Genomic DNA, 59,247 nt, shown 5'->3' on the forward strand with positions numbered 1-59,247 from the left:
ATATAACTAAATCGTTGACATATGTGATACATTTATACTTAAAGTAGTAATAATATAAAAATTTATACAAATATATTATTACATGTATTTCAACGGTAGAAAAGGGTTATTAAAGTACTCATTAAGTGATTTCAGTGATAAAAGTAAATGTGATTCTCTTTAAAGATCATGAATTAGAGCAGTTATATTTTTAGTGTGTAAATTGTTAATTAATTAGAAAGTTTTAACATATCTATTTTTATAATCACTCAAACTATTAAAAAATACTTTAAAAAGTCGTAAAATGGCCCTAACAATCGGGCCTCTCAAAGAACCCAAACGTGGACTAAATTGGAATTTGAAAAAGTATGGAGATTAGACCTTAATAAAGAGGCTTAATGAAAAAATGAGTCCCAAATTATACATTTTGTTAATTGACATGGACTCTCACATGAGATTTAATTTAAGACGAGATCTTTAAATCAAGATTAATCTGAATCCAAGCAAATAAATTAAACGAATCGGATGATTCTTAACCTTAGAATTAAATCAAAGTTCAATCTAATCCACAATTAAACTCTACAGTCAAGTTCTCAAACAATTCATAGCCCAAATACAAATAAAAACATTTCTAAAATGGTGAGCTAGAAAATGAGGTTTATGTTGCTAAGCTAAAGGATTTGTGATCAACAATAAAAAGGAAAAGGTACATGCTAAAAAGGGTACTTTATGGGTTCAAACAAACTCCATAAACATGCATAAATTCAAAACCAAGCGATTTCAGTAGCTAAAAAGGTTCATACACGACGTCTACAAAAGTGTTTGAATATTTATTGTCAAATGATTAAAAATCTTTCGAATAAGTACTATCTTGTGATCACCTCAGACTAATAAAAAACTACATGAGGTAGAAGCAGGGTAACAATGATTTCTTGCATGCATTTATTTGGATGGCATAAGATCAGTCATAAATGTTTTTAATGATAAACTTACTTACCTAATTTATTGAATGCTTTGTCGCTATTATTTATTTATATTCTAAATAAATGTTAAATAATAAAGTACTAAAAATATGATTATTTTAAATAGTCACTAGTCAAGTATTCTAAATGTTTACAACAATAAACACCAAGATTAATATGCAATTGGTTGATATCATAATTCTAACATTGGGAGTCATGTGTATTAAAATAAGAAATGTTTCATAAAAGATCGTATTGAAAAATATGATGGTGGTATTTCAAAGTTTAGCTGGGGTTTTGATTTATTTAACCCACAATGGACATATATTGCTACTTGGTTTTACTGACAATGATTGGATAGAATTTAATCAGTTAATTTTTTTAAAAATTTTAAATGATAATATATTTTACACACTTTTTTATATTTTTTATTAATAATCTATTTTTATTTTCTAAAGTTTTAAAAATTCATTAACAAAAAATTATATGTACATCTTTAAATGAAAAGATAGTATGAAACCAATAATATGAAACACTCGATAGCCCAAGCATTAAATAAGTGAAAATTTACAAATGGCATAGATGTGAGGAAAAGATTGGATCAAGCATCTATCCTTTCCATTTTTATATCGATATGCTCCATTGATGTTGACATAAAGTCCAAAGTCTATGTCCTTATCCAATATTGAAAATAATAGGGTGTATTTTAAGTTCAGTACCCAACTATTACTTTTATTTCATTTTAGTCATTCAACTATTTTTTTCTTCAAAACTATACTTAAATTATATTTAAGTTTTTTAATTTTATTTTGATCACGTATTGTTTAAATATTAAGTATAAGTTTGAAATAAAAAAATTATGTGACTTAAATAAAACAAAAATAATAATTAGGATACTAAACACGTAATTTACCCAAAAAAAAATAACTCAAGGGGATTCTATACATTTCTTCACGACTAACATAGTCACATGCCCTGTCCGATGGCTGATATCCCACATCCATGGCGGAATGTGAGATTTCAGAATCCATCTGGATTTTGAATACTAGTGATCTTTAATAGAGCAAGGTCACTCTCGTAAATAAAATTTCGTATTCTTTTATGTGAATTAATCGATTAATAAATCGGATATCAATGATAATTTATCCAAAAGACATGGGTGTTGATTCCAAACAAGACGTTGATGGAAAAGATCCATCACACTGCAAATCCTAATGAAAAATTTATGTTACACAGCCTGAATGTACATATTATTGAAACCAAAAGAGAAAGAACAAAAAGGGTTTAAAGTTATGAAGCAGGGGCCGCGGAGGAGAGGAGGAGTGGAGGAAACAAGGAAGACTGCGGAGGATAAGGACACGAACACGCCGTGGAAAAGGAGCTTCATGAAGCAAGTGCTCCACCACTCTTGACAACCCACCGTGTACTCCTCCATTAGCTCCGCTACTATCGCCACCAGAATCATCTTTCTCTTCTCACTTTCAAAAGAACAAAAGCTTGGGATTACAAATCTGAAATATAACAGATCACATATCTCCAAAGTTTTGTATATATAGTGATAAATTCATGGTTTACAATACAATGGCGAGGGAACTGGAATGTTCCTCTCCTGTTTTTAGTTCTGCCGCACTAAATTTATAATGTATATTAATCAATGGGTAAACTACACTGATAGTCCCCAGCTTGTAAGGTATCTTTTGTATCTCTCAACTATGAAAAGTTATAAAATAGTCATAGATTGTAGAAAAAGGGTTGAAGAGTGATCGGAGTTGTTGGTGTGAGTTTGGAGACGATTAGGGAAGAAATTGAATGGGTTAGGAGAGGGACTAAATTGATATAATATTATGTATTGATGGCTATTTTTATAATTAAGATCAATTGTAAAAATATAAAAATTATGAGATAAGTTTATTATGTCAATTTTATTAACCATTTCATCCTCTTCTTTAAGAAAAATGAACCAATTTGTATTTTTTGTTAACTCATACAAGGAGATGATGCACTAAGCTAGGGTTGTAAATGAACGAGACAGATCGTGAGCTACTCGAGATCGACTCGGTCAAGGCTCGATAAATACTCGGATTGAATGGACTCGACTCGAGCTCGACTCGAATTCTTAACGAATCAAAACAAACTACTTGATACTCGACTCGAAAAGCTCATGAGCAGCTCGAAAATATAATATTAAGATTTTATTTTTAAAAATAAATTTTAATAATATTAATATTTATGTATTGATTTTTAAAGAGAATATATTAAGATTTTCATGTATTTAAGGTTCAGTTTCGAGTTTGAGTTTGAGGCTTCAATCGAGTTAAGTTTAAGATTTTTTTTTCATTTCGAGCCTTTTCGAGCTGCTCATGAACTTCAGTTCAAGATTTCGAGTTCGAGTCGAGCTTGAAAATTTTAAGCTCGCGAGTTTTCGAGTCGAGCTATATTTCAGAGTTTTCGAATCGAATCGAGCTCAACAATACTCGAACTCGACTCGTTTATACCCCTACACTAAGCCCCTAAGAGCCTAGTACATTCTCATTATTTTGAAAAGACTTAAATTTACGATTGCTCCCTAAAATAAATAATTACTCTGTTTACCTTAAGTCGTTAACTCTGTTAAAAAATTATTTTGGTGGCCAATCACAACACGCCATGTCTCTTCTCAATTTCAAATTTGTTTTATTTGAATAAATAAAAATTAATATAAAATAAAATGTAGTATCCCAAAACTGCCCCTTCCCACCCATCTTTCACGTAACCATCCTTTCCCTAACCTAACACCTTTGTTTTCCTTTTCTCTATTCTGCACTCCAATTTTGTTTTCCATCTGTCGTAACCGGTTTTTGCCCGGGCACGAATTTTTTACTTTGCGAGAAAAGTGATGTGAATAAATGGTTTTTAAAATAATTTGGGAGTCGCCATCGACCTTTTGGGTCAGGTAGGTCGAATACCTAAAATTATCTTTTAAAAGAGTTTTTAAGAAAATGAGTTAAAAGATGAACTGGTCTGCGTTTATAACCAAAAATATTTTTTTAATAATAAAAGGGATTCGTGGTCGGTTACGTTTAGGGAAGGATTAGCACCCTACAACGCCCAAAATTGGTACTTTTTAATTATACATTGTCTCTATTATTAGGAATTTAAGAATTCAAATATTTAATTCAATTATGTTATTTCAAATAATTTTAGAAAATATATTAATATGTATAAATAAGATATTATTTATTTAAAATATCAGAAAAGGGCTTCTAGGTGCTTTAAGACAACTCTTTCTTCGATATTAAAAAATAAATAAATAATAAAAAACATTTTTCTAAAAATAATTAATATAATTTATAAAAACATATATTATTTATTTATGAATAAAAACTTCTAGGTGCTTTAGACAACTATTTTCTTCGATATAATAAATAAAATAAATATTAAAATGTAATAATTTTCATAAATGATTTAATAAATAAATTATAATTTTTATAATATTTAATTTAAACAAATATATAAATATTTATAAGACTAAGATAATAATAAATAATAATTAAAGCCATAATTAAAATATAAAAGTAATAACAAATAATATTGTAATTAAATAATGATCAAATAAAAGAAATCAAATTATAAAACTAATATAAGTAAAAATAAAGATAATAATTAAAATATTATGAAAGATATGGTTAATAGTGTAATTTAACCTAATTAATTAATTTGGGATATGAATAAATTAATAAAATTATAAGGGATTAAATCGGTTATTTACCCTAAAATATGTAATTATACTGGAAAGGACTAAAATAAATAAAATTAAAATTAAAGAAACGAATTAAAAGGATTATAAATTGATTTAGTGACTAAAATGTAAGGATTACAAATTAGGATGACTGCGGAAAGGGTTTAACTTTTAGTTAATTACATACATACCCCTCCCCAAAATGGCGTCGTTTGGGGAGGGCTATTTAAGCCCCTAATCGGCTGGCCCTTCAGGCCAGCTCTCATTTCTCTCATTTTCTTCATCTCTCTAAACTGAGAGAGTTTAAACTCTCTCTCGGTTCTCTCTAGCTTCCCTCCGGAGGGCCGGTTACGGGCGGCAGCCGTCTGCCACCGTAATCCTGCCGCGGCCACCGCCTCGGTGGCCAGAAATTCCCAAATTTACCTAAAATATAGATCTAAACGCCCTAAGACCGAATCCGGTGGTTCCACGGTGGTTCGACAGCTCTTCGATGGTGAGTTTCTTCTCCGTTTCTCTCCTTCTGTCTTTCGTTTTCTTTGGATATGGTTGCTCTCGTCGTTATTGTGTTGTGTCTTGCTAGGTATCTTTTTGTTTTTTTTTCGTCTTACAGGTGATGGCTTTATAGCCTCGATGAGCCCCTCGTCGGACCGGGTATAAAGTCGAGTTTGGTGAGTCATCGAACTATGTGGTGACTCACCCCCAGAGCTTGCGACGTGGGCGGCGGGTGTTGAAGCAACAAAGCTTCTGGAGTTTTCAGCGAGGCGGCGGCGTCGTGGCTGAAGTGGGTTCGAACATCTGGCTGCAAAAACGTCGGCAGTAGCTGTTCTGGAAGCGGCGGTTGGGACGTGGCCCTAGGGTTATGATACCCTAGGGTTTCATCTGCTGGAGTCATATGGGCCGTTGGATCTTGCCAGATCCAACGGTAGAGAAACAAGGCGGTAGCTGAGAAATGTGAAACCCTAGGGTTTCCTCTACGGGCTGTTGGGCCAGAGTTGAGTCGGGCATGTTGGTCACTGTTGGACCTGTTGGGCTCTGGGATCTTGTATTTGGGCCTGTTTGTAATATTAATTATTTATTTAATAATAATAATATAATAATAATAATATTAAAACAAATAATAATAATAAATAAAATAATGAAATAAAAAACTAGTGTCTTCAGTTGCCCCTCTTTGTTCATTCTTGTGTTAAAAAGAGTAAAGGACAATAAGTTTTTTTTTTCATTGGCTTCACTTGATTAAGATGGAAATGTTGAACAAGTTCTCCTCTGGGATTAGTTCTTCTTATTATGAACTTTTCCACTGGGGATGACAATTTATCTCCTTCTGTGATGTAATCTAGCAAAGGTTAAACAAGCTCTTCTCATTGTGAACTTCTTCTTCTTCAGATGAGTTCTTCTCATTGTGAACTCCTTCTGGAAATGTTGATGATGATATATCTCCTTCTTTTGATAGAGTTATGCAAAAGGTCGAACAAGCTCTCTCATTATGAACTTCTTCTCTTTCTTCAGATGAGTTCTTCTCATTATGAATTCTTCTTTTCTTCAGATGAGTTCTTCTCATTATGAACTCTACCTGGCAATGCTGATCCATCAAATGATGAATTCAAACAAAAGGTTGAACAAATTCTTCTCATTATGAACTTCTTCTTCCTTCTTCAGATGAGTTCTTCTCATTATGAACTTTCTCTGGAAAAGCTGATTCATCAAGTGATGGATTTGAGCAAAAGGTTGAACAAATTCTTCTTATTATGAATTTCTTCCTCCTTCTTTAGATGACGAGTTCTTCTCATTATGAACTCTACCTGGCAATGTTGATCTATCAAATGATGAATTCAAACAAAAAGGTTGAATAAATTCTTCTCATTATAAACTTCTTCTTCCTTCTTCAGATGAGTTCTTCTCAATATGAACTTGACCTGGTAATGCTGATCCATCGAATGATGAATTCAAGCAAAAAGTTGAACAAGTTCTTCTCATTATGAACTTCTTCTTCCTTCTTCAGATGAGTTCTTCTCATTATGAACTTCTTGGTAATGCTGATCCATCGAATGATGAATTCAAGCGAAAAGTTGAACAAGTTCTTCTCATTATGAACTTCTTCTTCCTTATTCAGATGAGTTATTCTCATTTTGAACTTGACCTGGTAATGTTGATCCATCGAATGATGAATTCAAGCGAAAAGTTGAACAAGTTCTTCTCATTATGAACTTCTTCTTCCTTTTTCAGATGAGTTCTTCTCATTATGAACTTGACCTGGTAATGCTGATCCATCGAATGATGAATTCAAGCGAAAAGTTGAACAAGTTCTTCTCATTATGAACTTCTTCTTCCTTCTTCAGATGAGTTCTTCTCATTATGAACTTGACCTGGAAATGTTAATCCATCGAATAATGAATTCAACTTTGCTGAAATCTTTGAAATTCCTGTCAAATATTCAACATGGATAAAATGAATGAAAATGCTCCTATTTTGCAAATGTCTAAATATGATGCATGAATGTTGATGCAATCTTCATTTGACTTCAAAATGGTGAACTCGGTTTTCCTCCACTTCATCATTTATTGCCAGGGTCACCTCTGGATATCAGTGTAGCAACTTATGCTATCAAGCTTACATTTCTGAAGAACCATCTGATCAACTTGTATCTTTATGTCTTCTTTGCTTCATGAAAGTCTCAGAAGAATTGTTTCATTTGTGGAACTCTTGTCGTAGTCAGAACTATGACCTTGATGCCCCATTTTATCTTGGATAAAACCAACTTTCTTGGAGTTGTGCAGAAATCCGATAAAGCTTTCATCTTTGAAAAGAGAATCTGTCATCTTTAAAAAGGGAATCTATCATCTTTGAAGAGTGTAGATGTAGATATGCCTGACTCAGCAGGGATTAATTAGGAGAGTAGAGTCTGTTCTGATTTGACTCTTGAAACATATCACAAGGAGGATTTATCTTAATTCTTTTCATGTCTCCACATCTAATCCAATCTCGAATACGGCAACTTGGACCATATCATGTCGAGATGTTTAACAACAACCTGTCGTTCAACCTTAGTTGGTGCCACTAGTTTCTTGTTGTTAAAATTTATGCTTCCATTCTGTGGAAAAAAAATCTTCATTATATCTCACTTCTAATCTTGGGGTTGAAGAATACAGACTTGATCAATAAATGGAAACCATATGATCGTAACATTGGTTCAACATCAGAATAGCAGGTTCGTAAAATATTTGACGGCGCATTCATCCTTTCCTGTGGCTTCTGCTCAGATGTTGATAAAACATTTGACAACACATTCATCCTTTCCTGTGGTTTCTGCTCAGATGTTCGTAAAACATTTGACAACACATTCATCATTTCCTGTGGTTTCTGCTCAGATGTTCTCAATCATTGAAGCTCTTTGCCTAGTGTTCAAAGCTTTTGAATGACGTCGCAAGACCACTTGAGAACAAAACTTAATAGGAATACAAATGAGATGCTGGTATGACCAAAAAGTTGATCAAATTCTCAAGATATGCTATAAGAGATACCAATTGATCTTGATATTGTCTCAGGCAAGGGTAAGTGTGATATTGATCACGTTTTATTCTGTAATGAGCGTTGTAGGAATTAGAAACACACCCAACTATAAGTGCCATGTATGGAAAGACATCCGTAGAATTCTTGATGCTGGGGATGAAACGCACATGATAAAACCCAAAATAGATAAAAATTCAGTTCAGCCTGGCTGGCAATGATAACCCCAGTAACAACGGGAATAACAGTAATATAAGTGAGTTGAGTCTCCCTTTTCAATGTCATCAATTAAGAAAAAACTGATGTGTAAAATAGTTTCATAATCCCAACAGTATGGTTGAAACTAACTGCCAGGAATCTCAAAGAAATATTTTCAATTATCACCGACACACAAAAGGCCAAATTCAAAGCTGAGATCTCGAGGAACTGAACCTTGGATCGAGTAGTCTCCTGGGATCATTTTTATTCATGCAACTGTGATGTAGCAAAGATCGCGCTATCATGTGACATATGGTTTTAAAAAGATTGGATATTTGAAACCATACTTGCTGCATAAATATTTGTTCAACAACAGGACCCTAATACAACTGCCTGATGAACGAAGCAATTATGTGTAGTCAGCTTGACTGTCACTGTTTCACTATTTTTATTCTTAATATCTTTATGTCTTTTTGGAAATATTTGTTCAAGTCAATGATCTTGACACATGATGATATGGGTATTCAGCATGCCCCAACATTAGCTAATACAAGTGTTCAAAATGCATCAACAGTCCTCATTTTGATTGAAAGGAGTTTTCAGCATGCCCCAGCATTTGCTTCTTGCTGATCTGAGCCTTCAAAATGCCCCACATAGATCTGTCTGAAAGAACCTTTAAAATGCCCCAACATTTGCTGATACAGATGTTAAAAGTGTGCTTAACATTACTTCTTGTTGAGATGAGCCTCCAAAAATGCCCCAATATTCTATTTCTAGTTGAAATGGGCCCTCAAGATGTCCCTCTAGATCTGTCTGATTCACTCTCAATGTATATTTGATTGGCATATCATGATCCTCATGAGGTCCAATTTTGACAATGCACTGTGGTGCTTGTAGCTTTATTCATGCCTCAAATATGTTTATCTTGAATACTCTCATTCTGGTGTCACTAAACAGCAGTTGTTAAGTAACTTGAGGAAATCTCTTCATGTTGTCACAAACTTAAGAAGTGCTCAATCAATCTGACGGAAATGACTGAGATATGTGTCTTTTGAATGAGGTGACCATTTTCTGTATCTGGAGGGATCTAGTCAGACAGAGCAGTAAAAATAGATTGGTAATCTGTTCTAGGCTGACACAGTGGATTATTATCTTTCAGTGAAGGCCATCTCTGAAGTATACTTTTCCATATGAGAGAAACCAATTTATGCAAACAGTAATCTGATGCACTGGCAAGACTACATATACAATGCTCTTGAAAAATCCACACCCATGCAACATGTTGATTCTGATAACAACTCATCTGATTATGAAGTGATCTTTCAGAATGATTTCACAGATATTGATAGTTCTTCTGATATCGAGGAAATCCTGAATTTTGATTCTGATGAGGAGAATAAACTGTTATACTTGACAAAAATGGGATTCTCAGAGGCTGAGACTTCAATAACCATGGAGAGATGTGGTCCAGATTCATCAATTGTAGAATTGACAGATTTTATATGTGCTGCTCAAATGGCTAAGGTTGCTGACGTACTTCTTTCAGGAGAAGATAGGAAGCCATTATGCAATGACCCCAATTACAAGAAAAGGCAAAACCCAGGCTATGATTTTTGGAAAAGGAAGAAGCATATGAAGCTTGAAAAAAAGCTTATTAATGAAGACGATTATGCAGTTCATCTTTCAAATCTAATGATTGGTTTTGGGGTTCATACCAAATCAGATCAGATAACTCAAAGAACACTTCCATAAGATGCTATTGGGTCTCCTTATTTCTACTATGAGAACATGGCACTTGCTCCAGTTAATATTTGGACTGAAATGTCACAGTACTGATGTTGTAAAACCAAAACTTGTAGATTCAAAGTATTTTCATACTGCTACACTGAAAATGGGCTATGTTCATAATCTGCCAATTGAGAACATATTTCCTCTTATTATGCTTCCTCCATGTGCCATACATGATGCTTTTCCATTGACAAAGAAATGATGGCCTTCCTTCAAGCGTCCAGAAGTATGTTCTTGATGAGTGCTAAAAATGGAATCTGGTATGGGTTGGAAGGAATAAAATTGTTCCACTTGAACCTGATGAGGTGGAAATGTTTCTAGGTTTCCCTAAAAACCATACACGAGGATCTGTATAGAGACATGTTCCATGGTGGTATCAATGTCCTGTCTCTTTTCTCTGGGATCAATGATACAGAAGTTGCATTTTACTGTCTTGGCATACTTTTGAAAACAGATGTGCAAGAACTGAATGATGATCGGTTGTAGCAATTGATGAGTAGATTTGTCGAATTCGACCTTGTTGTCAGTGGCATCTAGCGTAACAACCTTACTGGAAGAAATAAACAACATCATCATGATGAACTAGAAGATTTTTGTTGGTGTATTTTCTTGCAATGACTGCTACGACAGTTGTCTCTTCTCCAATATATCCCACCATTTTCGAATCATGAAACAATTTAGTTGATAGTAAAACTGGTCATCTTTAACTTTTGGAATCCTGTAACCAATGTTACCCTATATAAAAGGCCTATAAGGGTAGATTCTGTTCCAATGTCTTATTCTGTGCCATAAGTCCTCAAATTCAAATTCAGCAATCATCTGAAGGACATAATGGATATCATCTTGACAAAGAAAATGATCGGTCATAGAAGAAGTAGCAATGATTTATCAAGACTTGAGCCAAAATCACAGTATAACCAGAGTTCAGTTGTTGATTTGTTTATTCTCATAATACACCTTAATGGGACTTAAGGGTAATCGTTCCTGATGGATTGCTGATAATGTCACAGGAGAGCGTTCTAGGTACTATTCTCCAGACTTTCTGGCTTCTTGGACCACTTGCTTTCAAGGAAGTGAAATGCTTCATCATTCTGGCCTCGTTCATTCTTTTTCTATAACAGAGGTAGAACAGACATCAACTTGCTTCAAGGACCTTTCTCATTTGAGACTGTCCTATTTGAAAATGTTTTTTCTCCTTTGTTTATTGAAGAATGAAAGAATTTTACAAAGTATTGCCCTTCTCAGGTTCACAATAGAATCATATCATAAACAATGAGTTTAATAAATATCAAATAAATCAACTGCACTTTTAAATCATTCAAAAATCATAATCCTATGGCAAGTGTCAAAATTATTGACTGATTTGAGGTGTAGGTTGATTCCTGGTAAAGTAAGGTCTCTCATGTTCTCAGGTTAGTCCAGCATATATGTCTCTTTGGGCTTCCATTAATTTGAAGAAATGGTTGTTATGCTCATCTTGTAAAGATGCTTCTCGTTTCAAGACTCTCATGAACGTCTTTGGGATGTGCGGTGCTTCATTAAGATCGTCTCTTATGTCATTGTTGCACCATTCATTATTCGAGCCGCCTTTTTTAGGTTTTCAACTCGAATCCTCCTTTGGTTTCAAGATGTTATTTAAAAATTTATATCTTGAACCCCCCTTTTATCATTTTTCATATCATGCATTAAAGATTTAAAAACCAATTTTTGCAAATAAAAATCAATCTTGAGAGGCGGAATGAATTCTGAAGATATCCTCTTTTACTTAGAAATCCATGTATGATTAGAATGGACTTTTCAGGTACGTAATGTAGGCCATAACTTATAGTTACGAAAGAAAGGGATAAAAAGGCCCAAATAAGTGTTTAAGGGTAATCAAACCAAGGATCAATTTATTATGATGCCTTCACCTTGCCTTGCTTAACTTAGATCTGCTTTGTTGGGGATTTTTCTATCATTTGGATCCCTCTAGACTGCCAAATTTTGGATTCATTTCCATTTTCTCATATCTCCAACATTTTTTGCTCTTCTTGTTCGTACTTAATCAACCTTGTAACTTGAGGCTCAATAAGTCACCCATCTTGATTCAATTTTCCTTTTTCTTTTTTTTTTCATTTTTCTTTTTTCCTTGTTCTTTCTTTGCTGGATGAGTATAATACTTCAATTGCTTTGAGCACCTCATTTTCCTTTTGCATTTTAGAGGTTTTCCATTATTCTTGATTGGATTGATCTTCAAGCACTCTATATTTGACATACCTTGTAGTTTAAAACTTTCATGACTTCATGGAAACTTGTCTTCGTAATAAAAATGGATTGACAATCTTTATTCTTGTGAGCAAATATCCTTCACCTTGCCCCCTAATGTGGAGGGTGATCCTTGGTTAGGGTTGAATCAGAAGAAAAATCATTTAGGCTCAAGTGGGGACAACAAAAGATATATATATATATATATTAAAGGATAAATGAAACAATGCCGTTCAACGTCTCATACACATAAACTTTTGTAAAAAGAGGTATCTCCAGGGGGATGAATATTCAAGATTAATTTTACTTACATGAAAAATGTAATTAGTGCATGATATATTTATTTCAATCAATCACTTTCCACTTCTTCTTTGAGTATGCCTTAATCACTCGAAATTATCATCAATGAGTTGGTCCATGATGCCTCATCTCGTCTCTTCTTGTAGTAAAATTCAGGGATAATTGAAAGTTTGGTTCTTTTGAGGTTATTTGGTTTATGGTGGTTTTGTGTTTGGAAGGATAAATGTGTGACTCTTAAAGTCATGTATTTGGTGGAAGGTAATATCATCAATCAACTCTATCCGATAAGGTAAACATCTAGAGTTGGTGTCTCAAAAATAGGTAGAGACATTTCTTCAGAGTCTCAGATAAATGTAGTGTCAAGATTTGGTTTTGGTAAGGGTCGAGTAATTGGCATTGGATGGGATATTGAAGATATAATTTTACCACTTGCTAATAGATCTATAACTCTTAAAAGAATATTTAATCTACTTGATACTTAATAATCTCAAGATTAAAAATTGATTTCTTATTCATAACCATAAAAGAAACACATATTTATTTATTGCACAAAAGGCGGAGAAAGGAACAAAAAACATATTCAAACAAGATGTTGAAAGTAGAAAGTACTACAGTGGTAGATAACAACTTCCACTTATTTATTTATCATGCCTCCTTTATTGTTGGGTGTGTACTTGGCCCAGGATTTTTATCCTTATTTGCCCCCCATTTCTTGATCATTTCTTGTGTCAAGACTCCTTTGTCGACGAGCGTCTCTATTTCCTTTAACAATGACCAACAATTCCCTGTTGAATGTCCAGATACTCCCAAGTGAAAATTACAAAAGCTATTTTGATCATAGCAATGGGCATAAGGCTTTGGTGACACCTTCACCAATCTTGGTGTAATGTATTGACCTTTAACCAAATGAGGGTACAAGTTTGAGATAGATTCTTGAAACACCTTCAGAGTTTTTCCCGCTCGCGAGGCTATCACTTTCTTTGATCGTTCTGAACGAATGAATGCTCTCATGTTATCGAGGGGGTTCTGAATGCTCATTTCAGCTATAACTGGGGTAATATTAACCAGATTTCTTAAGTTGTCCTTTGCCTTTCTGGTTTTTGGAAAATATGATACATGTATTTGAGGTATCTTCTGGGTTATATATGCCTCATTCTTTCTTAGACCTATAGGCCAATCTCGAATTACATCCATGGGAGCCTTTTGATTTCTTTTCCCATTTCTTGTGCCGATATTCTTCGTAGGATTTGGTTACATTAGTTTCTGTTACAACAACGGTTTCTGAACATTGAACCTTAACCCCTTCTTTTATCTTGCATTTTTGAATTGCTTGCTCTAAAGGGTCTTGGAAATTTCCCTTAAGGTTATCAGGAACCTTAGCTGAACAATTTGGAATTCCAGTCTGATTTATCCAAGGAACTTCCTTATAGGTCCAATTCTCATTTGGAGGCCACTGTGATTGATCAAGTTGTGGAGTAATTGATCTGGCTGAGAGCATTTTTGGATGCAATTTTTCACTCGAACAGTGGAATGGAGGAAATTGAAATCCTGCACATTCTTTTCTTCTTGATCACTCTATAAGGTTTGGCACCATGTTTAACTGAATAAGACTCACTGTATTAACCCCAGCTTCTTTTTTGACTTAGTATTGTCAGAGCCTCTTATCTTGCCATTTTTTATAGCCATTTCGATGATTTCTCCACTTATGATGATGTCAGAGAAATTATTAGGGACAACCCCTATCATGTGATTAACATAAGGAAATTTTAATGTGCTGATGAACAAAGTAGTGAACTCTTTTTCAGTCAATGGTGGATGTACTTGAGAAGCAACGTCTTTCCATCGTTGTGAATATTGTCGAAAGCTTTCATTGCACTTCATATTCATGCTTTGCAACATTGTTCGATCAGGGGCCATATCAGTCATGTGCTTGTATTGACCCAAAAAAGCTTGAGCTAAATCCCTCCAAGAACGTATTTGAGTACGTTTTAGCTGATTATACCATCTGGATGCATACCCAGATAAATTGTCTTGGAAACATTGGATCAACAACTTTTCATTCTCTACATAGCCAGTCATACGACGACAATACATAGTGATATGATATGAAGGGCATGTGGTCCCATTATACTTCTCAAAATCTGGAACCTTGAACTTTTGTGGAATAACCAGGCCAGGGACCAAACTTAGTTCTTTGGCATCAAACCCATAAAATGACTCAACTGTCTCTATAGATTTTATCACCTCTTCTATATTTTCCAGTCGTTGAGTGAATTTTCCTTCTCCAACTGATTTGTTTAGGTCAAGGACCTTATTACTAATACAAAATTCATCAGGCTTCAACTCAGAAGTAGTAGGACAATCAGTGGGGAACGATGCTCCAGCTTGATATGGTGAGTTCTTAACAGCGAAGTAAATCGGTGATTGAATTTCCTGGGGTATAGAGGTGAGCTCAGGAATATGAACAGGTGTAACATCCAAAGAATTTATGGGGTTTTCAACAAGACTCTTTCTAGCGGTCGGGTGCTTCTCAAGCATTTCTTTCATATTGTTTAGTAGATCGATATGAGAATTTGTGATATTAGCTTCAATTTGTGCCAACTTGCTCCTCAATTCCGCTTGCATTTCTTTCTGCTCTATCTCAAATTTGGCTAGCCTATCCTCAGTTTCTTTAGACATTTTTCTTGTGCGTGCTGAGCGTTCTTGCTTCAAGGAAAAACCAAGATCACTTCGTTTGAAATCCTTATTTTAATGAATGAATGTTTTAATGTATTATGACATAAAAAATGCAAAGATACCAAAGGCAAATGTAAATATGTGAATGTAATAATAAGAATACAAATTGTGCAAAAGCAAACATAAAAATACAAATGCAAAGATGCCAAATGCAAATGTAAAAATGTAAAATGTAAATACAAACGTAAAAATGTACAAATGCAAAATACAAATGCATGTATGAAAAGGTGTTACTCAAGAGTGATCATCTTAGAACAGATTTCATTGAACGCAAAAGTTTCAGTACATCAAACAAAACTTTACATATAGGGATATCTTTCATTTCTAACTTCTCCAAAGCCCAGTTAGTTTCCATTTATGCTCAAAAGTTGAGTCTTCAGTCTGCTTCATCTCCTTGTAAAGTCAGCTAAATTTATCATTTAAGAACCATATTATTTGTCTGGACTACAACTTCTTCTATGACATTCTCTTTCATCTTCTGTGTTATTTCTCGGAGTTGCTCATTTTCCCTTGTAAGAGAACCTTTCTGTCCAAGAAGTTCTTGAACAAGATCCTCATATATGTTGCAGCTCTTTTTCAGCTTGGTGACCCCTGTTATCCACTCTTCTGGGGTACTTCCTAGGCCAGCATTTTGAAAGGCTTGACTGATCTTCTAAAAATCTTCCTGCATGGTTTTCATTTCTGTGCTCAATTTCTTGTTTTGGTCGTTCAAGTTCTTCAAATAACATGCTTGAGCTTCATAAAAACCTCCTCCACTTTGAATGCCCTGACTGATGCTCTTACCATAGACTACTTTTGGTATCAATCTGGTAGGATCTTTGTGTAACACTTTTGGTATTAATATAACCGGTTCTTTATGTACAAAACTTCCCTCGATCCTCGTAGTTTCTTCAATATGTTTTTCTTTGGCCGTATCATATTTTGTTTGATCATAAAACTTTTTGTCCATTTACGATTTCATTCCAATTTGATGAACAATCTTTTAAGTCAACACCTTTTGGTTATGCCATGGTCATGCAATGCAAACAAAAAGAAATCAATATGAACAGATTAGAGCAATGTAACAAAAATAAGAAAAAATAGAATAGTTAGTACCAACTAATGGAAAAAAAATCTATCTATTAAGGTATAAATCTTAATCTCATGCTTTCTAGTTCCATACTTTGTTTGGAAAATTTATCCTAACCGTATGATTTCTAGTTCGCATGCATTTATTCAGAGAGAAAAATAAATTAAATAAATTAAAAGCTAGAGCTTATTTCTCCTTTGTGTACACCTATGAACAGAGGTTCAGTACTGTCTTAGATTAGGAGAATTTCTAGGGTTTATTATATGCAGGTTTTTAGTTCTAGGAGTAAAGGTACCCGAATTATCCTTGTTAGTACCCCATTGGGCTGCTAACCCTCTATTCTAGTCCATCACAGACTAAAGTGGATAGAGTTCAATTCGAGGAGATACATTTCTCTATGCCTGACACAGAGAATAAATTCTCACGAAGACATAGAGCATATGAACCCCGAAAGTTACTTGCTAGGTCTGACACGGAGAATAAATTCTCACGAAGACGTCGCTTTCACTCCTACTTAAAAGGGACAAGCTTAATTAAAAAGCTTATGTTATGCAATGCAAGTGTTGTGTATGAGGAGAAATGCTCAAACCTCTAACAAACAAATAATTAATACCTGAATAAAATAAAAAATATTAATAAAATAATATAAATATAATAAGTAATAAAAAATTTGAAAGAAAAGAATTAAAAATTAAATAAATGAATTTTTAATTTCTAATTAATGGAGACAATTTATAATTAATTTTAAAGTTTGACAGTCCCCAGCGGAGTCGCCAAGCTGTCGTAACCGGTTTTCGCCCTGGCACGAATTTTTTACTTTGCGGGAAAAGTGATGTGAATAAATGGTTTTTAAAATAATTTGGGAGTCGCCATCGGCCTTTTGGGACAGGTAGGTCGAATACCTAAAAATTTTTTAAAAGAGTTTTTAAGAAAAATCAGTTAAAAGATGAACTGATCTGCGTTTATAACCAAAATTCTTTCTTTTAATAATAAAAAGGGATTCGTGGTCGGTTACGTTTAGGGAAGGATTAACACCCCTACAACGCCCAAAATTGGTACTTTTTAATTATACATTGTCTATATTATTAGGAATTTAAGAATTCAAATATATTTAATTCATAATTATGTTATTTCAAATAATTTTAAGAAAATATATTAATATGTATAAATAAGAATTTATTTATTTAAAAATATCAGAAAAAGGCTTCTAGGTGCTTTAAGACAGCTCTTTTCTTCGATATTAAAAATAAATAAATAACTAAAAAACATTTTTTAAAATAATTAATATAATTTATAAAAACAAGAGATTTATTTATTTATGAATATCAAAAAAAAAACTTCTAGGTGCTTTAAGACAGCTTTTCTTCGATATTAATAAATAAAATAAATATTAAAAATGGATAATTTTTCATAAAAATGATTTAAATAAAAAATAAATTATAATTTATAAAATTTAATTTAAAAAATATATATAAATATATTTATAAGACTAAGATAATAATAAAATAATAATTAACGCCATAATTAAAATATAAAATTAATAACAAAATAATATTGTAATTAAATAATGATCAAAATAAAAGAAATCAAAATTATAAAACTAAATATAAAAGTATTAAAAATAAAGATAATAATTCAAATATTATGAAAGATAATGGTTAATAGTGGAATTTAACCTAATTAATTAATTTGGGATATAAATATAAATTAATAAAATTATAAGGGATTAAATCGGTTATTTACCCTAAAGTATGTAATTATGCTGGAAAGGACTAAAATAAATAAAATTAAAATTAAAGAACCGAATTAAAAGGATTATAAATTGATTTAATGACTAAAATGTAAGGATTACAAATTAGGATGGCTGCGGAAAGGGTTTAACTTTTAGTTAATTACACACAGATCCCTCCCCAAAACAACATCGTTTGGGGAGGGCTATTTAAGCCCCTAATCGGCTGGCCCTTCGGGCCAGCTCTCATTTTCTTCCTCTCTCTAAACGGAGAGAGTTTAAACTCTCTCTCAGTTCTCTCTAGCTTCCAAATTTACCTAAAATATAGATCTAAATGCCCTAAGACCGAATCCGATCTTTGTTTTCCCTAAAAACCCTTAGGTTCCTGTAGATCTAATTTTTTTTACCTCCGAACTTTTGATTCCACGGTGGTTCGGCAGCTCTTCGATGGTGAGTTTCTTCTCCGTTTCTCTCCTTCTGTCTTTCATTTTCTTTGGATATGGTTGCTCTCGTCGTTACTGTTGTGTCTTGCTGGGTATCTTTTTTGTTTTTTTTTTCCGTCTTGCAGGTGATGGCTTTATAGCCTCGATGAGGCCCTCGTCGGACCGGGTATAAAGTCGAGTTCGGTGAGTCACCGAACTATGTGGTGACTCACCCCTAGAGCTTGCGACGTGGGCGGCGGGTGTTGAAGCATCAAAGCTTCTGGAGTTTTCAGCGAGGCGGCGGCGTCGTGGCCGAAGTGGGTTCGAACATCTGGCTGTAAAACTGGAAGCGGCGGCTGGGACGTGGCCCTAGGGTTATGATACCCTAGGGTTTCATCTGCTGGAGTCATATGGGCCGTTGGATCTTGCCAGATCCAACGGTAGAGAAACAAGGCGGCAGCTGAGAAATGTGAAACCCTAGGGTTTCCTCTGCATCCGGGCTGTTGGGCTAGAGTTGGGTCTGGGCATGTTGGGTCACTGTTGGACCTGATCTGGGCTCTGGGATCTTGTAATTGGGCATGTTTGTAATAATATTAATTTTTATTTAATAATAATATAATATAATAATAATAATATTAAAACAAAATAATAATAATAAATAAAACAAATGAAATAAAAAACTAGTGTCTTCACCATCTCTTGTTATTTTTATCATTTTGTTTTGGGTTTTTTATTGTAGTTTTTGATTTTGATAAAGAGAGTGAGCAATTCTTCAGTGGTTTATTGAAGTATTTATCAATGGTTGCTGAAAAATAATAACGAATCCATCAAAGGTGTTGGTGATGAAACAGAGAAGATGGAGAGCGGGCAAGATTAAGATTGATAAGGGAACGAGCTTGATTTTGGGTTCGAAAAACAACAATGCAAACCAGTTTTTAGTGAAGCTTCCATGTCACAAAAACTTCACAAGAAGATTCATAGCCCTCAATGACGCCAAGAACATGTTCGATCATTTGCTTCAATGGCATCCGATCATCTTCTAGATCCTATTTTCTAATGCTTTTTTTATTGATTCCTTCTTCGATAAATGTTTATTTGGCATCTTCAAGACGGTTTTCTCTTCCACTTTCGATGCATCCTAGCAGTCGAATTACTTCCCTCCGCCAATGCTCTATCCGTCACTGCAAAACCAAAAATAAATGATTTCATTTAGTCCTCAACAGCAACAACATGGGTTCGTGAATATGTGAAAAAGCTTATGAAGTTACTAATCAGGGATATGGCGATGGAAGCAACGAAATTCAACACCTTTTAGCACTTGCTTTGGGTTTCTTCGTTGCAAATCGAAGCCAATCGGCTGCTGAAAGTTGTGGTGGTGATGGTGGTGACAGAACTTATGAAGTTACTAACAAGGGATATGATGATGGAAACTGTTATTGTCGATAGGTGTTGGTTAGAAAAAGAGGATGGTGCTGACGGTGGAGGTGGAAAAAGAGGGACATTTTTTGATATATTCTTTATTTTATTTTTTAATTATTTTTATTTATTCAAATAAAACAAATTTAAAATTGAGAGGTGACGTGGAATATTTTGATTGTCTATCAAAATATTTTTTTAATAGAGTTAATGATTTGGGATAAACGAAATAATGATTTAAATTTTAAGGGAATAAACGTCTCAATTTTTTTTTAAGAATAACTCGATAGAAATGATATATTTTACCGGTATTAGTGCATTTAAGTATTTTAAAAAAATAGTTAAATTTAGTTTAATGTCCTAAGTAAAAAAATGCATCTTTATTATTTTAAAAAATTTATTAAAATTCTAGACTTCTTTTTATAGATTTTTTTGTATCTGCCATTGAGTGGTGCAATCATTTCTATATATTTTCGTAGTCAAAGGATTTATAATATTTATATAATCAAGATATTAGATGCCTAATTTACCCTTAATTAATACCATTAATAAACAATATTCATTTTTTCTCTCATTATTTCCGAGGTTTATTCTTAATTAATCTGAACCAACTCACATCGTAATCTGGTTAAAGAGTGACTCTCTTACCTATAAATTTTTACATAAATAAAAATTCAAATTTAAGACATATTTAAAATATATTAAATTACTTATTATTTGAATCAAGCTGTTAATAAAAATATTCTTTAATATTTTGAAACAAACACCGCTGGAAATAGCTTTCTATATAGACGGTGGGTAATAAAACCGAGGTTTAGCCCCTGATTCCACATGTAGCACATATATTCGTTTCTTTCGGCTTGCTGAACGGAATTTAGCATACTCTCTCCTAAATATATTAATATTGGGTAAACTATACGTTTAGTATCTAAATTGTTACTTTTATTTCATTTTGATACATAAATTTGATTTTTCTCAAAATCATATATAACATTTAGTTCATGTTTTATTTTATTATCTATCGATAAAAAATTAACAGAATTATTGATGTGATATATTTTTTATTTTTTCAACGACGACATGACATTACCTTAATATATTTTAATTTTATATTTTCTATTAATAATCTATTTTTTCTATAATTTTACAATTATGTTATTTCTTTAAATTTTAAAAATTTGTTTCGTCAAACATAAAATTTAATATTCATTCCTGCATATGATCTTACATATATATATATATATATATATTGATAGTACTAGATCAATATATTTTTAAATACACTAGTTTTCTGGGACACACACATATATATATAGTTTGTTATTTAATAATTATTTTTATTTTATGTAAATATAAAAAAGTAAAATAAAAAATTTAAATCATATTTTAAGTAATTAAATATTTAATATAAACTGCAGTTTAGTATTTAAAAGTGGCTGCCACCCGTGTAGTTTACTCATATAAGTATCATGGTTTTATTCTTTCACTTTTTTCATTAGTCACTTTTTTATTTAACAATAAAATCATCAAATTATCTTAAAATTACAAAAACATTTTGGTTAAAATATGTTCCAAACCCTTTACTCTGTTTATATTTAGAATGTAGTCATCGTGCATCTATTTTCAAGAAAAAAGTCCTTTCACTTTTCAGATTTAACAATTCAAGTCTAATTGTTAGCATTGTTAAGATTCTTCTATTAAAATCGTTTATGTGACAGTACGAAGCAAAGAAAATATTTAACTTTGAAGTCACTTGAAAAAATATTATTGTAATGGACCTGGTTAATTAAAATTTTATTGATGTTAACAATTAAAATTTATTTTTTAATATAAAAACAGAGGGAGCAAATTTTTGAAAATAAAAGTAGGATTAAATTATACATGTACGAAGAGTACATGGACTTGAAATATATTTTAACCAAATATTTTGTTTCCTATAATTCGTCTTTTTCATTAGACATTTTTTTTTCTTTAGCAATAAATAAAATGACCAAATTATGCTACAATAAGAAAACATTCCCATTGCTTAGTTGTCTATTAAATGCCTTACAATCATGCATGCGATAATCCCATGCAGACACAATTATTCCCCAATTAAAATTGTGCTTTAACCATCCACATCATCTGCCATGCCATAATGGCGAGATATCTACTCAGGAAAGGGATAATGATAAAATTACCTCTTAATGTCTATGTAAATAGTCATTTTGTTCATGTATTTTTGTTGTCGAGTGTTTTAACTTTTAATTTTTTATCAAAATAAATTATGTTGGATGAAAATCATTAATTATTATCAGTCATCATTATATTATTGATATAATATTTTTATATGTGTTTTAATTAATGATGTGATAAATATCACGTTATTATTTATAAGTGATGTGACACGTGACACGTCATCATTTTAGGTGACATGACAACACATATAAAAATATCATGTCAATAATATGTACTGATTGTTAACGGATTTTATTAAACAAAGACTATTTCGACAAAAACTTAAAATGTTCTAAAATACGAACAAAAGACAAAACGACCACTTATACAAATTTTAAAAGTTAATTTTATCATTACGTCCTAACAAAATATATGGATAGCATCCTGGATAGAGATGAGAACAAACCTTTCTCTATGGATTAAAAGACAATGAGATCATATGTCGGATTAGAACATCTTGCATCAGTCAAGTGATTACGACTCATTACAAATGAACTAAGAATAGCATCTGCGTTGGAGATGGGAACAAAAACTGTTGGAAAGATTTAGTTAGCCAGTTTTAAAGGTTATCTTTTACTATTATCTTTGATAAGCTACGTATTTAGTACCTAAACCATCATATTTGACGTTTAATTTTTGTTTCGTTTTAATATTCATTCGTTCAAAATTAACACGTTTAATAACTAAACTATCTGTTTTGATACGCTTTACCCCTCCGTTAAAAACTTAACACGTTTAGTAACTAAACTATCCGTTTTGATATGCTTTGGTATTTAAACTTTCAATTTTTTTCAAAACTTACCGTTAAGTTTTTAACGGGTAATAAAATAAAATAAAAACTAAATGTTATGGTTTTGAAGAAAATAAAAAATTAGATACTAAAACGGATTAAAACTAATATTTTAGGTATTAAACACGTAATTTATATTATTATTTTTCACATCTGGTTTTGGACACTTTGGTTGTCTCACCCCAGAATATCTTTAGTATTTGAGAACAACTGTAGATGGAGAGGATTATCAATTGTTTAGCGGTTCATACACAACGGATGCGTAATTTCTATATTATGTGCATAAATTTTTAAAAGATCATATTAATTTTTTTAGAAATGTAAGGTCTCCAACTCGGTTCGGTTCATCATGTAGCAGCCCACAATCAATTATGATTTAGTAGACTTGTTCGTCCACAATCAAACCAATATATATTGAGCATTTGGTGACACTTTCGTCCACTTGGAAGCTTAGGGATTAATGTAGTTTAACAATTATCATATAGTAAACTTCTTCATCCAGCTATTAATTTATTCAAATTAACCAGAGAGTTTAGTTGAAAAGTATGCACTTATGAGTTGATGACGAAAGTAACGCTTATATTACCTAAATATTTGATTAGTATCTGTAAAAATATTTTAAAAGGTAGAGATACAGATCTCCAAATAAAAAATTATTTAATTTAAAAATTCAACGAGTTACAACATATTTCAGCTATCGATTTATTTTATTTTATTATGGTTAATAATCGATTAAAGATGATAAATGATTATTACTCAAATGATCTTTTTGATAATTAGACTTTTTAAAATTATAGAATGATCGTTAAATTATTAAATTATTACAAAATGATCATCACGTTATTCTTATATAGTTTGATGAATTTAATATTAGATAATTTTTAATCAATCTCAATGTGATCTCATGATAGAATTTGTCTTTAGTCCTAGATAAAGACACATATTTTACAAATAATGTTGTTTGAACATGGGTCACCAAAATATATATATATATTAATATTATTACCGAGACTATTTATACCTTCATAATTAATTAAAAAATATAACATCAAAAAATGTTTAATGTTTAACTAAACAGTCATGTTAGTCCATTTTTTTGGAGCATTTTGACATAACATTTTATTTTAGGGTAAAAAGGACTTTATTGTTTGACTAAATAATAATTTTGATCCATATTCTTTAGTTTTAGAGCATTTTTGCCCCAACATATCATTTTAGGAAAAAATGTCCATATTTTTAACATTAAACCATTTGTTGACTAACGGTTTCCATCTTAAGGGATCTCTTTACCCTAAAATAAAACGTTGGAGTTCAAAATGAAAAAAGAGTAGTAAATTATTCAATCAAAATCTATGAACATTCGTTGACATTATGCCTAATTAAGAATATGCATAATGTCAAAATTAGTCCTGAATATTACCAAAAAGGTCATTTTGACCTTTATTCTTTTTTTAGAGCACTTTGGTCCCCAACGTCTCATTATAAGACAAATAGGCCTGTAAACGAACCGAACGAACACGAACGGGGTATATTCATGTTCGTTTAACTTTAACCGAACAAATGAACAAACACGAACATAAACGAACAAAAAATTTCTGTCGTGTTCGTTCGTTAAGGAAAGCTTTTTCTTGTTCGTTGTTTGCTCATTAAATTATAAACAAACACAATAAAAACGTACAAGAACAAACGAACGAACGTAAACGAACACATAAATGAACATAAAAGAACGTAAAATAATATAAATGAACACATATTTTTTCTTTCCTAATAATTTAGGATTATATTATTTAATTGTTTTGAGCTTTTTTATTTATTTAAAATTAATTGAATTTTAAAATATTATGGGTATCATATTAAAATTTATTGGGTTTTAATATTTTAAATGGGTATAGAGAGATTAAGCTAAACATAAACGAATATTACCGAATGTTACGAACGTAAATGGACGAACGAGCCCTCTGTTCGTGTTCGTTCATTAAGTAAACGAGCAAAATCTTGTCATGTTCGTCGTTTAATAAATAAACGAACTTCGCCGAATGGTTCACGAACATTTCGTTGAACGTTCGGTTCGTTTATAGGCCTAAAGACAAAAATGCCCCCAACGTTTGATTAAATAGTCACTTTGACCCTTATTCTTTTATTCTGGAGCATTTTAGCCCCACAACGTTTCATTTTAGGGTAAAAATCCATATTTTGAAGCGTTAACCATTTGTTAACTAATGATTTCCATCCATGAAGGGACCTTTTTGTCCCAAAATGAAACGTTGGAGGTATAATGCTCCAAAAAATAATAGGAGGCTAAAATTACTATATTAATAAACATTGGAACCTAATTTTAATATCTTAAAAATAATAATTTAATTTTTCAAAACACAACAATGATATATTCTTTTTTTATAGAAAGTTTATAGTTTTATTGAAAAGAGAAAATATCTATAATTACGATGAAGGTTTACAATTATAATCGTAAACTAAATCAGATATTTTCCTAAAATCATTGGCACAAAAAATAAGTTACTTGAAATCATATAAATGCCATACAAAGAAAATGTTAAAAGTCAATAAAAAAACTCAAACAAAAGTTAAATACCAATAAATCTGATTGCATCGGTAAATGAACCACAAAAGGAATCAAACTATTGAAAAACCACCGACAAACTATAAATCAGAGTCGAACGACATAAGAAAACTACCCACGAGCACAAATCACATATTAAAATCCAATATGAGGATCCAAAGTAGGAAATATTAGCAGAATAACAAATAAGTACCACTTTAATAAGTTAAGACGATGTAAAATTCAACCTAAAAAAATGATTAACAAAATAACGATTAAAAGACATAAAAAAATGTGTTATAAAGACAAAATCATTAAAAATTAAACATCAAAAGAGAATAAAAATCTATTATAAAAAGTAAAATAAAAATAAAGAATACAAACCATCGATAACCAACCTCCGTGCCATCACTAACTAATAAAAGAGATGTAAAAGAATAAACATAAGCTACAATCGGGCTTAAGCTTAAGAACATGGCTAGACTACGAAGTCTTGACTTTCAATTACTATTCGGACTTTGAAACAACGCTACGCTTACTATTCGGACTTTGAAACAACGCTACGTGGACTATTCGGACTTGGAAATAACGCTACGCGGATCACCCAACCTACAAAACCCTTTCCCCCTTTCTTTTCGCTTGTGTCATTTCGCCCTTTCAATTGAGTTTCCTCGTCTTCAAACCCTTCCTTGTTCGAATTCAGATCGACCCCAAAAGGTTCGATCTCTCACAAACCCTAATTTTCATCTCTTCTTTTATTGCTTCTCTTGCTCTCTCACTGATTCACTGATTCATATTATACATGCTGATTCGTTTTTTTATTATTTTTCTAGGGTTTTATTCGAAGCATTTACAACTCCTTTTCTCAGTTTGAGGTCAAAGACTTGTGGAGCATAAGAACTATATAAAGGAAGATGTTTGGTACAACGAACCGTAAGTCTTTCTCTCCTCTTTAATCTTTATTGCTGAAAAGAAATTGAGTTTTGGATTCGATTCGTTGAGCCGATGAATGATTGAGTGTATCATTGCTTCTGTTCTTTCAAACTTGAAGTTCATGGATACTAACTTATGTAGTTTTTTTTTTAAGTTTTGAACTTTTTTAGTCTTTGCATCAAGGAAAGGAATATTTATTAAAAAAACTTCCACAAATTTCAATGGTAATATTCACTGATTACCGTTTTCTTCTTATTCCTTTGAATGTTTACCAGTATCATTTTTAAGATAAATCTTTTTCCCACTGTTGGGGCTTTACTCTACTGCACATAGTTAATACAAAAAAAGTATTGTGATATGTCCTGTGGTACGTTGCTTGCTTCTTGACCTGCCCTTAGTTATACTATTTAATAGAAAAGATTTTGTGCTTGTTATTGGTCAGTTGTTGTGCATTGCCTGTGGCTTGTATATATCCGTTTGTATTTTTCATCCATCAGGGTTTACATTTGTTGTATCTTTAACTAATATGTGTGTATATTGCATGTTTTTTGAGAATAAATTTGTTGTAAGTTGTTACATGAGAATATTTTTGAAAAAATAAATAATTGTTAGCAACTCTTTTAACAGCTTTTGGGCAACCAACAAGTAGCCCATTTGCATCCCAATCTGCTTTTGGGCAAACCATCCAAGTAGCAATCCGTTTGCATCTAATTCTTCCTTTGGTAGTCCAACCCTTTTGGCTCCCAAACAGGGGGTTCAATATTTGGTGGTACTTCTACTGGCGTGTTTGGTGGTGCAGCCCAACCTTCTCCATTTTCCTCGACAACAACCTTTGGTGCATCATCATCTCCAGGTTTTGGAAGTTCTATGCTGCTTTTGGCAGTTCATCTTATCGTTTGGTGTAAGTGTATCTGTAGGTCTTTTATTCTATCATTAAATTGAGTTCTTCGTTTCACATCCTTTTTGCTCTTGTACAGTATAAGTAAACGGTGTGTGATTGGTCTTGGTATTTATGGTGCTTTAGTTCTAATACCACTTGTGTAGATCATTGAGTTGTTGTGTTATGTAGGAAAAGGAATGAGAGCAACATTTTCATAAGTAGTACTTATGGCCTGTTTATTCATGTCATTGATCTTAATGTGATCTATAACGAGAGCAACATTTTCATGCAGAACTTGTTATTTTTATTTACATTTGATTGCTAATTTTTATAATCTCTTTTATATGCATTGCTACTCCTTACCCATTAGCTCTTGGAATACTTGGTGTCATTTTCGTTAGTGTTAAAGTGATTACTACTTTTTGTAGGCTCTTCTGCTTTTGGTCAGAAGCCAGCATCGGTTTTGGGTCTACTCCTACTCAATCAAGTCCTTTTGGAAGCACAGCACAGCAATCACAGCCTGCATTTGGTAGTGGTATGTTTGGATCCTCCACACCCTTTGGTTCAACTCAGTCTGCCTTCGGTGCCGGAGCACCCCTGCCTTCGGTGCCGCAAGCACCCTGCCTTTGGTTCTACTGGGAGTCCAGCATTTGGGAGCACTGGAACTGCATTTGGAGGATCAAGCACATCTTTTGGCACATCTAACACTCCTGCTTTTGGAGCCTCAGCTTCTGCTTTGGTGGTTCGGCCAATACTGCTTTTGGAGCGTCTTCTCCTTCCTTCAGCTTTGGGTCTAGCCCTGCTTTTGGACAATCAACATCAGCATTTGGTAGTAGTCCTTTTGGGGACAACTACAGTTGGAGCACAAAGTTCTCCTTTCGGTAAGTAATTTTGAGTTTACATGATCATTATAACTTTGAAGTTGATATTTTTCTTGTAGGAAAGATATATTTCATTGGCCATACATGTTGGTACCAAGAGTTTATATATATGCATACATACACGCACATGCACAAATATTACTTGTACTGATAGGAAAATTTTATATATTTCATTAGCCATACATGTTGCTTACCTAGGAGTTATATGTGTATACATACATATATGCACATATATAATAACTGACTTCTTTGAGTTATGCAGGAAGCCAGTCTTCTCCTGCATTTGGAAGCACAACCTTGGCCAGTCTACCTTTGGGGTCAACGTGGGGGAAGTAGAGCAGCTCCTTACCGCCTACAACTGATGCAGATAGTGGGACTGGTACACAGCCTGCTGCAAAGTTGGAGTCAATATCAGCGATGCCTGTTTACAAAGATAAAAGTCACGAGGAGCTCAGATGGGAGGATTATCAGTCTGGAGATAAAGTACCTTATGTCAAAATACTGTAGAGCTTTGAAAGTTAATCATTCTCCTTTCTGTGTTTGACACTGACTAGTTTGCTGTATTAACTCGAAATATCAGGTGGACCACAGCAGTCTGCTCAGCTTCTGGAGGGATTGGATTTGGTGTGTCAGCTGCACCTGCACCTGCTCTGCTAATCTTTTTGGCGGCTCTTCAACATTTGGTCAAACATCTGCAAATCCTTTTTCCGGCACAAGTGCCAATCCATTTGGTTTAAAACCCCCATCCTTCAATAGTACAAGTTTGACGACCTCGGCTACTACATCAAATCCTTTTCAAGCAACATCATCAAGCCTTTTGGCCCAACTTCATCACACCTTCAATATTTAGTTCTACAACTGCTACATTTGGAACTGGTTCATCTCCTTTTGGATCATCTGTCACTCATTTTCATCTTCGCCATCCATATTTGTACTGGTGCAGCTCCAGCAACAACTCCCACATTTGCTATGGTTGAATTTTAGCAGCAGCAATGCATCTTCTGTGTTCAATTCTACCCCTGCAATTGGGCAGACAACCTCCACATTTGGACAAATACAAGTAATTGGTATCAATACACCTTCACTGGGTTTGGTGGAAATTTGTTTTCTAGTTCTCTGTCATTGGCTCCTAGCAACAACCCAGCTGGCTTTGGCTCATTAACTAAGTCACTTGTAAAAATCCCTTCCATTAATTTTCTTTTCATCATGATTATGATCCTTTGCTTGTCTTATTTTTTAGAGGTAAGCTGTAATGGTTATTGTCTTGAACTTCGATCGAACTGGTTTATTCTGTAAATTTTCCATGTTGTTGCAGGATTAAGAGTTATCCTCTTTCTTTATGAATTCAGAGTTCAAACTAATTGTAGTTTTTTGTCTTGCGGGTTAGATGCCCATTATTTTATTGAATGAAGAGACATAGATGATATCTTTGAGGATAATTTTTGTTTATCTAAGGGCGAGGGAGTATGGAGCTCTGATTTGATTAAACATCATGACTGCTTATTGATTATGTGTTTAGACATTTATTGAAAACCCAATTGTGCTAACTTTTATGATTTTAGGGTTTTGCTGCTTTTAATTTGCAATAATGCTCTGTAGGCTTATGCAAGTGTCTTGTGTAAGCGTGTATGCTTTTTTACCTGTTTTGATCATAACAAGTTTGGCCCATTGCTGCTGCAGCCCTCTTTTGCATCACTTTTCAGCCGACACAGACTGCCAGTGCTTTCAGCTTTAGTAATCTCGGTCAGATGCAATCAGGTAGGACAAATTTTATCTTGAATATTATCATTGAATGCGGTGAGAGCCTTTCTTCCAATGCTTCTAACTACAATGATTTTTTGTCTTTTATAGGTGGCGGATCAAGCATTTTTGGTCAGAATAATATTGGCGTACCGTATGTTCAATATCCTTTTTGTTTTGGTTCTGTTTTCACGACCACTTATACAAATCACCTCCAAGCATATCCATATCTATTACTAGTAGTTCGTACATGTGTATGCCTGAACAATTGGTCCATGGTTATCTACATAGTTTGTGATTTTATATTTCTGTTTGGCAGGTCTATGACACAAAGTGCTGCTGTAGTGCAACCCGTGACTATAGTAATCCTTATGGAACCTCCTGCAATGCCTCAATGTCAATTGGTCGATCTGGGACGGCACCATCTGTTCAATATGGGATTTCTAGCATGCCTGTAACTTTCTGGCGTTGCTTCTTAGTTTTCGAGTTTGATCTGCTTTTTTTTTTACATATTATAGATTCTCTCTCTCTTTTCCCCTTCCTTCTTTCCCTACCTCCCTTCATGCTTGATGTAATGTTTTTATCAAAATTAAAATAAATATTGGTTTACTGGTAATTTATCAGGTCATGGACAAATCTGCTCCTGTTAGAATATCGCCTTATTAACTTCTCGATACCTTTCACAAAGACGGATTAGTTGCCTGCAAGAAAAATCATCCTAAAAATCAAAAGGTGAGAGTGCTACCTATCTTGAAATAGTAACTCTACCCTTCTTATTTGAAATGTTATTGCATTACTGGGCTATATGATTTGATAGTTCTTATGTTTCTTGGTTTCTTTTGTACACTAATGTCTGTAGGTTCCATTTTTCAATGATGATGAAGAGACACCGAGCAAACCTAAGGCTGATGCAGTTTTTATTCCTAGGGAAAACCCAAGGGCTCTGGTTATTCGTCCCGCTGAAAACTGGCCTTCAAGAACTTCTATAGAGAAATCCTTACCTTTGAAGGATGCATCCACTCCAGTGCATGAGAATGGTAAGATACTTTCAAGCTCATCCGATCTCCTTTTGTGGACCAAGTGAATCACAGACTAGAGCCTAAGCTTATATAGATGGACAAAATTTGATAGCCTTGAAGTATTTAACCTTTTGCAGGCTTTTTTTATTCTTTCAATGAGTTATTTACCGTAATTTGACGATACAAGGTTCTCATCAATTGTTTCAAAATGGGACGAAATTCAATAGCCTTGAAGTAAACTTATTGCAGGCTTTGTTTATTCTTTCCATGTGTTCACTTGACAGTATAAGGTTCTCATATATCGTCTCAAAATGCCATGGATGCCAAAGTCCTTGGTAAAGGCATTTGAATTTTTTAAATTTATTCAAACTAGCGAGCTAACCAAGTAAATACCAATTAGCATGGAGAAAAAAAAATATGGTAATGCTATGTGTTAAGTCTCTTTTCTGGTGCCACTACAATATTCTTATTGCTGTTGTTGCTCTAACTCTTCATTTTCCTTGAAATACCTGTAACCCATCACCTGTTTCCAACAAATATTGGACACAAGTATTGGGGTCTGACCCTACAATGGATCTTTCAAATACATGGAGAAACTTGCAAAAAAATAATCATACTCTCATTGGTTAGATACTATAACCCGACACTAACCCATGTTCGAGTAACATAGCTTGTTGCGTTAAAGAAATGCTCTGATTAAGTCTTCAGATGTGTGAATTTGCTTTTATCTTTTTTATCTGAGTACATTGATTTTTTACTGCTCGTGGCTGACTCTTTGGAGCATCATCTTCATTTAGGCAGAATTTCTGATGATGGATTCAATGCTGAGGATAAAGATAGTAAGTAGAATCTTTTACATGAAACTTACTCGCCTTCAATTCACTATTGTGTCATTTTATTAATTTTATGCCATCAACAATGATGTGAAAATTGCACGGGTTAAAAAATATTTTTCTGTTTGTATGGCATGATGTAGGATCTGTGGCTCCATGAACTGTTCTTTAACTTTATAGAGAGGCTAAAAAAACCAGTTGGCCTGTTGTCAATTCCTTTGGAGTTTATAGTATTCATGTAGGACAAAAAACAAAGCATTTTAGAGTAATAATCTCTTTGTGATAAAAATGACGAGTGTTCTTTTCTGATTAGCAAATCAAGTTGCTAGCATCTTTGCTACTTTTAATATGATCCTTTTGATTGATATGATTCTTGTAGAAAATCCAGCTGAAAATGGCCTTGTGAAGGAGCAAATACATCATAACCAGAAAGCTAATGGAGTCCATGAGCGTGTGGCTGATGTTGAGGCTCGAATGCCAAAGCTCCGACAGTCTGATTACTATACAGAACCTAGAGTCCAAGAACTGGCAGCAAAGGAAAGGGCCGAACCAGGGTACTGTAGCCATGTCAAGGACTTTGTGGTTGGGCGGCATGGTTATGGAAGCATAAAGTTTCTGGGAGACAGATGTGAAAGGCCTTGATCTGGAGTCCTTGTCCAATTCAACAACCGTGAGGTAATTGTTTACATGGATGACAGCAAGAAACCTCCTGTTGGACAAGGTCTTAACAAACCTGCAGAAGACACTTCTGAACATCAAATGCTTTGACAAGAGGACCAGACAGCAGTATACAGAAGGGCCAAAGGTTGAGAAATATAAGGACATGCTTAAGAAGAAGGCCGAGGACCAAGGGGCCGAGTTTATCTCATATGATCCTGTCAAAGGAGAATGGAAGTTCAGGGTAAAGCACTTCAGCAAATACAGGTTGGAAGAGGAAGAGGAGGAAGAAGAAGAGATGTGAGATCTGCACTGTTGCAGGTTGCTGACTGATATAAGAAGATAGGGACACTGTTTGCCTGCTTCAATAATTGTTTTAAGAAAGAGTCTTTTGTTGTGTTTGTCTCCATGAATAGTTGTTTTGAATTGTACAGAAGTTGGGAAATTGTGTTTTTACTTGCTCTGACTATCGGTTGGGGTTTTATTATTGTTAGATTGGCAAGTCCTTGGACATATTTACTTCTGAATTGGCATTATCGTTGTATGGGAAGGGGTTTTAGCAATTACGAGGCTGTTGATGGATTTACATCAAAAATTTTCCTTGCCTTCGAATTTGACCCAAATAAGGGTTGGTTTATTACAATGCAATGGCCGTCCACAAAAATTGTCATTTTTCTGCGCTTAATAATTTATATAAATTTAAAACATTTTTTGTTGTAATCGAAAAATTACATTGCGGGTTAAGGGTTTATAATTGAACATATTATGAAGATAGTAACTTGCCTGTATGAAGCCGGAGTCGTTAATAATCACCGGTCAACCATATGGTGGTTAATTTGTTCCCATACCTTGTACATACCGCCCATCACACTGTGGGAGTTGGCTATGTTCGAAGTCGTTACCTTAACCGCATAAGGGGATACCGAAGGCAAGACTAGTGATTGGAGTGACGGCATAACAAGGTTACTGAAAGGTGCGGCTGGATCACCTCCCGTTGAATATTTTAGTTTGACACTATCTTCGATTGCAATTGATTTTTACTGTTTTTAAATATTTTTTTAATTCTATATGATCAAGTATTTTAAAATTTATTTTCCTATCACGGGAGCAATCAAATCATTTTATATTAACAAATATTTTAAACTTTATTTCACTGTAGCATCGAGATTGTTCTCTTGAAAATTTTAAACTCTCATATGATATAAGTAATTTTTTAATACAAAAATATTCCCTCTGCACTCTCCCCACGAACCTTTTGACCCTAGCGCCGCTGCTATTGATTCTGACAATAGGTCCACTAAAAAACCCTGCCGCCTCAATGATGATCCACCTGATGAGGGTGGAGCCACTCTCGATGCGATGGATGCCACTATGGAAAACGTTGAATCTACCCTCCAGTTCCGCCCGCTATGCCTTCCTACAAAGAAAAGCCTTGGTGATGATGTGTGCGCGCCGAGTGATGATGATATCTCGGATGAAGATGAAATTGAGTTAATTGAGGGTGATGTTTCTAGAGGATTGGTCAACAGTATGATCGCTATAAATTTCTATGAGAGAGTTCAGACCTTGGCTGAGAAAAGCCTCGATCAAACTGTTGTGGTCAAGATCCTTGGCCGAAGAACTGGATTTACAACTTGCAATAAGATCTATGATATCTGGAAGCCTACCTAACCGATCAAACTCATGGACATTGAAAACAATTATTTTCTTGTCACTCTTCGACCTCGCTCCCACTTCCTGAAAGTTCTGAGGGTCCTTGGACCATCTTTGGTCACTATTTAACCGTTGAGCCTTGGACATCAGACTTTTCTCCTTCGCAACCACATCCAAGCAAGGTCATTGCATGGATTCGGCTAACTGGTTTGCCTGTAACTCTGTATAAAAGAAGCCTTATAACTGAAATTGTAGAATGTATTGGTTCAGTAATCTGCATTGACTATCAAACCGAGAGTGGTCAGAGAGGTCGCTTTGCACGTATGGCTGTCAAATTGGATCTCAACAAACCTCTGATCTCTAAAATACTTATAAACGAGCGTGTGCAAATTGTGGAGTATGAATCGCTTCCAATTATCTGCTTCACTTGTGGGAAATACGGCCACAATGTTGATGGTTTCCCCTCAACCAAATGTTCTACAACCGTTGAACAAACCTCCACGCATGATCCTGTTATTCCTAACCCTAAACACGACACTGCCCCAACTTTTGGACCGTGGATGATGGTGGAGAGACGTACCCGTAAACCTTCCAAATCCACTTCCACCCAACCGACCAAAATGCCTGACTCTACAATCAAAGGTTCTAGCTTTAATCCTATCTATGATTCCACTGAATGTGATTTTGATATCCCAGCAAATAATGATCCTTTACCCCCTGTTATTTCCCACGCTAATAATATTGCAAGCTCCTCACATGCCAAAAAGACCACCAAGCCTAAAGCTACAGCCAACAAAAGTTTATCAACTACCCACAATAAAACTCAGGTTGTTGTCCGCAAGCTCTTGACTATCTCTAATGCCCCTCACCTGCCACTTCGTGTTGGTAATCACCCGCTTCAAAAATCTGCCCTGGCAGTGGTTCCATCTCGAAACAAATCCCCTCTTGACCGTTCGAAACACTCAGCTGTCACCATCTCTAAGAATTCTGACCCGAATGTCGCACATGCTAATCACTGATGCCACAATGGGTGAACCTCCAGATGGCAATGATCATGACTCCGACCTGACTATGGTGGAAGTTGAATCCCTTGAAGCAAATCATAATATTATGAATGACCCTAGGAATCTTCCTGCTGACTCTGTTGCCTTACAACAGGCTTCGGCAATGATGGAATGATACCTGGTTTGCTCCTCCTCTCCTCTCCTCATTTTATTATGAATTTAAATTTCTATGTTGGAATGTGCAAGGTTGTGGGATATGAAATTCCTTACAGCAGCAAACAGTTCTTAAGGGATAACAGACTTGATATCGTTGGTATTGTTGAGCCACGTTCCAGTGGTAGCAAGGCTGATCTTATTATTGCTTCATTGGGTTTTCACCATTCGCATCGCATTGAGGCTACTGGTTACTCTGGGGGTATCTGGCTCTGTTGGTATGATTCAGTTGAAGTCTCTATTCTCCTCAATCATTTCCAATTTATTCACTTCCGAGTTTCAAGCAAATGTGATAACGCTTCTTTTCTCGCCACTCTTGTTTATGCTAGTCTTCAAGCCATGAAAAGGCGCTGTCTCTGGCACCATATTGGGAATCTCGCCTCTTCCATCCACTCTCCGTGGATTCTTCTTGGTGATTTAATGCGACCCTTAATGCCGCAGATAGGAAAGGTTGTGCAGCCTCCACTAAACCTGCAAGGCTTTTCAAAATCTTCTTTTTAATTCTGATCTTCGTGACATGGGCTACCAGGGTCCGGATTTCACCTGGTCCCATGGCATGGCTCAAGCTCGCCTTGATCGCGTTCTTTGCAACAGCTATTGGGACGAATTTCCTGATTCTATGGTTCTCCACTTATTGCGAATGCGCTCGGACCACAGCCCATTTTATTGAGTGTGGGTGACAATAACAAACACCATCACAATCATCCTTTCAGATATTTCTCCGGTTGGCTCAAACATGATGATTTCCCGCGTTTGGTCACGGATAACTGGTCTGGTAACTCTTCACTATCTGATACCATTCGCGCTTTTACCCATGCTGCTGACTCCTGGAATAAAAATGTCTTTGGCTACATAGGCATGAAGAAGAAAATTGTGATGGCACGTCTTCGTGGTGTTCAAAAGGCACTGGGGCAGCGCCACTCTTCATTGCTTTCTTCTCTTGAATCTGAACTACTTCTTGAACTCGAGCGTCTACTTGATGAAGAACTTATGTGGCGACAAAAATCTCGTTCTGACTGGATTCATTTGGGTGACCGTAATACAAAGTATTTTCATAAAAAATCCATGCTTCGCAAACAGAGAAATAAAATTGCTGCAATCAAACTGAATGATGGTACATGGTGTCATGATGAAGACGTCTTGAAGGAGGAAGCATGGGGAATGGATTGTTGGTTATCAAAAGTCTGTAGGCATTACCCATATACTCTTCAAGCTGAATTGTGGGGTATACAGATACTCATTGGTCTCCAAACTGCCTGGTAAGGTTTCGAAAAAAATCCAAATCCAAACCGACAGCTTGGAGGCGGTGAAGTTTATCGTGGAATCAGACTCCTCCACTAACCCCCTCTCCCTTTTTCGAGCTATCAATAGTATGATGCAACGTGCATGGCTGACTTACTTCACTTGGATTCCTTGTCAAAGCAACATGCTCGCCGATGGCATTGCCAAACTGCCTGCTCCAGACTCGAATCTTGTCTTCACATCCCACGTCCCTTGCTGATTCACTCAGTCGCGATGTCCAAGGACCTTCATACTGCAAGTTTGTAAAATCCTAATACCTTGTATTAGGCATATTTATTCAATATATATATATATATATTAGTGTTTTTTATATTTTCTCCTGATTATCTAATTTATACATATTGAATTTTTCTTGAATACTCTATGATAATTACAAGATAGTATCTATTAATATTTTTTAACTATTGACTAAAAATGCAGCTGCTCAAATTTAAGGAGAATAATAATATTCTCTCAAATTATTGAAGTCACTTAATGAATTTTATATTTAAATTTTTTAATTTCTTAATTTTTTAAAATTTTAATATAATAAAATCTTGCTGAACATCCTTTCCTCGACCAAATACAATGGCAATATGTAAATTATCCACCAGAAAATTTTGGACCATATTCCATCGTAGGACCTAAGTTCATTGGAAGCTCAAACCCATCGACATGGACATTTCCGGCCTCCAGCTCCAAACGTATCCCTCCGGAGGTTAGTAGTTGGCATGACCGTGCCTCTTTTCTTTCTTGAAATTCATTGAGTGCAATAACAGGTACAATTTGCAAGTAAATTATTTTATTTTTTCCACTCTTAAAATTCATTTTTTCCTGTACTTATTATTAGAAGCTTAATTTTAAGGTTCGTTTTTAGACCATCAAAATCTTATAAACGAGCATGCTTATGCTTAATCAAGGATGATCATGGCTGGTTTGGGTTAGATTTTTTATCATCTCCATCCTGATTCGATATTACTTTTATTATACTTGAAAGACAACTTGAAAGACAGATTTATAAAATTTAAAAGGATAACATACTTTTAAAATTTTAGAGGTCGAAAACTGATTTTTAATTTCCATATGTGGTGTTGAAGTACTAGGACGTCGTTAATTAGGCAGGTTATTAAAGCTCGTTAGGCAAGCTGGTGTACAGCTGCATTTAGTCTTGCATGGTTATAAATAAGTGAAATAGCCTGATTCATTAATGAACAAGTTACAGAATTGAACTGAAACCATGAACAACTGTGGGTTTTACCTGGCAATGGTGGTAGTTCAATTTGCTTATGGTAGATCAAACATTCTCATCAAAATCGCCCTTGACAGGGGCCTCAATCAATTTTTGTTTGTTGTTTACCGCCACCTGGTTGCCATGCTTTTGCTAGCTCCCCTTGCTTATGTTCTTGAAAAGTAAGCTACCTCTAAACTTGCATCCATTTCAAAAAGAAGATGATGTTCATAACTTGTTGCATTGTATGATCTGCAAGCACAGGACAGTTCGTCCTCCGCTTTTGACGTCGTGGGAAAAATATTTTTGCTGTTGTCTCTAGGGACTACCATTCATATTAATCTTTACTATGCTGGTTTAGCTTACACTTCAACAGTAGCCACTGCCTTGAGCAATGCCATCCCTAGTTTGACGTTTCTACTAGCAGTTCTCCTCAGGTAACACTAGACCAATCATTGTCCACAATCTCAGTTGAAGGGAACGAGTCGGTGGTGTCGGCGAAGTTGCATTCCCGGAGGTGAAGTTACATCTTCGGAGGTATAACACAGCTGATTGATGCTTCTGTTTCGGATTCAGGATGGAGAAAGTGAAGATTAAAAGTGCCAGCTGTGGAGAAAAGGTATTGGGTACCTTAATTTGCATTGGTGGATCACTTGTTTTTACGTTTTGGAGAGGAGGGTTCCAATTGAAAGGATTTGTAGAGAGGCCATTGATAAACATGTATGCATCTCAAGCTCACGGGAATGAAAGTTGGATCAAAGGCTCGGCTTGTTCTTGTCAGTTACATTGCTTGGAGTGGATGGCTAATTCTCCATGTCAATATCCCACTCTCTTTTTTATGTACATACAATGGAATTCCCCCAACCCATTTTTGGTATTAATTTCTGTCTCGCGAACCAAACTACTTCAATTGTTAAAATGATAGTTGTTATTTGGAGAGATGTTTGATACTGTCTTGTAATTACTCCTAATAAAGAGAAAATTGCCTCACAGGCTACAGAATCCAACGTGTATCCAGATCAATTATCACTGAATGTTTTGATTTGCTTCATTGCACCATTGCAATCTTCTGTTCTTGCCCTGTTCTTTGCAAGAAATCCTCTCCTTTGGAAACTGGAATGGAATGTGCAGCTTTTGACCATCATTGTGTAAGTGTTCCATGCAGAGTTCAGTTTACATACTATTTAGAGTAGGTATAACGTTAAAAAGTCTCTCTCTCTCTATATATATTTTTTTGAATATTTTGGTCTGGCAAATTTGACAGGGGTAATGCTTTGGTGAAAAAGTAGCTCGAATGAAATGTTTTGGAAAAATTATTTTATCAATTAAGGTAGAATAAATTTATTGAATTAAATATTAAGACAAGATTAATAGAATGTGTAAGTAACGAGGACTAAATGTATAATTATACAAATTTTATTAACTGTCACATCTCCTCCGTTCATATTTAACGACAAGTGGCTTGATTGACATATTTAAATAGTTAGGTGGACTGATTGATAAAATTGAAAACTGATGATTAAAGTAAAATGAGTAAATAGTTAGTGGTCAATAATATAGTTATCCTAAAAGCTAATATTTTAAATATTGTATTTAATAAATTACATTTAGATTTGTAACTAATTTATAATTATACGTTTAATACTTTATAATTTAACATTTTATAAATTAATTTAATGATACTCATCATTAACCGTGCTCGTCAAGCGTAGTAGCATCGTCATATGAATAATAGGTAAGTGTCATAAAAGAAAGGAAAACTTGGTTAAGAAAAAAGAATGTGAAAAGATAAGAAAGAAAAAAGAACAATGATGAGATGAAAGTAAGGATGGACTCGAGTTGGGTATGGTCAAATTTTTGTTATCTTAATTTCGATTTGAAAATTATTATCTTCAATTCGATACTCGTCTCTTCCAAATTTAAGAGGTGTTCCACCTACCCTAGATTCTAATGGTAAAAATCTATGTTGACTTGATAATTATTTTATATTCTATTTATAGTTGCAAAAAATAAAAATCTATCAAGAATACTAATCTTCAATTATATTTTCACAAGATATTATATCAATTTATTTGTTAAAATGTTTATCACTAAACTCTTATAATTTTACTGACAAAATTACATAAATGTAAGAATCAAAAGCATATTGAAAAATACAGAAAATGAAAATTTAGAATATCAAGGATAGCTTAATTGAGCGACTTCGGTGGTTAGAGAATTATTGTTATCCTTTGAGATTTTGAGAACACTAAGAATATAAGATGTATGAATGTTTAATATTAAATAATGAAGTTATCTTTAAACAGATATTACCTTATACTTATTTATATTAATAAAAAATAGTAATAAATTTCTTCTCTAGGTTAGGTCTAAGAATATATGAATCTTTAGCAAAGAGTTCAGTAAGCTCACATCAAAAAGAGTTTACTTTCGGAGAAAAATCAAAGTTTTAGGTTAAAAGAACCTAGCAAAATGGAAATATGCTTAAAAATATTTTAAAAAACATGAATATATTTGGATATTTTTAAATCCAAAACTTTTCATGTATAAAATTCCATCGGATCAAATTTAAATTATTTTTTAAATTTTATAAAATTAAACTAAATTAAAATTTATAAAATTCGATTCATTCACCATTAATCAGGGATAAAATTATGGACACCTTCAAGTTTAATTTTTTTTTTCTTTTTTTTATTATTAATTATTTTGTCCCTATTGAATTAGAGTCATGGTTCCATCCCTGTCATTAATAACCCTATGGCATCAAAACAACTATTAGAATTAATATTGAAAAATTTAGATAAAAAGGGAGAAAGTTGAATAAAGATTGTAACATAAGTAAAATTAATTATGCAATTAATGTAATTATATATTCGAAAAAAATTATAATTTCGTGTTAAAAAAGCTTTAAGAAAAAGTAATTTATGCTCATATAAATATGAAATAAATACTTGTGGAAAGTGGAAACATAAAAGCTTCTTATATTCGGTTAGGAAAAAGACAGCCATGAAAAAAGAGAGGAGCGGTCCACTTGCCTTTTGCCACTACCCCATTATTCTAGAGTCCCTTCATCATCTTGCCATTTCCTGCCTTCCATCGTCACTTCATCAGGTTTGCTCCTTTCCCTTCTTATTCTTTTCATTGTTTTGCCATCCTTGTGCTAGCTTTGCCGTCACGTTTTATGGTTTTTCAGGTAAACTTTGTTCTTCTTTTGCTCCCAACTGTATGTTATGAACTATCGTTTGCACTTTCGCTTTTCGATTGTGAATTATCATCTCTGAGTTGCACTTGTTTTTATTCTGACATCTCGGGGATATATCCACCTGCGGTTCGATTTCAAGAGCATGTGAAAAGTTGTATCATGTAAAGTTCTCGTGTATAGGAGTAGCTACAGGAACCATTTTGTTTATCACAGTCTGTTTGAATATTGCTCTCTGATCGATGTGCTTGAGAAACTTGCTTATGCTGATTTCGATGATCTGGGTCCTTACTAGTAACTGTAACCTTTGGCGGCTGAAATGGCTAGTGTTGATGGAAAAAGTTGGGTTGAGACGGCTTTTGGTGGCTCACTCTTTATAATTTAAGTGGAGAGCAGCGGCTGGTTGTTCGGTGAAAGTGAAACAGATAGATGACGATGTACAGTCCTCAAAAGAGATGGGAGAGAGAAAAGTTCAATTTTTAACCTAGTGACTTATATACTGACCTTTAGTGCTGGTGTTAGGCATATAGAAACGATGACTATTTGCAAGTTGACAGACTATATAAATATGGTTGTCAGATAGTGGATTGTAGATTATGTGGGTCTGTCGGCGTCAAGATGTCCTAACTGTCTGTAGGATACGATACAGAGATCTTATTGAGTTCCGAAAGCTTGGAAGAATGACATCGTGGCTTTCGGAGGAGATACAACTACTAGAGTTACATTTGTAACTAGATTGGTGTCTGAACTAAGAACTGCAATGATGCTTTATATAGTTAAAACACCAGCTTCTAGATGTACCCAATTACAGTTTCCTTGCTGTGTTAGATAAATTTACTAGGCTTTTATCATTGTCTGGCTGTGTTTTTCCCCACCTACATGTGTTAGCTCAAGATGTCATATAAGTGTTTTCTGCATGTGAAGTTTTAGCAATTTTATGTTTTTGCAAAAATGCCACCTTTTTCCTTTTTCCTTTTAATGTCTTTTATGAAAGTTTATGTTATATTCTTCAAAATGTTTATCTGCTTGTGTTCTATTCATAGGTCAATCTAAAGTATGGCAGACACCGATGATCCAGCCTCTTGTTGTTGATAATGGTACTGGAATGGTTAAGGTGAGACAATATGATATTTATTTTCTGGTGCCTCTGTTTTTCACTTAAGTTTGAAGATTGAAGATCCCTTACTTATTTCCTCTAACAGGCTGGGTTTGCCGGAGATGATGCTCCTAGGGCTGTCTTCCCTAGTATTGTTGGACGACGAGGCACACGGGTGTTATGGTGGGGATGGGGCAGAAAGATGCCTATGTAGGGGACGAGGCTCAATCTAAAAGAGGTATTCTCACTTTGAAATACCCTATTGAACATGGTATTGTTAGCAATTGGGATGACATGGAAAAGATCTGGCATCACTTTCTACAATGAGTTCGTGTTGCTCCGGAAGAACATCCTGTGCTTCTTACTGAAGCACCTCTGAATCCTAAGGCCAAGGGAGAAAATGACGCAGATAATGTTCGAAACATTAATGTTCCTGCATGTATGTTGCAATCCAGGCAGTTCTATCGCTTTATGCTAGTGGGCGTACTACAGGTTCGTATTCGTATGATGGTTTACTTGAGACAACATGATTTTTTCTCAAAGTCTGATTGCTAATTTGTTGATAATGCTGTTGTTTCCAGGTATTGTGTTGGATTCTGGGGATGGGGTCAGTCACACAGTTCCAATCTATGAAGGTTATGCACTTCCCACGCCATCCTCAGGCTTGACCTCGCTGGACGGGATTTAACAGATGCCTTGATGAAGATCCTTACAGAGAGGGGTTATCATTCACCACAACTGCTGAACGAGAAATTGTACGTGACATCAAGGAAAAACTTGCTTACGTGGCACTCGTCTACGAGCAGGAGCTTGAAACTGCGAAAAGCAGCTCATCAATTGAGAAAAGTTATGAGCTACCTGATGGTCAGGTAATAACCATTGGAGCGGAGCGTTTCCGTTGTCCTGAGGTCTTATTTCAGCCATCACTTATCGGAATGGAAGCTCCTGGAATTCACGAGACCACCTACAATTCCATCATGAAATGTGATGTCGATATTAGAAAGGACTTGTACGGTAATATAGTGCTTAGCGGTGGATCCCATGTTTCCCGGTATTGCTGATCGAATGAGCAAGGAAATCACAGCTCTTGCACGAGTAGCATGAAGATCAAGGTGGTGGCACCCCCAGAGAGAAAGTACAGTGTCTGGATTGGTGGGTCTATTTTGGCTTCTCTTAGCACATTCCAGCAGGTATGGGTTATGTTTATAATGTTTTCACAAGAGTGTTGTTTAAGGCTTAGATTGTTGTTTTATTTCCTACACTTCCTTTGATGAGCTGAAAGGTTTCGGTCTCCCTTCGACGAGCTGAACTATCGAGCCTAAATTCAAGAATGAAATCGGTGGAATGCTTAATGTGCTTCACACTTTTTGTTGAATGCTTCTGAGTTCTGATGATATTGCTATTCCCTTGGATAAAATTCTTCTTATTCATATATGGATTAATTATTCATAGTTCAGACAATGTTAATCTTTCCATCGACTCTAAACGTTGTGTATTGTTTGCATCGAATGTAGATGTGGATATCGAAAGCAGAGTACGACGAATCCGGACCTGCCATTGTTCACAGGAAGTGCTTCTAGATATATACTTGTGTTATTTTGCTGTTTCCTTCTGCATTTTGTGGTTTGGATTTTTCGGGTTTTGAGATTGTCAGTTTGGCTTGGTTTTCAGTCAGTCCGTTTGATTTTTCGTTTTGGTGTCTCATGTTCATCCCATGATAAATGTATGAGACATGGTTTATAAGTATGATTATATGGTAGAGTGTTTGTAGTGTAACATATAGACGGTTGTATTCTATAAGGATAGCATTGTTGCTTGCTCTTCACAATCATGTAATGTAAGTTTCTTCTTTTTTGTAACATCCTGGAAAGCAATGAAACCCAAGGAGTGGTCTCATTGGTAAAGATGATACTGTTTTCCGTAGATGATTCTAGTTCTAACTAGGGATGGGCATTGAACCCGACCAGATCGAGTGTTTTTTTTATAAAAAAAATCAGGTTTGGGTTAGGTTTTTTAAGTGTGGAGTTCGGGTCGGGGTCGGGTTTAGAGTGAAAATACCCGACCCGAAAAATATATATAATTATCTTATATATTTAGGAATAATTACAATAATACTCCTTTCTATATATTTTTCAATTAAGTCACTGTTTTTATTGAATAAAAATATTTTATTTATTTCGGGTCGAGTCGGGTTTCTAAGTTATATGGGTCGAGTTCGATGAATTTTTGTTTTGGTCGGGTCTCGGGGGAGGATCCTTTGTTCTCGGATCGAATCGGGGTACCAAAAACCCGACCCGACCCGACCATCCATCCTAATTCGAACTGCTTGTTTGACTGTACATCTACGGGTTTAAATTGCTTTGTCATTTTGTAGATGTAGATGTGCGTGAGTTATCTAGATTTGAAATCTGATACATATACTACCAAAGCTTATGTTCAACCATGATTAATGGATGACATGTCAATTGAAGTTCTCCCGTTTGCAAAGGTTTTGAATGTTAATAACCCAAAAAAGGGTAAGAGGCCATCTACATATACATTCGCTACGAAATAACAACCAAAACTGCTACGGTCCCTGCCGGGGCATCACTGGTCGGGAAATGTTGTCAACGCATTGATTGGAAATTCCTTCCGATGATGGTGATGACGAAAGAAACTACAACGACAAGTGGGACAAGAAAAGTGAGAAGACAACCACTTCTGTATACATTGTACATGGAATCCAGACAAGCAAATAGCACACTCAGCCTTCCCGCCAGCTTCATGCCAGTCGGTAAACCACTTCGGAGCTTCAACCATGTTTGCCGCAGCTGTCTCTGGGGCGGGCTTTCTGCTCGAGCTCTTGTCGGGTTAGGGGAAGCTGGTTGTTGCTCGAATACCGATGGTGGCGACCACCTCCTCCGCCACGAAGCAAGCAGCGGATGGCGGCGAAAAAGCAGAGCAAAATAGAGAAAGACAATGACTAAGACAGTGAATGCGTTAGCTTCGGAGGTATTGGAGTTGGAGTAAGGCCGCCACCTGTTTACACGTTGGGGTTGAAGTAGAATACATCTATGGCTCTCCGGGGGAAAGCGGTGGGGACATGTGGATGAGGTGTTTAGCGTTTCCTGCAGGCGGTGGTAGCATTCAGTTTTCCTAGTATTTTGTTATTGATTTCTGCTTTTGTCGCCAATGTTGCCGGCTTGGGTTTTACAGGGTTATGGGTTCAGAAGAAAGGGGTGAATGTTTGACAGAATTTCTGCGTTTTGGCCGCATTTTAGCAGGCATTCCACCAATACCGTTACAATTGTTTGGGGAAAAAAGTGAATTTATCGGTGAATTTAATGTTTAATTAAATTTATATTGCTTTTGAATATTATAAATTAAGATATTTTTTTAATTTGAACAGTAATAGGATAATTATTTTTTAATATGTTAAATTAATATGTATTATCTATTTAATTTGAATATTAAGAGATAATTTTTTTTGAAATTATAAATTAAGATAATATCTACTTAAATTTGAATAATAAAAGGAATTTAAAATCTTCTGATATTTTAAATTAAAATATTATTATATGTTTAAATTTAAATGTTAAAATATATTTAATTTAAGTAAATCTCTTTGAAAATCTTCTGTAAATAGAAAATTAACCTTTTAGTTTTAACACATTTCGGAATTTAAGAATTTCTTAAATCTTGAAAAAAAATTCTTTTTTTCTAGTTTTTTGCAGTGATAGGTAAAGACAAAAAATAGTTCGTGATCTTGAAAGTTTATGCTATTGTTAATTGATCATTAATTGTTGTATCATGAGAGACAAATGACCAAAAAATCTCGAGTATCAAAGAATGGTCGAAAATATTTTAAAATTGTGTAACGACCTACATCAACTATATTTATCAAAAGATTAAAATAAAAGAGTATTTTTCATATTTCTTTTATTTCATTTAAAAATGTTTAACTTCATTATTTATTTTTATGTCTGATTTCGTCTTGAATTATTATTTTGATAACTACACTTCATTTGTTTATATATATATATATATATATATATATATATATATATATATTCATTTTTATAATAAATTTTAATATTTGATATAACTTTATCTCAGTAAAATTGATTATTGATCCTCACTCAGTCATGTAGTAATTGTCATTGATGTAAGACAACTCAAACAAAAACGTCGCTCATGCAAACTTCACACATATATTATAATTTAGGAAAAATTAAACTGATGATCACTTTATTATTGTCTTTTTTTTTATTTTTTAACAATGTGCTATTTAATTATATAAATGTTTCAATTGAGCTATTAGCCATAAATATTTAATGAAGATGTAAACAAAATTAATAATATACATTTAATCTTTAATGTTACATATTTCTTTAATTTAATTAAAAAATTGTGACATTTCCAGATTGAAGAGCGGAATAAATGCTTATGATGTCAATAGAAACGTTGTGAAATGAGATGAGATATAAACGCTTTTCCTTAGACCAACGTGGAATATCTGTTAGGAGTTTAAATCACCTTTTGCAAAAGTAGCAAACCTCATTGAAAAGGCATATAAAAGAGAAATTTATCTTAATTTTTTCATTGTTAAATCAAAAACATATTAAATTTAAATTTTTATTATCTTTATCTTAAGAGAATAAAGACGTGGATTGATAATTTTTTGGGTAAGTATTCCTTATTATATAGGCGTTGTTTTATTGAGATTATTAAAAGTTATAAAATTATTTTTAATTATAATACGTTATTTTTTTTGAATTTTTCGACTATTAAAGTTATAAAATGAACATCTCAATATTCATATGTTTCAAACTCATCATTTTCGTTAAAAAATATCGTCCGCTTGAGCTAGATGTTAACTTGTGACTAAGAATGATAAATTTGATCTCAAAATCGTAGTTGTATTTTGTAGACCGACTCTCCGTTTATGTTATGACATCGAGTCAGTACTTGGAATATTATCGTCGAGTTAGTGCTTGAAAGCAACGATAATACAATAAACATCATTAAAATATGATTTTATCATATCTCAGTCAACAAGTTTTCAAAATCGTAGTTGTATTTTGTAGACCGACTCTCCGTTTATGTTATGACATCGAGTCAGTACTTGGAATATTATATCGTCGAGTTAGTGCTTGAAAGCAACGATAATACAATAAACATCATTAAAATATGATTTTATCATATCTCAGTCAACAAGTTTTTAACGGAAAATTATAAGTTTGAAACACATGAATAGCCGGTTGACCATCTTTGTAACTTTTAATAGTCGAGTGACTCACTAAAACAACGCCCTATAGTCAGAACCATTTTATAATTTTTAGACTTAATGCAAAAATAACTGTCAAACTACTCAAAGTTAACTTTAGGCGCTTAAAGAATATTTCGTTAAAAATAGGTGTCTAATGTTTCCGATGTTACACTTTTAGGCGTCTGCCGTTAAATTCAACGATTAAGTGACACATATCAGGCTTATAAAAATTTAAAAGTTTATTTTAAAAAAATTAAATTTTATATGTATGACACGTGTCACTTAACGCCATAATTTAACGATGTTAACGATCCAAACACCTAAAAGTGTAACGTTGAAAATATTACACCTATTTTTAAATAAAACCCTAAACTTAACTTTAAGTATAATATGAACACTTATTTTTACATTAAGTATAATTTTTAACAATCGAGTAACTTAATAAAGTAATATTTTATTATTAGGGATTATTTGTAAATTTTATCTTATAATTATAGTATTGAAAGTTCATGTATTTTGTATTTATAATCCCATCAAAAGTGCTGTAAATAAGCTAAGGCCCACGAGTAGATGAAGATGGCATTATGACAACACGTTGGATTAGAGAATTACAATCCACAAATGTCAGTGTGGTCCGGCATGCAGCAGCCAGTAGGCGTCCCCACCAGGCCCACCGACCGGCGCCGCTATCTCTACAAATCTAAATCCGGAAAACAACAAAAACACATCGCGTCTGGCTAAGCAACTGCACTGTGTCGTATGCGTGTATGGTTTTATTATTATATAGTTTTTTTAAAAGATTATCCAATATTTGATAATGAATATTTAAATATATTTGTAAACAATGTATTTTAATTGAAAATCAATAAAAAATAATCATTTTAATTATGGAAATCGTTTGATTTATACATATACAATGTATATATGATTATGAAGAGCAATGGCAAGTATTTGTACCCACCTCCATCCTCACATCTATTGCGTTGGGTGGATGTTGCTTTCATCAAAGTACAATAATTCAGACAATTTCCCATGCGTGTCCACTCTAGTTAATCTTCACCAAACTTCTTAGCAAATAATATGGAAACCAAGGAATTGATATTATTAAGATATAAGATTTTAGGGTTTTACGATTTAGGACGACTTACACTGTTGTATCAAAAACCGTAGGGGGAATATGGAAATGTTAAGAGGACAAGGAAAGTAGGGGAACCTGAAGAAGATCTTGATGCCTTATCTTCTAGGGCAGCTATAAAATTCTTGCTACATTATAAAATCATATATATACTTTATATGTGTGTGTGGTCGGGGTGGGGATGCAAACTTTTTCTAACATAATACGTTATAAATCTATAGTAAACAATGTATAAATTTTTTGATTCAGTTAATTCGATTAAAATTAAAGTTCGAACACTCCTTTACATTCCATATACTCATTCAAGTAGGGGTGAGTAAAACTCGACTGGACTCGAAAAAACTCAGCTCAAATTGATTTTACGTTGTAATTTCATAAACTCGAGTTGAAAAAATTTCAAGTTCAAATCAAGTTGTAAAATACAACTTGAATAACTCAAAATTTTTAGTAATTAGTGGATTGATTTTCAAGTTTAAGTCAAGTCTCTATATTTTATAATATTATATCACATATGAAAATATATATGAAGAAATATATATGTTATGTATGGTTATAAAAACCATTTAAATTAGAATAAAATAATGTCATAATATTATATTTACAATTAAATTTAAATAGAAACTCGAAATTTGACTCGACTCAAATTTTATAAACTCGACTTGAAAAAATTTAAAGTCAAATTCGAGTTATAAAATAGGACTTGTCGACTCGAATAACTCGAAATGTTTGAGCTCATCAAATTTGGATTAAAATAAGTTGATTTAGAAATCTTTGGATTTTGAGGAGTTGGGAGGATTGAGAGAAAAATAAGAACAAAAAGGAAGAATAATGGAAATTTGTTAGTAATACTGTCAAGACGAAAAGCCTCCAAATTTTCTAATTTTAAATTTGGATTATCCTTCATAAAACCAATATTTACCCATGTTTAAATTAGTCATTCCTTAACTCATGCACGTGGTGATTTATTCAATTAAGTTTTCAATTGAATCAATTAAGTCCTCATAAAAAATTATTTAATCTTTTGATCTATAATTAAACTAGTATAAGTTCATGACCACAATTTTTTTTATTATTTTAATTTTCCCCCTGAATCAAACCTTTTATATTTTAATTTTAATTTTTGGTTGAGACATGGGCCTTAAGCAGTCAACTTACTTAAGGTTGATTGAATTGGGGCCGCAGTCCAATTACCACGCGTACTACATACCAAGCGTGTAGTATTCGTTCTTTTGCGTCAATGACGGCGGTGAGATCATGGAGAACGGCGTTTCTCACTCTGAAGAGAAACTCTAACGAGCCCTCCTTCCATCCTCAACTTTTACAACCCTAATCTTCTCCACTCTCACTATTCTTTCATCTCTGCCGCCTCCGACCTCCCTGCCCACGAGGTGTCTTTATTATTTCGCAAACTCCACCGTTTTCTGTACTCTAACTTTTTATGTGATAATGCATCTCAAATTTTGGTTTCAGGTGACTTCCGATCTGTTCTTTCTCATCCAACTTGTTGCCAATGCCTCCCAATTTCAACACGATTCGGTCCCTACATTTCCAACACTTGCCGCTTGGTATTTGAGTTTCAATCACTATTGTTCTTGTTTTTCTTTTCTTTTATCTGTTATATAGAAACTAATCTTATCCTTGTTCCCCAGATCTATGATGTCAGCCATCGAGTTTATCTCGATATCAATTCCTCGTCCTGGGCTTTGCTTATTGACTCCTCACCAAACTAATGAATTTTTTCTTGCCAAAGCAAACTCCACTGCTTCTTTGTAAACCAGTTTTGGAATGCTTGGAAACTCTCAGGTTCTTTCAATTTCACTTCGTTTTGTTATCCATTTTTGTTTTATTTTTATGCTGCTCAAATTCATTAGCGTTCTTTTTAATCCCCAGACATATTGTCGGTGAAAACCAACGAAAATTCTCTCTGCAAGATGATAGTTGGTAAATGTTATTCTCCACATCATTGCTCGTATGCATATGAATGTAATCTCCTGTATTCTTCAACTGGCAATCAAAAGAGTGCTATTGAAATGGGGAAGAAATTACCGCGAAATGGTAGTTTATGGAAGTTCAAACTGCTCCTTTACTATGCTGACGAACTATATTCAAGGACGGTTCTTCTTTTCGATTGATATTGGCAATCAACTATTCAGGTAAGTTCTCTACATGGCTTTGATGACATCTGTTACATGTTGCTAAAGTTTATTTTTTTCTAATTTTATAAATTAGGTTTTTAGGAAGATGGGCTTATTAGCCTCCAAGAGTTGGTCGTGGAAGAATTATCATGTCAAGGTATATCTTTCCTCCCATGCTTTCCTTACCCGTGAAGAGAAATGACAAAATTAAATCAGATATTTCTCTTCAAATATTAACTGAATGTTCTTGTTGTGTACAGGTTTATGCATCTCTTCTGCATTGCCTTCATTTGGTTCTTATAGATCCCAAGGTTCTATTTCTGAATGTAAGCAAATCATCACAACTCAGGGTCAGAAGTTAATTCTAAATGTTATTTTTTTTTCTTCTACTTCAGATGTAATGTAAATGTGCTTCAGGTGTCCAGTTTTGTCACATCCTTGCAAATGTTTTTCAATTATGGCCTTACTAGTGGAACCCAACTCACGGTGCTGCGGGCAGTTCCAAGGATAAAGAATCGGTTTTCCGAGTTTTAAGTTGACTTTAGAAGATCCTAAAAGACAAATAACCCATATCGGCCGCCACACTTGCGCAAAAGGAGAGTTAAATGCCAGGCAGGCTAAATCTCTGGATTCTTAGGGTTCTGATCATATTTCTCTATGGTGATGTTACATCATCAGATTCCGATTACAGTGACAATGATGGATCACTCAAAGATACTAATGGTTCTCGATGCTCAAAGATTAGAGTATCTGCCATTGTTGTGTACAGTAAGCCTAGAACATCATTCTTTTTTAGTTGTGACTAAGTTTGATTCTTAGGTTCCCTAAATGTTATGTGCTTTGTTTGAGGTGGTTTTGGTATTCCATATTGATTTTGACAGTTTTTTAAATTGATTGGTCTGTTTATGATCTAGGAATTAGTGGGAATACATGCCACAGCAAGTATGATATCAGAACCTTGGTCGTACAGTATGACCGTGTAAACCATGCCTTTTAGAACAGAAATCTGTATTCTAAATTTTGATTTTTCTGATTACTTATATGAATTGAAGGATTACTATGAAAACATTGGTGATTGGTATGAAATTGAAGGATTTTTTGGTTGTTTGTATTATTTGTTTGATTTGATATCCATACATTTAGGATTTTGTCTGTAAATAGGATGGAAGTCAATATTGGTTTATACAGTTAGTTGCTCTCCATGTTCGTAAAGTTAAACAAATGCTGTTTAAACTTCCAAAATATTTTATTAGTAATTCTTAAGCCTTTCCTCACCATTTACAGGCTCTTCAGCTTTTCTGTAACACTATCGTTTGTTGATGCTGGAATTTCTTAAAGTATCCACTGTTTCGAATTGGGTTGTTCTAAACTAGTATCTAGATTGTCCTCAACCTTTTGTAGCATTGTGTAGTATTTATTTTGTTGTGATATTCTTGTGCTCTTGGATAACTAATGTGTATGGTGCCATCAACCCATTGATGCTATATCTTTATTATTATTTTTATTTTATGGTTTTCAAAATTTGGTGGAATGGCACTGCTTGCTTGGTGACATTTCACAGATTCTTTTTGGCCATGAATGGGAAAGGTAATAGTGAATGATCTCATTGTCACATAATACTATCCAAAAGAAAAGGAGTACAAATTAGAATTCTTAGGTTAGCTAACCGGGAAAAAAAAAGATGAGAGAGAGTGTTAGGGAGAAAGTGGGAGAGAGAGAGGTTTTCAGTTGGTCAATCTTCCGGTGAGGAGTGGACTGTTTTCGTTGACAATCTGAGTAAAAGGGTAACTAGGAAAACTCTTAAGGAAATGTTTCATCAACAGGGGAGTGTTGTTCGTGTCTACATCCCGAATAATTCCAACAAGCCGAATTATAGAATTATACGTTTGCTTTCGTCCAGTTTGCAAAGGAGGATGGGTTGTTGAAGGCGATAGAAAATATTAATGGTATCTGGATTGATGGTAAGAAAATCTCAGTAGGAGTTGCTAAGTACCAGAAGAAGAGACTAAAGCAGGCTGTTAGAAGTAACGACTGTAAGGAATTAGATAAGTGGAAAAAGGATACGTATCGGAGTAGAAGAGCTGGATCAGAGTCTTATACCGACTGAGAGAGAGATCTTACAAGGATGCGTTAGCATCTTTGGATGGAAGGAGAGAAGGTCCGGTGTCTAAAGTGATTTGGGAAGGCCATAAAGACAAGGAAGTAGGGGTGAGGAATTTGTGGGAAATGCATATTCCCCCAGACGAATATGATTGGGTGAAAAGATCAATAACTGGGATCATTAAATCCCATTTGATCTAGGGACAGTAGTGAAGGGTTGGCTAGTGAAGGGATCAAGGTCAAAGGAACTAAATGGGGTTATACCTGGAATCTTGCATTATAACCTTTGGTCGAAGGAAGAGTTCGAGGAGGCGTGGAAAAATAGAAGGGATGAAGTGTCACTTTGGTTCGACTGGCTTGATCCACTTATGAGTGTAGATGGAGTCCCGATGGCTTTCTGTTCAGTGGTGTTGTATGGAATCCCTTTACTATGTTGTAATGTATCTTTTTTGGAAAAGCTGGTCTCAAGGTGGGGGAAATTGGTGTGTATTCATGAGTCCACGATCAGAAGAGAGGATTTGGCGGTGGCAAGAGCTTTGTTGAGGGTGGCGAGTCCTTATGATATACAGGATTCTGTTACCTTGGGTGCATATGGGAGATCGTATAAGGTTAAGATTAGTGTGGGATTGGTCAGTTCTAAACAGGAAAGTTTTTTTTCCAGAAATTCTTCAGGTGGCCGGAGATGGTGTGTCTAGAGTTGATTCTTCATCGGAAGAGAAAGAAGTCCGGAGTTCAGGTGGAGAAGGCAGCCCACAATTGCCAGCTGAGAATTCGAGGGACACAGTAGACAGATGGTTGGTAGGTGATGTCTGCACAACAGTGGCAGGCGGCAGTGGAAGTAAACATTTAATGCTGCAGGATGGAGAAAGTCAACCTAGTGGTGCTAAGGTGTCAGGTTTTTCTGCAGAAGATTTGAATTTTAAAGAGGACTATAGGGGCCTTGGTCTAAGAAATGTCTCTATTAATGAATCTGAAGAAGCCCATTTAGAGGGCTCGAGTGAGTCTAATACAAATATCTACAGAATAGTACCTTCTGGGCCAGCTGTTAATTTATTAAAACTGGGATATGGTAACCGTTTGGAGTCTCGGGTGGAATTGGCAGGTTCTCAACAGCAATCTGATTCTGATAAACTAAAGTAGCAAAATTGGGCTAATGTCTCGGCAGACTTAAATCCAAATTTGTTGCCTGCTGGGTCTTCACAATCTAACAAGGAGTATGATTCACCAGTTAATAATTTAATTCCAGTGGGGCATGTTGTTAAATTAAGTAGGGTGGAGGTTCAAGGAGAGTTTCAGCATACTGTTTTGGTAGACTCAAAACTGTAGAATTCGAATACTGATTTGTCAGGTTACAAACATATTTCGATTGAGGGTGGGTTCATTGATAGAGTACAGTCTCAATCTGAAGGGATTCCAAATAAGCCAAATAAGGATCTGTTAGAGGAAGTAGTAGTCTTGGAAAAGGACGATTGTAGGGGGGTTGGAACTGAACTGATTAGGGAAAGAGGCAGATCGCTGTTCCAGCATAGAAGAACACTTTGTCCCAAAAGTTTGCCCATAGAGAGGAGGAGAATGGCCAGCTATAAAAGATATTATACTAGGTCGAGGGTGAGAATTAACTGTTTTGAGAATAAACACAAAGGTATTCCGGTTAGAAAGGATTTGCAACCTTCTTCAATAAATATGGAAGGTGGAAGGGAAGAGATTTTTAATGGTGTAGCTGGTGATCAGAACCCTTATGTGGCACCAACTAATTGTAATAGTTCTTCGGAGGTCTTGGCAGTAGTTCCTTTCTCTGCTGTAGGGTCAAGAAGGGCTAAAAGAAGGGAGAGAAGAGTTTTAACAAGGGAAGCAGTTGATATGGTTAATTCTCCTTTTGTTTTTACTCCTCAGTTCTCGAAGGCGGTGGAGGAAGCGATGGTTACATGGGAAGTATGTAAAATTCTAGGAATTTCATTCAAAGATGGGAAGAAGGCTTTTTTGGACAAAATTATCAACCTTGAAGAGGGTTCAGCTGAGAGTAGGGAACAGGGGAAGTCAGGGGTTTAGTCCCTATTTCTCTGTTGACTAGCTAAAAGGATTTGTTGTAGATCTTCTTGTTATGATAAATGTCAACATTATTTCTTGGAATGTAAGGGGTCTTGGAAAAAAAGGAAAAGTCAAGAGTTGTAGCTAATTTGGTGAAGAAGAATAAGCCGAACTTGATTCTAATTCAAGAATAAGCCGAATTAACCGAAATTTATTCGGTTCGGTTAATATGTTCGAAAAAAAATTCGGTTCAATTAACGGTTAAAGAAAAAAAAAGTTTGGTTAATTCGGTTCGGTCGGCCACCGTTTTAACCGAATGAACATCCCTAGTTATAAATGGATTTTCACCACAAAAATCAAGCCTGATGGGAGTACTGATCGGTACAAGGCCCGGCTTGTGGCAAGAGGCTTTACTGAAACCTATGGTCTTGACTATGATGAGACGTTTTCCCCCGGTGCAAAGCTAAATACTGTTCGAGTGCTACTTTCCTTAGTTGTCAACCTTGATTGGCCCTTAACACAACTTGATGTAAAAAATGCATTCCTCAATGGAGACTTGAGCGAGGAAGCATACATGGACTTTCCACCAGGCTTTGAAGAAGAAAAAGGGCGAGTATGTAGATTAAAGAAGTCACTATACGAACTAAAACAATCCCCAAGAGCTTGGTTCAACCGGTTTGCTAAGGCTATGACCAGCAGGAATTACACCCAGGGGCAAGCAGATCATACACTATTTTACAAACACTCGGGAAATGAGAAATACTCTATTCTTATCATCTATGTTGATGATATTATTTTAACAGGGGATGATTCGAGTGAGCTGTTGAAACTAAAAGACTTCCTCAGCACAGAATTTGAGCTTAAAGATTTGGGGAATCTCAAATACTTCCTTGGCATGGAAGTAGCACAGACTCGGACAAGCATTTCTATTTCCCAACGAAAGTATGTTCTTGATTTATTGGTTGAAACTGGCATGCTAGGTTGTAAACCTGCCGAGACCCCAATGGAGTTCAATTCTAAGCTAGGCAATGATGATGATGGGGAAGAAGTAGACAGGGGGAGATACCATCGACTCATGGGAAAACTAATTTATCTATCTCACACCCGACCTGATATTGCATTCGGTGTGAGTGTCATCAGTCAGTATATGCATGCTCCAAAGGAAAAACATTTGGAGGTAGTTTACAGGATGCTAAGGTATTTGAAAGGAACACCGGGTAAAGGTCTTCATTTCAAGAAAAACACCAGTCGTGACATAGAACTTTACACTGATGCTGATTGGGCAGGATCAGTGAGTGAAAAACGATCTACAAGTTGTTATTGTAGTTATGTGTGGGGCAATCTTGTGACATGGAGAAGTAAAAAACAGTCCGTGGTGGCTCGTAGCAGTGTAGAGGCAGAATATCGAGCTTTATCTCATGGTATATGTGAAGGAATTTGGTTACAAAGATTAATGAAGGAACTTAAAGTATCCTATGTTAAACCTATGAAGGTATATTGTGATAATCAAGCTTCTGTCAGTATAGCACATAACCCAGTTAATCACGATCGTACTAAACATGTGGAGATAGATCGTCATTTCATCAGAGAGAAGGTAAATTCAGGAGAAGTTTGTATCACCTATCTTCCTACCAAGCAACAAGTTGCAGACTTGCTAACTAAAAGTCCGAGTGAGAATGTGTTTGAGGGGGAGTGTTGAAAATCCTAGAATTAAGGGACTGAATCTTCTTCCTTATTTTTAGGAGTTAACTTAGTGTAAATATGTCTCTAATTGTAGTTCCTAATTTTTAGGGATTCTTTCCTATTTTTTGCACTAATGCTTACTTTAAAAGATGTAATATGCTGTTAGAGAAATATCAGAATCATTTTTCTCAAATCTATTCAGACACCATCACTCCCTTTAACAAATTTCCTCCTATCCTCCTTGTAATTGACATATGACATTGTTCCAACTTAGATTCTTGAATAAAAATCAGAACTGGTTTAAACTTCTTTACTTGCCTTGCGACTGCTACTGACTTTTCACTCCTCCCTAAACCTCTAATGTTCCACAAAATTATACTTAATTTATGCATATATAGGCTTCACTCCCAAACACCAAAACCTTACCCTGCAAACCGGCATGTTAACCTTCCCTTACTACCTCCGAACCATTCTCAAGACTTCATTTTTTTTCAATAAAAGCATTCTTCCCTTCCTTGAAAGAAATACCTAACATCTGACAAACTTCCCATGTGGCCAATGCTTCCTCCATCAACTTCGAGAATTGAGGTGAAAAAACAGTAGAATTATTAACCAACTCCAAAGCTTCACTGATTAAAACTCTTCTTTCTTCTGTTATTTTTTCCTGTCCCTGAAGCAGTATGATAAGTTGCTGCCATACTCTCTGAATAATTATTGCAAAGTAAAGGGACCATAGGTGTATTTTGAACATTAACAGAACAATTGATATCCTTTTCCTGTCCAATTCCCCTATTTTCTGAAGAAAGCTGCTGAAAATTTCTGCAATCTGTAAAAATCTGTTCTTGATTCGGAATAACCTCTGAACAAAATATATCTGCTTCATTAGTCGAACATAACCAGATTCGTCTATCTCTTGACCTTCTATAAACTCTAGCATAGCGCTCTTTTTCCCTCCTTCCACCGGGTGCACTTCTAATTGACAAACATGCAGATACTGGATAGCCCTGTTTCCATCGTTTAGAACTCTTCACAATTTCATCACTATTTTCCTCCTGCAGCACTATTCCTTCTACTTCCTTACCATAAACATTAACTTCATCTTCATGGACTCCCTCATTTTCCTCCTGTATTAGATTACATCTTTCATCCTCCTCTAATTCATAAAGAGACTGGGATTTATTTTGCTTTTCTAGCCCATCCCATTTTAATTTAATAGCAGGCCCAACAGGAATTAATTTTGTGACTAGGGAATATGAATCCCAGTTAGAATCATATTGGGCTGAATGAATCTGATCCACTTCCTCTCGCAGCCCAAGACCCGCATAATCCCAATAAGGATTAGTTTCAAATTCAAATTCAAAGTTACCTGACAACCCATTAATGTTAGGTTCCGTGTGGGACTTCTGTTTTAGAGATTGTTCCCCGCCTCTTTCATTCCTCCCACTCTCTTGTCCTTGATGTAGCCACGTGTCCACCTTTGACCAAACTTCCTCTGTTGACTTTTCCCAATTGTCTTCTTCCTTCTCTGAAAATCTTCCATCATCCTCCTTCGAATAATCAGCACTATATCTATCTTCTGAATACTTCTGCATCTCTTCTCCGATTGCAACTGGGAATTTATTACACTTTGATCCCAAATTAATTTTGACTTTAAAAGATCTTCCATATGACCCCACAGTAATAAATTCAGGTACATCAAAAGGGCTTGCTACCCTTAGCAATAATCTTGCCGATGAGAGGTCCTCTCTCTTTCTTGTCTCCTCCATGATACTTACAAACTCTCCCCACCTTCCTGCAAGTTTCTCCAGAAAAGGTACAGTCCAACTAAGAAGTGGTAATCCAACCAACTCAACCAAGCAATACGCCAATGGAACACCTTCTTCATTCAACAACGGAGATATCCAATGAAACCAGAAAAACTTCTCGTGAATATTCGACCAAGCCTTTAAGAACTCTTTATTGGAATTGAACATAATAATACAGACATTCCTTACGTATCCCCAGCTTACTATTTTGACCTCAAATCCCTCCTTTGCCAAAGCCTTCTTCACCATATCAGGCTGTAAGGGATATTTGATAACCCCTGTTAAAGAATTTTTCACCCAGCATGAATCTTCAGTAGGAATGTGCATTTCCTATACATTCCTTAATCCATTTGCTTTCTTATTATGACCTCCATTATTTTCCACTATTTCATGCTCCCTTCTCCTTCTATTATCCACATTCAACACCTCATTATACATTCTGCCATCCCTCATACTTCTCGGTTTCTCCTGTTCGTACCTTTGTCACCTCTAACTTGCTTATTACCTTCCACCTGAAATTTTTTGTCAACTGTTTCTCTTTTCCTTTCCTTCCTATACTTTGCATCCCCCACTGAGACTCTCTTACCGTCAATCAACGTTCCATTAACATTCTATATTGCTCTTCTACAACCTTCCTCCATCGCATATTGCACAAAGGCAAACGTTGATGATTTGTAATTCGGTTTAACCATAAAACTTGGAATAAAGACCCTCAATACTCGACCATAATGACTGAAAACCTATCTTAACTCTCTTGTAGTAACTCTTTTACTAAGATTGTCTACGAAGACAGTCCATTCCTCATCGGAGGATGAACGACATGTCACGCTCGCTCTCTTTCTCTCTCTACCTTTCTCACTCATG

General features: G+C 34.7%; 1 protein-coding gene, 2 long non-coding RNA genes and 3 pseudogenes across 3 annotated transcripts; 5 read left to right on the forward strand and 1 right to left on the reverse strand.

Annotated features, from left to right (window-relative positions):
* Positions 1 to 16,689: 16,689 nt before the first annotated feature.
* On the forward strand, positions 16,690 to 33,187 carry LOC120117179 (annotated as a pseudogene).
* Positions 33,188 to 35,254: 2,067 nt separating this feature from the next.
* Positions 35,255 to 36,708, forward strand: LOC120117180. The gene is made up of 4 exons (XM_039137485.1): positions 35,255 to 35,392; positions 35,479 to 35,895; positions 35,975 to 36,067; positions 36,103 to 36,708. The coding sequence occupies exons 1-4, from the start codon at positions 35,255 to 35,257 to the stop codon at positions 36,706 to 36,708; spliced, it is 1,254 nt and encodes a 417-aa protein (XP_038993416.1).
* A 1,255-nt stretch (positions 36,709 to 37,963) lies between these two features.
* LOC120117181 lies at positions 37,964 to 39,106 on the forward strand (annotated as a pseudogene).
* A 3,579-nt stretch (positions 39,107 to 42,685) lies between these two features.
* On the forward strand, positions 42,686 to 44,110 carry LOC120117458. The gene is made up of 3 exons (XR_005515631.1): positions 42,686 to 42,741; positions 42,831 to 43,439; positions 43,764 to 44,110. It is a non-coding gene; the product is annotated as an uncharacterized LOC120117458 (long non-coding RNA).
* A 620-nt stretch (positions 44,111 to 44,730) lies between these two features.
* Positions 44,731 to 45,508, reverse strand: LOC120117117 (annotated as a pseudogene).
* A 4,407-nt stretch (positions 45,509 to 49,915) lies between these two features.
* On the forward strand, positions 49,916 to 50,354 carry LOC120117317. Its single transcript, XR_005515614.1, has 3 exons — positions 49,916 to 50,020; positions 50,103 to 50,197; positions 50,282 to 50,354. It is a non-coding gene; the product is annotated as an uncharacterized LOC120117317 (long non-coding RNA).
* The last annotated feature ends 8,893 nt before the right edge of the window (positions 50,355 to 59,247 follow it).

The sequence above is a fragment of the Hibiscus syriacus genome, unplaced genomic scaffold (genome assembly GCF_006381635.1).
Source record: "Hibiscus syriacus cultivar Baekdansim isolate YM2019G1 unplaced genomic scaffold, ASM638163v2 tig00110319_pilon, whole genome shotgun sequence".
Classification (NCBI taxonomy): Eukaryota; Viridiplantae; Streptophyta; class Magnoliopsida; order Malvales; family Malvaceae; genus Hibiscus; species Hibiscus syriacus.

What these genes read in the sequence shown, in the direction of transcription:
- LOC120117180 (XM_039137485.1), top strand. Translation starts at nt 35,255, where the DNA reads ATGGGTGAACCTCCAGATGGCAATGATCATGACTCCGACCTGACTATG. An exon ending in TTGCCTTACAACAGGCTTCG is followed by an intron (nt 35,393 to 35,478) that starts GCAATGATGGAA and finishes GGAATGTGCAAG; the next exon opens with GTTGTGGGATATGAAATTCC. An exon ending in ACGAATTTCCTGATTCTATG is followed by an intron (nt 36,068 to 36,102) that starts GTTCTCCACTTA and finishes CTCGGACCACAG; the next exon opens with CCCATTTTATTGAGTGTGGG.